This window comes from Pseudochaenichthys georgianus, chromosome 9 (genome assembly GCF_902827115.2).
Source record: "Pseudochaenichthys georgianus chromosome 9, fPseGeo1.2, whole genome shotgun sequence".
Lineage (NCBI taxonomy): Eukaryota > Metazoa > Chordata > Actinopteri > Perciformes > Channichthyidae > Pseudochaenichthys > Pseudochaenichthys georgianus.
The window spans coordinates 11,946,257-11,997,125 of record NC_047511.1 but is presented as its reverse complement, the minus strand read 5'-3'; the positions used below and the strand labels follow the sequence as shown (position 1 = coordinate 11,997,125).

At 40.5% G+C, this 50,869-nt stretch overlaps 1 protein-coding gene across 4 annotated transcripts; it reads left to right on the top strand.

Moving 5' to 3' along the window:
- The first annotated feature begins 202 nt into the window (after positions 1-202).
- ypel1 (yippee-like 1) lies at positions 203-32,589 on the top strand. Of its 4 annotated transcripts, none has more exons than XM_071204255.1 (6): positions 203-259; positions 9,793-9,923; positions 11,021-11,305; positions 28,892-28,935; positions 29,590-29,698; positions 31,271-32,589. In XM_071204255.1, the coding sequence occupies exons 3-6, from the start codon at positions 11,189-11,191 to the stop codon at positions 31,358-31,360; spliced, it is 360 nt and encodes a 119-aa protein (XP_071060356.1). In that variant the 5' UTR covers positions 203-259; positions 9,793-9,923; positions 11,021-11,188; the 3' UTR covers positions 31,361-32,589. The 4 variants fall into 4 exon arrangements, with proteins under 4 accessions (XP_071060356.1, XP_071060355.1, XP_071060354.1 ...); XM_071204254.1 differs by lacking the exon at positions 203-259 and adding an exon at positions 2,338-2,456; XM_071204253.1 differs by lacking the exon at positions 203-259 and adding an exon at positions 2,752-3,346.
- The last annotated feature ends 18,280 nt before the right edge of the window (positions 32,590-50,869 follow it).

Genomic DNA, 50,869 nt, shown 5'->3' with positions numbered 1-50,869 from the left:
GATACAGGAATCTGACATAAAGTCACGTGTTAGCTGATTTAAAACACTGATATTCAAAATGCCTCACGCATGGACCAATGATCAAGAAACACGTTCCACCTGACCAAACACCTGAGAGCATAATTATTGGCTCAGCAATCAGGATGTTAGCACTATAAAACGACCACAGGTGAGTACTTTCTTACAGCAACAATGGAAGCCAACATGGAAGCAAGAGGAAGAGGAAGAGCTGGGGTGAGAGTGAGAGGAGGAGGAAGAGGTGGGTGAGAGTGAGAGGAGGAAGAATGAGAGGTAGAGGTAGAGCTGGAGGGAGAGGACGTGGACAAAGAAGAATACTCTCTAATGAAATGAAATGTTAACAACCATGGTGTGACGATGAGAGAGGCTGGGCGGAGGGTTCAGCCTAATCCAAGCCGATTTATTGTCGCCTCTGTAATCCGGACACTTAGACTTGAAAACAGGTTAGTTACCAGTTTGTAGCTCTGCATAATTCATGATATATCAGTGCTTATGTCTGTTGTGTGAAACGTATTTACTTCATTACTGTAATTTAATTGTTGGCATGTTGCATACTATAACTACAAACAACCTTCACAATGTACTGTGGTAAACTTACTTTTATGCAACACAGACACTGACCAACCACTATGTCTTTGTCGTTTATCTGAAGGACTGAGAGAAGAAACGTGAAACGTGTGCAGTGGTTTGCACAAAGTGCCATGTTGATTTGCAAATTGTGTGAAAAGCTGAAAACGTGTTTGGAGATTTGAGCCGATGTTTTGCTCGTTGAGTGTCAGTTAAAATAAATGTGCTTTATGTAGAATTTTAGTGTGTTAGCAATCGAGAAAAACTGTAAATTCAATTTCAAGTAACCCTAGCCCTAACAATTATGAATTATTGGAACTTCTACTTTTATCTTTCATATTTGATGCATGCTTCTTAATTAATAATCTATCTTTTGGCAACAAAATATGAAAATAGTAGTATAGATAATAGTGTATCTATGGCACAATAAGCCTTAATGTTAATTAAGATGTTACTATCTCACTCATAGTAGTGTGATGTAGTGGAATGCCACAGTGTCCTCTAGGGGGCGCTGTTGTACCAGCTATAACATCTACTGCAGTCTGTCCTTTGTCCATTCAGCAGTGTGATTCATAAAATAATGTCATTCACTTTATGTTGCCTGCAAAACATTAAAAGGTTCAGTTTTCAATAAATTGTTGACACAGTTGGGTAATCCTCTGTCTTTAAAAAAGAATAACAAATAATTAACCTGCTAAATCTGCAAACATGAATACCAATGTGTGCCATTTGCTTTACAAACGCTTTATAAAAAACAAAAAATAAATACAGTTAAATAAGAAAGTTAAGGAAATGCAATCAAGATTAAATAATAATGTATTTGTGAGCAGTAGGCTATTCTGAAAATAAGATTGTAACCCTGACAATTATGTATCATACATCTACAGTACAAATGTATATTTAAAAAGAATCAACTGTATTGATTTAAGGGGTTTGTTTACTTGCCCTTCTTGACCACGTGCTTGTAATGCGGCCACACATGCGCGCTGTGGGAAACTGGCTTTTGTCACGCGTATCGGTGGCGCGCACAACCAAAACAAAACTAGGCACGCCAGCGCGCTGTCGAGCGTCTGGCCTTGCGTTGATTGGCTGTGGGTGTGTAGCCCCGCCCTCAATCTCAACGGATTAGTCCGATTGCAAAAACCAAGGATCTCATATTTGAAAACTAGAAGAGGTTCTACAAAAAAGAAACGCCAATAAATATGACTGGAGTTGTGTTCTGGTCACTTCGCTGAGAGGTTTGGAATCGGGCCGGACTCGAGATTCTCCCTCTCGCTGATTGGTGGCTATTTGTAGAAGCGGCTGTGTAGCTAGGCTGCTGATGCCTTCACGTACCTCTACAAAGATAAGAGATGTTAGAGATGAAGACGTGCCTTCAGTTGTTTTGGTCGGAAGTAACAGCTGAAAGTCACCCAGCAGCCGGAGTGTTTAACCTTTAAGAGGCTATAAGATACACGATGAGTAAAAGTTGAATACTGAAGCACACGATAAAAAGGGGGGGGAGATTGACTTTTTAACAGGTTATCAGCTGTTGACATGGCATACATGATTTCTCCTATATCGTTATAACAAAAAAACATGAAATATCCACGTAGGCCTACAGTGGTGACAAAGTATATTCGAAAGTTTACAACCCCCCTTTCAGCCTGAAATATACGTGTACAGTTAACACTATTAATATCTAATTAAATCATACTCCAAACTGGGATCTACTTTGGCTGATTCGTTCTTTGTCCCATGCTGAATGTTTCATCATAGGCCTACTTAGGCCTATAACCCAGACTTGACTACAACTAGAATATCCCAATGAAAAAGGATCTACTCCATCCACTATGAGAGAAACCCAGATGTGTTAAAGCCCTCATCAACAGGTAGGCCTAGAATGTTCCCTTGTTGTTGGTAGGTCTACCAACAGGAATTCTGACGTTTTTTAAAACCATATTTTTAAGTGTGTTCTGTGTTCGTTGCTGATTTTTATCTCCGTTGAATTCCTGTGATGTGGTGATGAATGGCTACAAATCAAATGTGCTTTGGGGTGATTCTTATGTTGGATATGTTCAGACCTATGGTTCAGACAGACATTTTTTGTTTTGTGCGCTCCATTCCAAACTCTCCTATGTCCCGCAGCACGTAAACGCAGCACCGGTAGAAGAAATGAAACAGCCCTTATTCTGCACTTTAGATATTTTGTTTTAGACAGAAACCAGCACACCCAATGAATCCCCATCCTAGTATAAACACTTTAAACCCGAGCAGACAGTCTTCTTTGAAATATCCGGTGTCGTGAATGTGTCTCTGCATTATTCAGAGCGCGCTGCGCATCACGGAGCTGATTAGGATTTCAGTATAAATAAGGCCGCAGACGGGACAGCTCGGCCTGTCCTGCCGCTGATGTCGGAGAAGCTATAGAGGTTAAACCCCTTCAAAGAGCTGCAAGCTGCTCCAACATGCACACACTCTGACCCGCCTCACGGATGGGAATATACTCGAACCGGACCTACAGAGAAATCCCGAGTTGTTCACGGTTCTACGCAAAACTATTTGGCACAAGAGCGCAGTGAAGATCCATCGATGTTTTTGCAGACTTTTTACTGGCACGTTGCGCAAACTACACAGACTCCCAATAGCTATATGTGACCGTGAAGGTGTCATTATCATTTTTACATGTTTTGTAATAATATCCTGCAGCTCCAGCGGAGGAAGCGCCTCCTTCACCGGGTTGTTTTGGTTTCCAAGAGGGGGAAGGAGAAGTGTTTTGGGGGTGAGTGCCGCGCCAGTGACCTGCTCGAGGACACGCGTGCGTTTGTCACAATAATGACTGTAATACCTGCTGTTATATCACATCAGACACTTTAAACTGTGTCTATTGGAAGTGACTTTCTATCTGTTTTGTATGTTTGTTTCCTGTTGCACAAGGGGATTTATAGCCTGCTGTTTATGTATTTGTGTTGTACAGCTTAAATTAATCGCAGGATTAGGTTTCTTGTGTGTTGTGATGCATGTACATGTAGGGCTAATCAACTATTCACTGCAGGAAAACCATGTTAACATTCTGGTAACAAGCACATTTGCACAATACTCTCTGTAAACTCTAAGAGTGGTATTTTTGTCGTTTTTTCTTATGTATTCCTGCTCCTCTAGGATGATAGTTCAGCATGATTTAAAACGGTGGGTCTAAAATAACCCACTTTATTATACTGCCATGTCTCTTTTATTTAATGAGACACGTTTTGCAATTTGATCCTCGAGTTGCGCTACATTCAAGAGCAATGAAAACACCGATGTGCTTCTCCTTGCAGCGGATGATGATTTCTGGCTATTATCAACATCATCATATCCCTGGATGCAGATCTCGGTCCGTTTTTGGGGGGCTTATGATGCCACGTGAACAGGCGACAAAAACACAGTAAAAGGGATGGATTTCATAACGCTCATGCGCGCACCATGAGGGAAGCTGCAGTGTGCCATGTTGTTTACATGCGTCCATATGTTGAAGCAACTCTTTTGGAGAGTATTGCAACACAACATAGTCAACATATTATTCATTAATGAATGGCAGTAAGAAATGAATAAGAGTCAATGATGAGTTATGGCTGTAGTCTCGAAGCGGACGCGCGTGCTCACCGTCAGCAGCAAGGACGAGGGCAGGCTTCTGTTAGGGAGAAAAGAACCGGATTGCTGTTTCATTTGAGTTATTTTATTCGTTTAATGTCATTCTTAAAGCATTTAGGCATTATTTCAGATATGGATCTGTTCAATGTCAGGATGATGCAGTACTGAGACAAACAGTGCAGCAGCAGGAGGAGGTGGTGTTGTGTGTGCCAGGCTGCTGTTTTGTTCTTCAATTTGTAAACGAAAAATGAGAGCGTCAGCTATGTCTCAATGGTCTAAATATATAGCCTGGCAGAGGCATCTATTGATCTATTTCTAAACTTAACCTGGTGTGTGTGTGTGTGTGTGTGTGTGTGTGTGTGTGTGTGTGTGTGTGTGTGTGTGTGTGTGTGTGTGTGTGTGTGTGTGTGTGTGTGTGTGTGTGTGTGTGTGTGTGTGTGTGTGTGTGTGTGTGTGTGTGTGTGTGTGTGTGTGTGTGTGTGTGTGTGTGTGTGTGTGTGTGTGTGTGTGTGTGTGTGTGTGTGTGTGTGTGTTAGGTTGTATGTTTTTCAGTTTTTGACATCCTTATAAAACATGGCAGGATTCCATCTGTTGAAGGATGTGAGCCCACTCTGCTACTTGATCATTCCACAGTGGGATTAATACAGAAATAGAAATTGCTCATTTAATTGAAAAACGTGCCAAAAACGTAAATAAACAAAATGTGGCTTTCCCATAAATAATACAAAGAGCTTTGGGTGGTCCCTGTCCATTACAAACCACTATGGTATGTTTTTCTATAGAGAAAGAAGTCGGATTTATATTCTAATCTTGTATTTATTTACACATCCGGGTAGCTTCGCACTCCCTCCTCCTCTCGGTTAGTCACGTTCAATTGCATGGGAAATATGCACTTCAGCTATGTCAAATCATAATAATAAAAACGTTCAGTGCTTTTGACACAACATTTTAATGATTTAGTTGAGTGAATCCCTCTGACACATCAACACTTAGCATGTGATGCTTTTGACTAAATGTTTTAAAGCAGTACACATTGGTGTCAACTACCTAATGCTTCTTAAACATCCAAAATATAGTATCTTGGGGCGGACTGGGACTAAAAATCAGCCCGGGAAACTCGCCCGGCCCAACTCTAGTCAATTGTCAACGGGGGGTGCTAGTGAATTGTCCGACCGGCCCACATCGGTACCGGCCCACCGGGAAAACTCCCGGTATTCCCAATGGCCAGTCCGTCCCTCAACTGAAAACGGTTTCATGGAAAAGAATAACCTTTATTAACCTTAATAACTAAATAACGATAGGCTACATATGTCGTAACCAACACTTTATAGAATAGGCTAGAAATAGTCAAAAATAATCAAAGTTACATCATGAAAACAACATACACCATAGGCTACATAGCCTACATAGTAACTAACTGTATTGACATGAAAATAATGTCACAGATAAACACACACATAAAGTTCAAGGTGTATTTATTTGTAATTTTACAACCCAATGAAATATAAGCTTCACACTACACGCAAGATACACATATATAAATTACATTGTTATTGTAATAAAGGAATGTTTGTGTAGGCCTACATATGTTAGGAAGTTGCAATACATTTTAATAGAAGATTTGCACTAAGTTAAACATGCTTAAAAACACATTCAATATGATATTCATTCCTAATACAACATTAGATCAACTCCAGACAAAAAAACAAAAGACAAAAAACATGTATTACCACCATAAATGCTAATCTCTTCCTGGTTCCCATCTTTCCCACGGGAGCCTGAAGGCTGCGCAACCACCCATTGGTCAGCCCTGTCTGTCAGTCAAAGCTCTATCTCCCTCCCACCTGGTGACGTTTTCTTACCAAAGTAACGAGCCAGTCCATTACGCACACAAAAGACACAACAAAAGCCCGTTTTGTGAAAAATGAGATCCGTCAGCACCTAAAGGACACAACAATAAGTTTCTAACTGGCAGCATCACACATGGACCACAGCCCGGGAAGGCGACAATGATTTATTCAACTTAAAAAACAACAACAAACTGAAAAAAAACCTCTGTCTTTCTTCGGCAAGCAGTTTTCCACTCAGCTGCTTTCTGCTCCGAACCGACCCAGGTGGTGAGTACCGCATCAGGTTCATGTCTACCGCAAAGCCTGGTTCTGGTGTCGTGCTGGATTCACAGACACTGTTTCACTAGAGCTCGCGATGCTGCTCTTTGTTGGGGATAAACACATTTTAGAAAAGGGGGGGCTCTACGAGCCTGCCGTGAAATAATTAACTTATATGGAATATAATAATATTGGTATAATTACATGTCGGGATAAATGTGCTGTTTTCTGAGGGGAAGATAGAGTGGTGTGTTGAGCGAGTCTTTGTCTGGACACTTCTTCCTGTTAATGGTTACCAGACACGCAGTGTGCTCTTTGTTTTCACCTCGCTCAGTTTGTAAATCAGCTGTTCCTGCTGTGTTACCTGTCGACTCGACTTACATTACCCCTCAAATACTCTTTTGATTTACCCCAATAAAGAAAACATCGTTGAAATCCCAAATGTAGTGCTGGTGGTCTACCATGTGACGAGGAAGCCTGTAACAAAAGAATCACGAATTCTCGTGTCAGGAAAATGTTTTGTAGGATTCAAGGAATCTTTAAACGTTTTTTCAGCCATAATGTTCAAAGAAGCATACAGTAAATTATAAAGTAAGACCATAAAAAGTTAACACAAATAAGACCATGGGCTGACAGATGCACTGAAGTGAGCAACTTGGCTTTACAGGGACCAAAACAAACAAAGAAGTGTGTGTGTGTGTGTGTGTGTGTGTGTGTGTGTGTGTGTGTGTGTGTGTGTGTGTGTGTGTGTGTGTGTGTGTGTGTGTGTGTGTGTGTGTGTGTGTGTGTGTGTGTGTGTGTGTGTGTGTGTGTGTGTGTGTGTGTGTGTGTGTGTGTGTGTGTGTGTGTGTGTGTGTGTGTGTGTGTGTGTGTGTGTGTGTGTGTGTGTGTGTGTGTGGCTAATTCAGAAGGGGATTGTGTCCTGTTCATTCAGGGATTATGCCCTGGCACCTGTGCAGATTATACAGTACATGTATGTAAATATGTCTCGTCTGGGGCACGGGGTCAGTCTGACAGATTTTCTCCTGTCTTGTCCAACTTGTGTAAATATGTTTGTGTTTGCAGGGCAGCCATGCTTCAGGTCAGGGCTGCTTCCTGTTGCGTTGCGGAAGCTCTTTGTTTTCTGTTTGGCTGCTGTTCTGTGTCTCTCAGTGCTGTTGCAGTTTATTGAGCTCCACTGGAGACTTCTGCATTGAAGCCTGTTGTGTTTTCACTGTCAGGATGCTGCAGGGTGATTGTTGTCGTCTACTCAAAGACAATAGGTAGTTTCCCCATATTTTATACACTTGCCATTTTTTGGACAATGTTTAGCATTTTTTTTTTTTAAATAAGTAAAAATACTCTTTTACATAAGTATCAGGTAACAATTGTGTGCATTGTAACCAATTGAATGCAATCTGTAATTATGTACTGAATTGCAATTTTGAAAAACTTGTACTTTCCCTTGAGTATTTTCATAATATGATACTTTATATTTCTACTTCACTGCATTTTTTAACGTTGTCCTTTTTACTTGTTTACTTTATAGTTTTGCGACTCATATTAGCAATACACAGTATACTTTACTTCTAAACTGCCTTTACATTACAGTGATTAACATCTCACTCTATGTATGTATTTATGTATGTGTGTATATATATAATATATATATATTAATATACACTCACGTTATTAGGTACACCTTGCTAGTACCAGGTTGGACCCCCTTTTGCCTTCAGAACTGCCTTAATTCTTCATGTCATAGACTCACCAAGGTGCTGGAAACACCCCTCAGAGATGTTGGTCCATATTGACATGATGGCATCACGCAGTTGCTGCACATTTGTCCGCTGCACATCCATGATGCAAATCCCTCGTTCCACCACATCCCAAGGTGCTCTATTGGATTTAGTTCTGGTGACTGTGGAAGCCATTTGAGTAAATTGAGCTCATTGGCATGTTCTAGAAACCAGTTTGAGATGATGTCACAGCAGAAATTGAGACTCATCAGACCAGGCAACATTTTTCCAATCTTCTATGGCCCGTGCAAATGGTAGCCTCAGTTTCCTGTTCTCAGCTGACAGGAGGGTCGTCTGCTGCTGCAGCCCATCTGCTTCAATGTTCAGAATGTTGTGCGCTCAGAGATGCTCTTCTGCATACCTTGGTTGTACAAGTGGTTGTTTGAGTTACTGTTGCCTTTCAATCATCTTGAACCAGTCTGGCCTTTCTCCTCTGACCTCTGGCATCAACAAGTTAGTATACAAATGAATGCATGACTTAACACAGAGTTGTTGGCAGTGGGATGATGTTAAGGAATCACATGTAGTCACTTGTTAGCCAGGCCTATTTCAAGACCCATAAAAGCTTCCAAATTAAAAGTGGGTAAATTAACTAACGTATTTTATGTCGTAAAAGAATGTTAAAATGTTGTGTTAGCCACTGAGCTTGTATGAGGTTTTAGGAATAATTCCTGCAGCACTTTTTATGTTATCTTTTTTTTATAGCTTCTTCTGCTGCCCCCAAGTGGCCAACTATTTAATAATGCAGCGTTATCAATCAGTTCATCAAATTGTTTTTGTATGACTCGCATGCTACAGGTCGGCACTAAAGCAGGGGCACATTTTTTCAAATGAAATATGATCCAGTTTCACCAAAATCAAAGTCGTGCCATAAAGATCAGAGCCGCGTCAACACGATTTTAAAGCTATGATTTGATGATAACATAGATCATACATCTCCAAACACATATTTACAGGGACAACACTTTCTTTGACAGCTGAGGTTTAATAACCCTCTAAACAACGGACGCAAACACACAAATAAATCTGATAAGTCAATAAACAAGATAAATAATAAGGGTCTTAAAGGGTGGAATACATATTAAAGGAGGGAGAGAAAATATATTATTGAATAGGTTGGATAAAACCTAATGTGTCTGACGATGTTAATGTTGGTTTCAAAGTGTTTTGCTTTTCGACAGTAAATCATGTTGTGTGTTGAAACACAGTATTTTCTTGTACGCCTGAATAGATGTTATTGTAAACCTGACTCCCCTGCAGGCACGCTAAACTCATCTCAGCCTGACAACATGAGGAAGCTTCTATAACAGTATTTTCTGTTATGCTGTATTTTTCTGTGTGCTTTTTGTCTCCCCTGTTTTGTTGTTTATGCTTTTGATCAAATCATGCTCCATTTGTATACAACTTGGATCACATGTTTTATAATTTGGGTTTCTGTAAGTGATGACAATTGTATCGAGTAAAAAAATTGCTGGAATATATTGGGGTACTTTAGATGTTTTTATTAATAACAAAATATATATCACCCAAAAATATTATTATTGATATATTATAATATTAAGCAATATACAAATGCATTAAATCATCATATAAGTGAGGCCATTAAATCATCAATAATTATAATCCAGTGATATGTATATGATTCTGAAATGTGTACTTCTCATAGTATATTATGTATGTTTATATATGTTCTTGTTTCTTCACTGCAGAGTTGGAACTTTCACTGGAGTAGAGGACCTGAACACTTCTGCAGAGATCGGGGAACGAGGACACTAAAGAGGAGTCCGGCGGGGCCAGAAACACGAGCAGATGATCCGACAGTCCGTAAACAAACCCAGAGGTTAGCCAAACTCATTTGTAAAGGCAAACAGTAAAGTTATAACTCCAATTATTTGGGTTGGACATCAGTTACACTTTCCAGACTGTCCTCCTGGTTCAACTTGACAAACTGCACTCGCTGCTGTAGTCTGCACGTAGTTCTCCAAACACGGGGGTTATTAACAAACCAAAAGATTTCTGACTTTGTTGAACAGTACAATCTGTTCATGATAATTGATAGAAATGATAGCCCAAACTACAAAAATAAATAAATACATATTCTGGTTGATTAGAAAACCTAGCACATATCAATTGATAGCTTGATGCTACCAAAACAAGTACCATAAGTAACGTCTTGTTAAACTGATGTCTCGATGTACTGTTTCCTGTGTAATTATCAACAGTTCAAGGACATATTTGTTATTATATTGCATGCCATAATAATTGTGAATAAACATGATAATATAAATTCTAAAATTGTACTTTAAATAGATACAGTAATTATCCCAATAATAATATAATAATTACATTACATGTTAGACGCTTTTATCCAAAGCGACTTACATACTCAATACTGTGGACAATCCTCACAGGAGCAATTTGGGGTGAAGTGTCCCAGGGACACAACGACATGCAGTGGGGTTTGAACCTGCTATCCCCTGATTCAAATTTCAGCGCACTAAGTTCAGCGCCCTATCCCACTGAGCCACAGCCCCCCCAGCCTATTATAATAAAACACAACGTTGAAGTGAATGAAGTTGTCTTGCTTTAAAGAGATTTTGTGAAAAACATGCTTTTCCTGTCATGCAAACAAACAGAAAAACCTGATGCTCCTGATGTAGACTTTAAATAAAAAGTAGTTTGTGATCAAGTGAAACGCGTTCTGTGGCTTTACACGAACAATGGTTGGTTTGGCGTGTCATAATATTAGGTTGCATCATCGCACAGCCCCGTTGGTAGACAACAACATGCGGGTGTGATCACATAATGGATCAAATGCTTGCTTCTGAGGAACAAGCAGAGTTTAATATTGGGAAGGCAATACAAGTAATGAGCTCTAAAAATAGAAAGTATGGGACTCGTCTCTCACCACATTTTCTTTTCCGTTTGGCCCTGCAGGTTTGATTTTCTCCTGTGGTGTTTGTGTGGAGCGTGCCACACACCCACTCCACAACAACGGCGGCTTTGGCTTGCATCTTCCAGTGCTTCTTCTGTCAGAAAGTCCAGCAGAGCTGCAACTCTTCCAGTGCCAGCCCGGACACCAGCGAGGAGCCCTGCCCCACTGACATGGTGAAGATGACCAAGTCAAAGACCTTCCAGGCTTACCTGCCTAGCTGCCACCGCACCTACAGCTGCATCCACTGCCGGGCGCACCTGGCCAACCACGACGAGCTCATCTCCAAGGTACAGCTGCTTCACTCTGCTGCTTCACCCTGAGACATTTCATATGACTCCCTCTGTATCTGTATATAGAAATAACAAAGGCTAAAAAAACAGCAGAACAAATGATAATATTAACAAAAAGAAATGCACTTTATTAATCAAAAAAAGAATGAACAGTTAATCAAAAGTGTTATTTTGTATAATATTTTGGAAACAACAATATTTTAAGACTAAAACACTTGTATTATAGGTACTTCAATATAACTTGAATTTAAGATTGGAACTGGGCAACAAAATAAAAAAAATGTAAATAAATAATCCCCCTTTGTAATCACCAGCTTTTTAGTAACTTGGTTCAATTACGTATTTTTCTTTCAGTAATATATAATATAATATAATAATTTAGTGGTTAAAAAATGACAGGTTTTAAATTTGATAACATCATTTGATAACGTATAATAAATGTTATTATAACGAGTTACTCCCCAACCCTGATAGCACGTACTCTACACCTCTTACATTTATTACATATGGATTGAACTAGCTCAGCACTATCAAGGGTATGTAGCTAGCTAAATGACAGTTAACGTTGACAGACAAGCAAGTTAGCAGTTAGCTCCCCGGCTACATTACAGTGGTGCGCCTACAGCCCACGATTCATCACCTAATCCAACTTCCATCACAAAATACACACACATCCCAGTTTCCTGTTTACACACGCAACAGTAATGGAGCTACTTTCATTCTATTTTTATTTTAGCTCAGTTTTGGTCTCCACCAACTCCTGAAAAGGATATCTGTCTCTGCTAAACAGTTCGTTGTCTTTAGGATTAAGTTATATTTAGGATTAAGTTATATTTAGGTGTTTGGTGATTAGTGGGAAGTGTGCAGTGGGTTTGTCGAAGGTTGTTCATTAAGAACTTGAGTTCCGGGAAACAAGTTGAATAAGAAAGAAACCTTGTTGTAAAATAGCCGTAAAACCAAAACAATGAGCTTAAAGAGGCTTCAAGGGCAATTCGAGATGAGAGACTTTCTATGGGTTTGTTTGTTATGGCCAACATTGTTGGGTGATCAAATGTTAATATCAAACATTTGATCAATGCAGCTTTAAAAAAGTGGTAGTAGGAGAATGCGAACGTCGGCTTTTGGATGACATAATGAGCCTTGAAGATGAAGTCCTTGTGAAAGTTTGGAAATAAATATGTCTGTCCTCGGCTTTATAGTCTATGGTCCTAGGCTTAACTGTGACATCTCAGCAGTGATTGAGTTGTTGTCCTCTGGTATTAGTTGGGGCAAATGTCACTTTGGGTTTGACAGCATTGTAATTTTATGATACGCTCACCCACCTTATTGCATCTTCAAAGCCTGGTCTTGCATCTGGGATTTATTTCAGTCGATACATTATCAGAGGCTTTGATGACAGCCGCTCCTGGTTTTATTTTTGGAGTCCATTTCTGTGGTGAGATTTTGTACTTACTGCTTTGGCTATTTGTGTTTCTGTTGCTGTATTTGATGGCAATAATTAAAGGGGAAATGTGTTGCTGCTCTGGCTCGCTTAGACCTCGGAGGTTTTACTTTCAGAAATAGGAGATTTGCTTCACTGCCAAAGTGTTTCATATGGACTGCACCGTTTTGTTTTGATATAATTGCGTCCGCCTTGATCTCAAGATACTCAACATTGCTAAAGTTAAAGCCATGATACATGATTTATTTTCATGTTTTCATGCACATTGCAAGTTCTCACCGTCCATTGTGCTGTTTTTTAATTGCTTACAAATTAGAAAACCCAAAGGGATTTATGCTTCATAGAAATAAGATGTGACAGTTGTTTAATTCAAGCGTTTTTAAAGTTGTGACAGAAAAACATCAGCAAGTGATAGTTTGAATTTAAAAGAGATCTTCTTAAACTCATATTGAAGTAATATGTTGCAGAAGATATTTTAGATTTATTGTGAACAAAACATAATGCTTCATGTCCCATTTAGAAAGTATCAAGTGCAATATGATTGTGCGTAGACTTGGTTCAGACTTTAAGAACATTTTGTTTTTATGCAGGGCTGAGATGGAGGAAGTAAGCTGACTCTTTTAAATTGACCTTAACGTCTATACTGTACTTCATTTTCTTCTGCAGTAGACAAAACATTTACTATGGCCCACAAATATAAGCATTCACTACATGAACCCCCCCTAAAAAGTGATAAGAAGCGTGGATGTGTCAGGACTTTGCTTTCGCTGGAATGTCTGTTCAACCTTGTTTAGACCTCTGAAATGTCTTCCTATGAAGTCAAACTATAGTGTAAAAGTCATTCAGTTTTAGGGTCTTTGATCCAGTTTGGAGTTATTTTTCTAAGTGGCCACATTCTCATTAATAGCGTAAAAAGTTTAATTAAAGGTGGGGTAGGTAAGTTTGAGAAACCGGCTCGAGATCGCTAGAATTGGAAAATACACAACCGGAGAAAATCTGCCACTTCCTTACAGAGCCCCTCCTCCAACACACACGAATGCGCACATGACCAATGAGGGCACGAGATAAGTTTGTGCCCCGATGGAAGGCTGACAGGCAGGTAGGCCATCCAATCCGTTTAACCGGGCCGGCTAAAGCGATTGGTTGTACTTTTTACAGTATACGGCTTCTACAGATGACATTTTTTTATGGATTTTTTGTGAAAGCACTTTAGATATTCATTACCTACCCCACCTTTAATTTCTATTATCAGACTCTCTCAATAAAAAATTTCGGAATGAAATAGGCTTGAAGGTAAAGTCCAACTTTAAAAAACATTTTCCCTGTGATCACCAAGCCGGCCCCTTCATAACGTTAACACATCTTCATAAAACCCTGCAAGTATAAAGTGCATAAGATAAACTCAGAAGTGAAGCTTTGGTGTTTTTTTTAAAGGCCCTGTCACACTGTCCCGAAATTGACACCCGATGGACACACGAATATGGAATTGTGAATTTCGCACGAAGATGGCCCCGAACCACACACGAAGGCAACATTTACATTACATTTAAGACATAAAACTGCAATGAAAGTACCAAAAACAATTATGTTACAGTACTATGATACTGCACTGATATCTTCAGACTTTGTTCTTTACTTTATCCGTCTTTATATGTAGAAAATATTACGTTTTCTCCGTAATGTTGTTTCCATAACAACAACAATTTCCTGTCAACTGTCCTTCAAAATAATATATTATATCCTTTTTAGTTTCACAGAACACAAATTGGGTTATTTACATAATATATTTATATGATTTTGTTGTGCAATAAAACAACCTGATGGACACACGATAAAGGAAATGTTCAAATTCGGCTGTGATCGTAGCAACATCGGGCCGTTCGTGAGGGCATCTTAAGCCATCGTATGACCGCCGGCGGAGTTTCTCAGGCTCCGGCAGCAACTTCGTGAGCGGAGGCAAAATCTTTGGCATGCCAAAAAATTGCCGAAGGACCTTGCGAAGGTTCATTTTCGTGTTGAATTCGTGTGTCAATTTTGCCCTTCGTAAGGCCATTGTGAGGGCATCTTGTTATCATCGGTGCCATCGGGCATTCGCCCCGATCAGAGTGAATGTGAATGCACCGATGATAACACGAAGATGACACGATTTGACAAGATGCCCTCACGAGTGCCTTACGAAGTTGCCGCTCACGAAGTTGCTGCCGGAGCCTGAGAAACTCCACCGGCGGTCATACGATGGCTTAGATGCCCTCACGAATGGCCCGATGTTGCTACGATCACAGCCGAATTTGAACATTTCCTTTATCGTGTGTCCATCGGGTGTCAATTTCGGGACAGTGTGACAGGGCCTTTACAAATGCCTGCAAAATTCTTTCTACTTTGTGGAATTGCTCAACCTGAATAACAATAGTAAAAACTAGATTCAAACCACATTATTTGTAATTGCTTTTTCTTATTTGAAATGTAATGTATTAGCTTAAAACTAAATGTGGTATTATAAGACTGAAACTGTATTGATCCTCACCGAAAATTCATCTCTATTTACAATTTTTCTTCAATTATACAACCACGTTTTATGCATTTATTAAAGTTTAAATTGAAATAAAAATGATACAAATGAATTTTCTGGTGAAACACCTAACCTCCAGGCAAATTACTCCATGATAAACTATTGATAGGTTTTGCACTCGCCTCCAAATAGATCCTCCCACATCCTGTCCTCAATAAATATCAATCCTTGCAGAGACACAAACAGACACAGAAATCACATGTTACAGTCACACATGCTTTAGACTCAGACAATTTGCCCAAAATGAGATTGTCCTGCCTGGTGTGCTCGTTTACCCGCCCACAGAAAGTGACAAATCTGGGCCTTGCTGAAAATGAAACAATATCCTCTGGTTCTTTCGCTGTGACGCCAACAGTATCAATTTGTTACAGGATTTCTGGGTATTGAAGTCCACGTTGTCCAAACCGTTTTTTCATTTGGAGCCACAGAGTGCTGCTTTAATGCAGTGTGTGAATGGACAGCCGGGGAGCAAAGAGTGAGTGAAGTTTATCAGATGAAGCCGAGTGTCGGGGACTGAAGCGATGACCTTTGTGCGTAATAACAAGATGCTGACAGTGTGCTCTCCCTGCGTCGCACTCTCACCTCGCACTAAGCTGATTATTCAAATGGCAAAGATGGTGAATCTGCACGACGCCATCTCCATGTCACAATCCATTCGCCTCCTGCCGCTCAGAGACTTGGAAGCTCACAGCCTGTTGGTGCAAGCAGGAAGAAGAACTTGGGAAACAGCCCTGCCCCCAGACTGCTGTTGGTCCTTACAGCGCGATCACAGAGGCTCATCTTGGAGGTCTGAATGTCGTAAATGATGCCAATGAGTTGTTGGCCTAAGAAAGTGACTATCCTCGCTGATAGGCCCCTAATTTAACCTCCCGGAGGCACAACAGAGAAAAAGAGTAATTGTCACGCAGCAGTTTTATGATGAAGTGAGGTTTAATTGTGCGGGAAGTTATATTGTTACTGCAGCAACTTTGAACTGGATGCAGAAAATAACAAAGGAGGGGTTTTTGGCATTAAACCAAAAATAATGCAGGATAATCATGAAAGATATAAAAGGAGGCTGTTATTATCTTTTTTTATTCACAGCCTCTTGTTTGCAATCCGTAAGTTAATTTGGTTTTGAAAAGATACATATAACCAGAGAGGAAACACCACCATTAATATTTGGATTTACTCACAATGAGGAGGAAACAACAAAAGGGGACACATGATGAATTCATGTATAATAATTATAAAATACTTTATGGCTATAAAGAACGTAACCCTAAAAACAAGAAATAAAAAAAAAGCTAACTATAGGAACTATTTTCCTAGCAATAAATCCTGTGTAATGTCATTTCATGAATTGATTTGATTCATGAAATATCAGAAGATACTGAAAGGCAGGATACAGTTTATAAAACTTTGAATATTCATATATTTCAGATATTTTTGCTGAAAAATAACAAAACAAGGATCGATCATCAAATCATTTCTGTCGATCAACAGCCATTAAACCACTTCTGCCACATTGAAAGACAGAAAACGCCACAACCTAAAACACTTTCTTATTGTCCGAACTGACGGCAGCTTTCTAAGTGACAGCGAGATATTCCCACACTCAGGCGTCAGTGCTGCTGAGGTCACCGTGGGAGAGGTTGAAGGTGATAAAGGGTGATGAGTTTGTGTGTCTGCTTTTATCAGAGTCTCGCCACATTGTCCCCAGAGTTCAGAGCGGAGCGGGAATGCAGGAAAACTAGAAGCACCACTGAGCCTCCAACTGCAATTAACTGCACAGTAGTCAGGGAGTTCCCCATTGTAGTTTTTACATCATCAAAACTCCTTTTGTGTTGTAGTTCATTTTGAGACTTTTTTTGGTCCCCTGCTATTTGTAGAGATAAAAGAGAAACTCTTGCATCAGGCTAGACAGGCTAGCGTTTGTTCTAAAGGGTCTTAAATTGTTATGACGCACGGCTGCAGTTAAACAGTTCAGCTGTCTTCAAAACCCTGTAAGAAAAAAAATAATAATTATTATTTCTAGAGCAGCAACGATAAGTCGACTACTCTATATCTCGTTCGCCCCAAAAAATAATCATAGTTAAAGTAATCTCAATAATGGATAAATTAGTTCGGAAGGCTACCTCTGCCAACGTCAGAACAAAATATATATATTATTATAAATTGTATTTATCAAGCACTTTTCAGGTGCTCTGAAGACGCTTTACAGAGGAATAAGAAGTCAAATTTAAAAGTCGAGCAATAAAACCAGATTTATCACAAAGACACAGCATTAATCACACGTTCAAAACCTGTCCAAAAAGGTGATTTTTGGTCAGTGTTTTGAAGGTGGGGAGGTCGGTGCAGTCTCTGATGTGATGTGGGAGGGAGTTCCATGCCAATGCTCTGTCACCACAGGTTTAATAATTAAAAAAGTTATATATAAAACAACAGAAGGCATGTATTTAATTAGGCCTTTGTTTCAACATGTACTGTTGTCATAGAAGAGACTTCTCATGCTTTGCTACATGTAGCAGTGAAGCGTCTGAATCCGGGCTTCACTTAGCTTCGCTATTGTAACTGTTTGTTATCTGATTTGTTGGCAAATGTCTCGCCCCAGTGCACTGTTGGATTTTGTCTCACTGTGCTACGACTGTGCAAACCCTTGTTTAACTGCAGTTCAGCGCACCAGTTTGAATACTTTTTATCTCAGATATTATAGGGACGCATACTGAACACGTTTTGGAAACACGTGTTCAATCCACTTTGTTGTTTGGACTTTTTCATTTGTGGGTTACGAGGCCAGTAATAGTGAAAAAACCCAGAGAAATCAGTTTCCCAGAAGTCATGGGATTATTAACAAGAATGCCAATCCTATATTTATTGATTTGATTGCACTCTCTCAGTAGAGTTGGCATCAGTTTGAAAGTGGATAAATATCTGTCTTTTTTACATTACCTTACATGTCACTTGTTAGACGCTTTTATCCAAAGCGACTTACATACTCAATACTGTGGACAATCCCCACAGGAGCAATTTGGGGTGACGTGTCTCAGGGACACAACGACATGCTGACTGCAGTGGGGTTTGAACTTGCTATCCCTTGATTCGAAGTCCAGCACACTGTCCACTGAGCCACAGCCTCCTTTTCATATACATTTTATATTCTGTAAAAAAAAAAGCAGAATCGGGAATTCAATTAGTTGAAGCTTAAAAAAACGTTTTATTCTTTTACAATATACTACATCAAATCACATGCCGCTATTGGAACTAAAGCTGAATTGATAAACCAGTTAATCTGGTTGATGACGCACAGAAAATAATTTTGGCTATTTTTAATTTAAGCAACAGTTTTGATATCTTATCAATTAATATATGTAAAGCTGCATTTGGGTATTTTTTCTGACATGTTATGGACCAAATTGTTTTTTATTAATTAAGGAAATAATAAGCATATTGATTGATAAATTGGAAATTACACATAAAACATGTACAATCAAAGCTGTCGAGAAGCATTTCCATACTAAACAAAGTAAAACAAGTTCTAGATCAGAAATCACTTCACATTCTCTACTGTTCACTAGTCTTACCATATCTGAATCACTGTGCTGAAATCTGGGGCAATAACAACAAACGTTCTATTCATGCAGTATCTATTCTACAAAAAAAAGCCCTACCATCATTCACAATGCCAAATACCTTGATCACACTAACAAATTATTTCTGCAGTCAAAATTGTTACAATTCTCAGACCTGGTAGAATTCCAAGCGGCACAAATCATGTTTAAGGCTAATCATAACATCCAAAAAGTATTCCCTCAACGAGTGGGGGGACATAGTTCAAGGAGACAATTTCAATTCGAAATTCATAGGGTCCATACAACCAGAAGAACTTGGTGTATCTCAGCCTGTGGAGTGAGACGATGGAACAGTGTGAATGTGGAGCTAAAGCCATGTCTAGACATTAGCCAGTTGGAAATACAGAGAAATTATTTTCTCGAGGTACAGGGATGGGGAAGGTGTTTGTGTGTATGTGTGAGTATGTAGGTGTGTATATGTATATGTGTATGTATATGTGTATATGTCAATCAACAGGTAAAGCAGATTAATAATACTAATAATATCAATAATAATGCAAAAAAATGATAATTATTGCAGATTATAGATTATAAATAAATCATTTAGGGACAAGGGGGTGAGATTAAATAAATTATACTTCTTCTCACTCCTTTTCGAACACTAGATGTGGCACTGTTTATGTTGCTAAGGCTTTTGTTGTAAATGTCATTTTTTGTTTTGATTTCTCTTACATGACACATATGCACTGCAACATTTGTTTTGTAATTATTTATTTTACTTGTTCGAAATAAATGAATGAATCAATAAATAAAATGGTTCTTCAGTGACATAAAAGCTTCTCTGAATTCATAACAGGCAACTGCTGTGAGGAGTAAACTGGGCCAAAACCATTGGATGACTCTTGGCAGGTGATACAATTAGTCTGAACAATCCACAACAAGTGGATTGAATTAAGGGATCTGACTTGGATTTGACTTGAGTTCTTCTCCTGTTGGATTCCCACTGTAAACACTGGTGGAGAGTAGTAGTCTGATCAAGTAATGCGTAATAGTGGAACATAATCTGCTGCATACAACATAACTTTGGTAAGGGCTACAACAAATGATTATTTCATTAGTTCATTTAATTAAATGTTCTTTTTTTTTAAATATAGAAAAAAATGTAATATGTGCCTGTTACAGGTTTCCAAATCATGAATATGCAGTTGCACATTTTTTATTTTCTCAGACAGACAGCACACAACCAAATATATGCAATTTAAAATGATATAACACAAAGAAAGCAGAAAATACTCCTATTTGAGAATCTGTAAATGGAGAACATTTGCTTCATGTTTGCTTGATAAATAACCAGAATGCTAAATGACAATTTCCAAGTTGATAACAATTTTTTTTATTTCTGATTTTGCATGTATTCTCCATATAATAATAAGTTATTAAATAAAAATAGTTCTTAATAATATCTGGATATAGATTGTGACCACACTGTCCACAGATCTCTTAATAGGCTCTGCCACACCTCGTTTGTGTGTTTAGCGAGGCAACATACCCGGTCCTCAGCATCAGCCCTTCCAAGCCGATTATGTTACTTAGGAGAAGATGACACCGTGGTCCGGGGTTTTCCACGACACGCTGCCAAGCACCATGTTTGATTTTTATCTCATTTGAAATTTGTGAATATCTAGTTCCATGTGTCCTGGTAACTTTTTTTCACTTTGCATGCCAGGAAGTGGAGACATAAGAACTTAGTTACCATCCTAACAACAGTGGGATGTGTTGGAGGAGCTCCGCAGGTTTCGGCACATTTGTCTCCACAGTTGCAGTTTTAGTTCTGTAAATCTCCTGAGCTAGGTATACAAATCTGTTTCTCCTCCCCGAGCTTATGTCTTGGAGGCATGCCAGCCGGCGAGCAAAGATGCAGACGGAGCAGCCTGAATAGAGGATTAACCTGAGCATACAGGCTAGAAGGAAGAATGGCAAGCAGCGCCCCCTTCTCTCTTCCAGTAAACTCAATGTGAGAAGCTTCTGAAAATTAATGGATGCAAACCAGCAGCCAACATACTTGGCTTATTGATCAAGCTAATTTCATTATCAATAAATGTGTCATTATTTTTCTTCATTACGTTGTTTTTTAGGGAGCTGGGAGTTGCCTTAGCGAGGAATATACATGAATGAATACATTCATGGATAAACAAATAAATAAAGGCCATGATTTATGTTTGTGTGCCCACAAGATTTAATTTGTGGCCTTCATTTAATACCCTTGCCACATATTGGTTAATTCATGTGCTCAATATAAGTGTGTACAGTGAGCCAGCCTCAGACCAGCCTTGGCTTTGCATCCTGCTGGCAATACAGTCAACAACTCTGAGTATCATATTTAATTGCCATTTTCTCGCAATAATCCATAAAAGCATGTGTTGTCACATGTCTTTAACTTATGCACAAGCTTAATTAAGGAGTTATTATTCACGGCTATACAACAAAGGACAAGTGCAATAAGCACATAGCTGCAACCAATGATATGGCCTAATTATACTATTAACTCTAAGGTAGTAGCATCTTGGCCTAAACTAATCAAATATCCCCATTCTGCAGGGTTTTTTTTCCCAAGAAAACGTTATTTCTCAAATTTCAGTTATGAAAAACAAGGTTAGCTAATGTAATGCGCTGTAGGCTAAATCACTACTGTAAGCTAGTTAGCCAGGCATGCTAACTTAAGAGCTTACAAACATGCAGAAAATAATGAGTTCTTTGCAATTTTGGTTGTGAAAAGACTTGGAAAAATATACCACCTTTCTTTCACTATTTTTAACAGAGTATCACTCACTTCAACCCCCTCTGCTATGACTACAATAATGAGCTAACAGTCAACTGGACAGTGGCGACTGGTCATTAGGGGCAGCCCCACCTAGTGTCAGCAGAAAGTATTAAAATAATGATTACAACAAAATGCAAAAAATAAATTAAAATATATTTTAAGATCATGTTTAATCATCTGATTCGTCTGTACATTGCTGTTTTAGTATGTGTTCTTCTAATTAGTGTCTACAGTGTGTGCCTATTGAGCTGTTTAGAGCCATTTGGGACAAAACCCGATCCTGCCCCTCCCTCTCACTGTCTAAGTGAACGGTGACTGTAAAAACTACACTGCGCATGCTCAGAGTATTTTCCTATTTAATGTGTGTGGCAAAAAATAATGACCATAGGGGCAAAGTGCTGCCATCCCCACCATACGTCATCTCACATGATTCAGAGCTGATTGGCTGATCGTGTGCCGCGAAAAGTGTGGCGTGTGAAGAGGAGACGAGAGACGCGTCCTAAAACCAGGAAGTAAGCTGCGCATGGCTTCCCTCCACAAAAAAGCAATGAGATTTCTCCATAGGATTTTAGAGAATAGCTCAAAATAAGATCTGTGGGAAACGTACAGATAAATGCACGTTTTGTTCAGCCAGATAATATCCTACTTTTATCATTTTCAAATCATAAATCTATCGATTAGATTTATGATAGACTTTTGAAACTACAAGAATATATGGAGGACTTTTACAAAAAAGTAATAGAGATTTTTGTCCAGAAGGACAGGCAAATGGACTTCATCTTCAAGTCAAGGTAAGACCACAATTTTATTGAAAATGGGATCTTACTAAGAGAGAACAATTCAATATTTAAATGATCACATTTAAATTTGTGGGTATCCTTCTGTTGAACTGTCTGTTAAAATTAATTGAAGCATCAGACAAAAAAGCTTTTGAAAATAATATTATATTTTGATTTAGGTCAAAATATAATATTTGTAAACCTGAAGAGTCAGTGCCAGTGCCTCGCCAGCCATGAACCTCTCTGCAGAAGCTTATATATAGACATCTATGTTTTTTTTGCCCCACCACTTTTGCACATACAGAAACTTCACTGCAACTGGACGAAGCTTGTTTTAGCATAAAGACCAACATATTCGACATAATCACACTCTTGGCTTTATTTTATTTGTTGACGCCTGACGTTGTCAACCTCAGAAACCTTTTCGAAATCAGTCTTGGCTTGGTTTTTTATCAGATTTAGCAGATAGGAGCACTATCCTGAAATCAGATCGCAGTGTGAGCGACAGTTGGAGAGCCAAGGCCTGTGGTGTGAGCGTGGCTCTGGAGAGTGACGGCGCAGCCTGAATACTGAAGAGGAGGCGGAGAGTTTTATTCAGCACCATGGCTTCGTCCCCCCCATCAGGCTGATTGAAGCCCCTCTAATGAATTGATCACACTTTTCGTTTCTTGACATTAACAGACACTATTCATTTAATTAATTTATTTATTTTCACATTTTCCAGCTGACTCTGACTGTTGTGTGTGTGCTTATGCACCCAACAGCAGTTCAGAGTATACGGCCTTCTTGGAGACCCTGGAAAGAGTCCTGTATGGGGCTCCTGAAGGGGACTCTTTAATCTTGCTGGGAGACTTCAACGCACATGTGGGCAATGATGGAGACACTTGGAGGGGCGTGATTGGGAGGAACGGCCCCCCTGATCTGAACCGGAGTGGTGGTTTGTTACTGGACTTCTGTGCTAGTCATGGATTGGCCATAACAAACACCATGTTCGAACATAAAGATGCTCATAAGTGTACGTGGTACCAGAGCACCCTAGGCAGAAGGTCCATGATCGATTTCGTTATCGTATCATCGGACCTGAGGCCGTATATTTTGGACACTCGGTTAAAGAGAGGGGCGGAGTTGTCAACTGATCACCATCTGGTGGTGAGTTGGGTCGAGTGGCGGGGGAAGCCTCTGGATAGACCTGGTAAGCCCAAACGTGTAGTTCGGGTGAACTGGGAACGTCTGCAGGAGGCCCAAGTTCAGGAGGCCTTCAACTCACGTAGTCGTGGTGGAGGGGGTCTGCAGTTCGGTGGACTAAGGATTGCACCACTGCTTTTTGCAGATGATGTGGTTCTAATGGCTTCATCGGTCTGCGACCTTCAGCACTCACTGGATCGGTTCGCAACCGAGTGTGAAGCGGCTGGGATGAGGATCAGCACCTCCAAATCTGAGGCCATGGTTCTCAGCAGGAAACCGATGGACTGTCCACTCCAAGTAGGGAATGAGTCCTTACCCCAAGTGAAGGAGTTCAAGTATCTCGGGGTCTTGTTCTCGAGTGAGGGAACAATGGAGCGTGAGATGGGCCGGAGAATCGGAGCAGCGGGAGCGGTACTGCATTCGCTTTACCGCACCGTTGTGACGAAAAGGGAGCTGAGCCAGAAGGCAAAGCTCTCTGTCTACCGGGCCTTTTTTGGTTCCTAACCTCACCTATGGTCATGAAGGATGGGTCATGACCGAAAGAACGAGATCGCGGATACAAGCGGCCGAGATGGGTTTTCTCCGCAGGGTGGCTGGTGTCTCCCTTAGGGATAAGGTGAGAAGTTCGGTCATCAGGGAGGGACTCGGAGTTGAGCCGCTCCTCCTTCGCGTCGAAAGGAGCCAGTTGAGGTGGTTCGGGCACCTAGTTAGGATGCCACCTGGGCGCCTCCTTAGGGAGGTGTTCCAGGCACGTCCATCTGGGAAGAGACCAAGGGGTAGACCTAGGACCAGGTGGAGGGATTATATCTCTTCGCTGGCCTGGGAGCGCCTTGGGATCCCCCAGTCAGAGCTGGTTGATGTCGCCAGGGAAAAGAAAGTTTGGGGCTCTCTGCTGGAACTGCTACCCCCGCGACCCGACCACGGATAAGCGGGAGAAGATGGATGGATGGATGGTATTTTGCTGGTGAGAGATTTTAGTTGCTTTAGCGTGAAGCTAGTAAGCCTACCATTTGATTTGTTTTAGATCGGCACAACATGTTTCATATGCAGACCTTATTTTCCTGTTCCATGTTCAAATCAACCATTTTCAGTGGTACGCTGAGAAAGAGTAATGTTTTTGGTCATGGAAAATTAGGTAAAGGTCATGGAAAAGTCATTGAAAATCATTGGTGAAAAAGTGTATGAACCCTGCATTAAGCTAATGTCAAATGGGACATATACATTTTTCTTTTTTAAATACTTGTGCAATTTAGTATCTACAGTGCCTACCAACCATAAACGTTGTTGTGTAGCTAACAACAATTATTGACAATTCAAATATAAATAGAATATTTTTTAGTGATATCATTAAAATGTTGGGGTAATGTATGACTTGTGAGCAAGTCAGCAGTTATTCATTTCAATTATAATAACTGATAATCAATGAAAATGTTAGCATGAAGCCACTGGCTTCCTTCAGTTTTTCTCTAGTAAATAATATCTATATACTCTTGCTCAGTATATCTGTTAATTAGTTATGGCCAAGGAGCCATTCAAAAAGCTCAAATATAACAAAATAAATAAAAGCATTGCATAACAAAGTTTAAGATAGTTTAATCCGTTAAAAAAACAACCTTAAATTGAATCTCAAATAGAGCTTTGGGGTTTAACAGGATGCATTTAAGTTTAGGCTGAACCCTCACCTAGCACAGCCGGGCATCTGTTGGGACAGATGGTTCAAGTCAACTCAGCAGGCTTGTTAATAGCTTTAAGTTAATCTTCATTTCACTTGGACCGTAATAAAAATCATGTTTTTCTTTATTTTGGTGAAATCTGATGTTGTGTTCCTGTTAGAGAACTCACTGCAGTCGAAGCATGTTAGCCTCTGCTGGCTTGGATTTGTATTTGGTGTGTTGGGCTGAAGGGTTGGATTTCTCTGTGCGAGGTATTGTTTCCCTCAGTCCCGCGTGGTCAAGAGGATTCAGGGATTTTGAGATTTGCTTTGTAGAATTCATTTCTTGGGAACAAGCGGTTTTAAAACAAATGCAATTGAAGCAGCTTAAGGAAAACTAGCTCTGTAACTGCTCTCCTGTTTGCTCATGGTTTATTAAGCAAGACTCTTACATTTTGGAAACAGTCCTTGCCTGATCCTGTTGGGCCCGCTAATAGGATTGTTGGGAGTCTTAGTGCAGCACCAAAAGCTGTCTGGCTTCTATCTCCATTAAAAAAACATGATCCAAATATTTCCTTTTTTTTACTGTTCTTGTAAGAATTAGCTTTTTAGATTCCAAATGGGCTATGTAAGAAGCATACTCCTGCCTCCTGGGTTTTTTTGTAGCCCAGTAAAGCTTGCTCTGGTAGAGAGACAAAAACACTGGCAAAGTAAAAATAGACTGTGGGAAACAGATAAGGGCAGCGAGAGATGGAGCCGTCCCTTTTGGCCAGTGGTTAAGTTGATGTCGGAGCCACAGTGAGACGCAGATATGACACACAGCTCTTGTCACATGTAGTAACCCCTCCTTCCCCTCTGTGGATATAAACACTGCGGAGAGGACTTGTTGTTGGCTCCACGGGGGCCGACCTAGTTCCCTCTGGCAGCTAAGGTCACATGTCTTGTGGCTGTGGACTGTGAACAATGAACTTGGAGGATGTAACAGTAAGAGCTCAACACCTACAGTGAGCAAAGACGGGGGGCAGAGTAAAACAAATAAATAATTTGTATCATTCAGTTCCAAGACAACTATCTGAAATCAAGTTATCCAACACTCGAGCAGCTGATAATCGTCCCCTGAGCGTCAGTGGTGGTGGTGTCTGTGGTCAGAGGAGGCAGCTGGCGCTCCTATTAGAGGTATTAGCTCAGTGCTCTCAACCACAGCCGCAGACCTATCTGCCGCACTCATTTGCAATGGAAAGAAGCAAAGCCGATTGGGGCCTGTCTGCCGGCCAAGGATGTCAGGGTTATAGGAAGAGAAGCCTCTGTCGTCACCCACTGTGCAGTGTTTACATGAATATACAGTAACGTCATGTGTGTGTGCTCAACCGCGTGCAGGCTGCAGGATATTTATAAAGATAGACTTTGTTTAACCTCGTATATTCATCAGGGGTGTGTGATTGATTTGTGTTGAGTACAGTTTTTTTTGTTATCATATGCATGTGAGAGAGGTATTTCCTCAGGGTTAGTCCAGTCACAATTATTACATTGTGAACTTATCATACAATAGCTGCCCCTAATGATTTTTACTGACCTGGCCTGTTTGTAAACTTTACATGTTTAGCTTAAAGTGGACCTATCATGCTATATTTGAATAATATATTGTAGGGCCATACCTATATAAAACATGTCTGTGAAGTTTTTTTTTTCAAAATACCAAACAGATCATGCATTTTAGCCATTTGGGTATGGAGGAAAAGAGAGAGGGTTGTGTTTTCTGACACTTGGTGAGTTCCCTGACACACCGGAGGAGACACAAATTCATGTATAAAAGACGTACAAAAGTGCATTTTGCATGATAGGTCCCCTTTAAATACAGCCAGAATAAACAACGGTTTCCCCCACGTTTAAGGCATTGCTCAGAATTGAGAATTGTTGCCCAAGATTACATGGGCTTAAGAATCAAAGTGTTCTGATCTTTGAAAGGCAGTATTTGCAGAATTACGCTAGTTTATTATCATATCGGTGGCAAAAAATTGTCCTAAAATGACAATAATATTGTTTATTAAGTATTTTTGAGTATTTATTTCGCACGGATAATTAAGTTTAGATTTAATAAATAAAAATGTTTGGATAGATTTTTATCTTTTACAGGTGCTCAAAGACAAAGTACACCCTGTACAGCGAGTAAAACTCTAACACAGAAAAGACCTGTCTATGCCTCGTTGGAGATTTCTCATTTTCCATTGTTTGCTTCCTGGGTTCTGCGACGTGTGAATACCCAAATCAACAACAAATCAACAACAAATGACCGGATTGGCCCAAATGGACCAATCCGCGGAGCACCTCACACACCAGGATCCCTTGGCTAACTAACAGGGAGTCCCCATTGACTTGCATAGAGCTCCCTGAGCGCAGGTAATAGACGAGTTGGGATGGCGGAGAAATGCTCTCTGCAGACCCATTCTCACAGCGTTAGAAAAAAATGTCTTACTCCATATCAAGCCACACTTATTGTTTTTACTTCGGCTGTGAGTGTTTGTGTGTGCTCAGGATGAGTTTCCCTTGTTCTCGCTGCATCGCCGACACGGAAACCTGTCCGCTCCTCGCAGCAGCTCGCAGCGTCCCGACCAATCAGAGCACAGTGGGCTCACAGGGGGGGGGGGGGCAGGAGCTCCAACTAGCCGTTTAGGACGGAGAGTGAATACACATACTATACAGAGATGTTGTTTGAGAAACCAATGTGAGTTTGGAACATTGAACAATTTAAATCTATTTTAGTAGACCTCAACAATGGAAACATGATCAGTTGAAATGGCCATGACATGGGACCTTTAAAGGTTTTACTGCTTTAAGGCTGAAGTACTTGGCAGCATAAAGGAAAAGTTTGTCTGAAGGCGTTTGTGTGGCTTTATCTTTGCTACCTGCAGGAACTTGGACGTGTTTTTCGAACCCTCCTCGCTGGAAACGTTGTTGAGATGTGCACAGTGACTTGTTCACACCGTGCTCTCTTTCTCTGCTAAGACATTGACATGTACATTTGTTCCAAAGAACAGAGTGCAAACAAAACAGTGTTTGTTTAGAAAAAGTCTCCACGGGGACCTTTAACATAATGCAATTCCTCCGAAATAGAGGCAAACAGATTCCAGCATGGACTCATTTGGAGTTGACGAGGATTTAAAAGATGATTCAATCAGGACTCGTAATGGGCTGTCTGTGTGTGCAGTAATATCCTATGAACTGTATCTCGCTAAACATTATTGTCAAAGCTTCCCCTCTGAGAATACACTGAACATCTGTAACGCTGCATTCCCACAATGAAGCCTGGCGCCCTGAGTTTGCAGCAGGGACAACTCGAGGGGAAAATAAGGAGTCCAACAACAAACAACATCTCTCTCGTCATTAACGTTAATAGATAATAGACTAGTTTCGATGCCTCATTGTATTCCTCACCTCCAGCCAAATGTGTGTGTGGGACTGTGACGAGGTGGATAACAAGTATGCACAGCAGATACTGGGAGAAAAGCACCCCAGGGCGGCAGTTGCTCACATTCTTGTACCGTGTATCGTCTGCTCACATTATGTTTCTCTCTCTTTCTCATTGCAGTCATTTCAAGGCAGTCAAGGAAGAGCCTATCTGTTTAATTCAGTGTAAGTATGAGACACACACACACACACAATTTCCACATTCCAGACGATTATTTATCAAATATGTCATTGTGTAAATATCTTATTGAAGCCACAGTAGTCAACCTTATATCATTACAATAGCAATATTAAGGTTATTTCCCCCATGTGGTCAAACTCACCATATCCTACAACAGTGACTGTGCCGTAGTTCACCCGTGTGTTCTGAGAGATCGTCAGGTGTGCCTTGGGATATTGTCCAATTTGACTTAATCGGTTTCTGCAAATGCGATCCAACAGTCTGTGGTCTCAAGCCAGCTAGAAAACTAATCTCCAAACAAAACACCCTTCACTTCAAAAAAAGAACACGGACTATTATCTATCTGAGAAACTATAATGGTAAAACCCACAAAGGTGTCTGAGAGAGCTCTCAAAGCCAGTTCCATTGTAGCAGAACCAAATTGAGAGACTCATCATTAAACTGTAATTGCATATGCTGAATGGCTGGGCTACAATGGGGCACCGTTTTGCTTGTTTTTTAATGTAAAAAGTGTACCGCTGTTCAAAAAAGGATGAACAACGCTGTCTGACAGGATGCACCTTTTCAGTGAAAGATTCTTGCCGCTCTTCTCCCGCTCTCCCTGACCTCCACGTCCCTCTCTCCCCCCCCCCCTGCAGGGTGAATGTCGGCTGCGGGCCAGCTGAGGAGCGGGTTCTCCTCACAGGTTTACATGCTGTGGCTGACATCTACTGTGAAAACTGTAAAACCACCCTTGGCTGGAAATATGTAAGTCCTTCAACTTTTACCCCAGCTCTTTTCCTGTCCCATCTAAATGTCTATTGATGCACCGTTTACGCCTGCCACTGCGTTGTCGGGCAACTCTGTGGCTTCCTGGCCTGCTAGGGGACAAATTATGCTATAAAAGGGTCGAAGGAACACGGTTTCTCTCGTTAAAGCATTGCTTGTTAAAACCACGGTGACAGTTTTTCTTATTTGCTCAGGGTTATATTTAGGCATAGAGATTAAGCACTCTGTGGTCTCCTAGTGTCGAGGTAATTACAGTGCTTAAAGGCTGGCTCCAGACTGGTACCTCTGAGAGTCTACAGTGATTAAATACCAAGCCATTTCGAAGAGGCGCGTCCCGGTAACTGTCTGACGAGACCATCGAAGGGAGGAAAATAACTCAACAAATGATAAGACAGAGACTCACTTAAAGCTGCTCCTTCAGTGACAAAAACAATTAGACTCTTAAAGAAAGCCTCACACGCAAAAGCAGAGCAAAGCTGGTTTACAAGGCTGAGCAAATAATCCAGGAGACAGACTCGCATGGACAGGAGTCTCTTGGAGCTGAGCGGAACTCATCCAGCACTCCAGGATGTGCTCTCAGACATGGAGTCAGGACATTTGAAAGAGGTGGTTTGGTAGCTAGGAAACGTGTCCTGTTTATCTACAATAATGCACAATGTGGCCAGATAAATGACTGTGCATATTTCATAGTCTTTCTGCCTGTTTGACCCCAAATTAAATGTACTGCCTAGTTACTGCAAACTTTTTTACGTTATGTTAAAGTCAATTAATTTAAAACCTTTTTTGTTTTTTAAATTCCCTTTGTGGGTAGGCTTACCTAATATTTGTTTTCCTCTGAGCTTTCAATCATTATCATTAAATCATTTTTACTTTTGCATTAATGTGAACGCTTGATTTTACTGTCTGTTAAGGTTGAGTGATTCTTTTAGTTTTTTTCTACAGATTAGTGAGTATTTATTATTTTCTCAATATATGTTTTGGAATATAAGGAATGGTGAATCACAGGTCATCCCATGTATTACCTTGCATCCTTCTTTATTTATTTTGAACAAGATCCCCCTTCACCCACCCTCAGGGAACACACCTTGGCAGGTGATGTGTTCACAATACAGCATTTCACAAGTGCACGTTTTCACAGCCATACTTTACCACCATTCTCTTTATCATTATGCATGCTTCTGCTGCTTTTGATTAATTGGTTTGTTAATATTTTTTAATTGGAGAGAAATGCCTTAGTCACACCTTCACAGTGTGCAAAATGTACAAGCCCTTTTTGATATTGGATTATAATAAACTTTAAGAATTAAAAAGCAGAAAGTCTTTGCACTTTAGAAGATGGTATGACGTCTTTTTCTGTCCAATAACAAATGAATGAATCTACTAATGTTTCAGCTTTACTTGTACGTATACTGACGGGTACTCTATTAACGATATATAGAAAATGTATTGGAGCAGAAGTAAAGGGTATGAAAAGAAGACTCAAGTACCTGAGTATATGTACTCACCACTGCTTGTAACTTTGTCCCTTTCCTGTGTGTTTTTATTTGACAGGAACACGCGTTTGAGAGCAGTCAAAAGTACAAAGAGGGAAAGTTCATCATCGAGCTGGCACACATGATCAAAGACAACGGATGGGAGTGATGCTCCTCTTCTCACTCTCTGACCTTGGAATGCTTTTTAGTGAACTGCATGGAGCGATGACCATCGACCACCTTGCCCCCTCCCGAGCCCCCTTAAAAAGAAAAACTCCACGAACCTCCACCCCATCGCCTCTTTCACACGCACACACACCCAGCTGCTCATCGTGAGAGGGACAAAATGGCGACAGAGGAGCAACTGGAGTGCTGTGGTTACTTTGAAGAGTGTGTGTTCTCCTTCACAGAGCGGGATTTTTGGGGTCTGCTTTCCTCACTCTCCCCTCACCGAACCACGCTAACAAGTGACTGTGGTGTCATGGCGACCACTATGCGAATGGAGATAGACTTCACTGAGAGGACATGTGTTTGTTTTCTTTATGTTGCTCACCCAGCGAGACGGGTGACGATTTATTTTTAATGTTATTTACTATATCTTTATCTTCTGAGTTTCAGGACTTGGTTTGATAGCAGATGGGTGTTACTGGTTAGCATTTTATTCCCTGTCAAGTCTGTCCTGTTGTGTGTTTTTGTTGTTGTTGGTTTTTATTTGTCTCTTTGCCTTTAGCTGAGCATGCTTTTCTTTGCTGATGTCCAAATGAGCAATCAGGGACGGGTGGGGAGCGGAGGGGAAAGGGAGTTTTTATGTAGTTACAAATATGTAGCAGCATCTTGCTTTAAAAAAAAAAAAAGATGAAAAAATTGGCGAAGGATGGGATGCAGTAGTGTGGGATGTTATTCCTGATATATTTTTATTGTTTTATCTTTTTTTCTTTCTTGTTAATTTTCTTAACTTCTCCCCCCTTCTGGTACTTCTCAGCACCCAAAAAGCATAAGGAGCAGCACCTCCGATTTGTTGGACATAAATGGATATGTATAACTATAAATATATATATATAGATATTTAAATATTTGTAGTGTTTGGCTAAGTGCGATTGTGGCTGGTCCCATTTTGCAGCAGTACCACAAGTTAAAAGGAGAGAAAATTGTTTCTAGACTGGGGAACCTGACATCAGTGGCCACATGTCATAAAGCATTAAGGCGGACTGTATTATTCCATTGTCTAGTAATGAAACAATCAGAGAGACAACTACATATGAATATATATATATATATACACACGCATACTATGGTTACATATCCATAGATGCTATGAAACTGTTCATCGTACGTAAATATTGGAGTGAGTGTGTGTGTGTGTGTGTGTGTGTGTGTGTGTGTGTGTGTGTGTGTGTGTGTGTGTGTGTGTGTGTGTGTGTGTGTGTGTGTGTGTGTGTGTGTGTGTGTGTGTGTGTGTGTGTGTGTGTGTGTGTGTGTGTGTGTGTGTGTGTGTGTGTGTGTGTGTGTGTGTGTGTGTGTGTGTGTGTGTGTGTGTGTGTGTGTGTGTGTGTGTGTGTGTGTGTGTGTGTGTGTGTGTGTGTGTGTGTGTGTGTGTGTGGTCATGCATTACACAGTGACGTACTTGAACGTTGCTATTTCGTTTGCACTTTGCAGAGGCCTTTGGTTCATCTCAGTTTAGAGGCAAAACTTTAGTTCGCTCTTGTCTGTATTTTTATACTTTTGTTTTTTTAAATGGCCTTTCTCACAGATGAACGACAGATTGTTGTAGACGGAAAGAAAGTTTGACCTGGACAGTTTGAGGTGTTTTCGTAGTTTTTCGTTACGACTGAAGCTAGATGCTTCTACAAGTTTTGGTTTTACTTCAATAAGATCAACAACTGATGCTTTTCCTCTTAGTTTTTCTCAAGAAAAGTTTAGTTTCCGATTCTTTGCTGCTATCGTAGAAATGCGGCCATTTCCTTCTCGCTCTTGTAGGTCTTTTTGCACTTTAAATGCTTATCCGTCTCTCTCTATCTTTCTCTTAGAGCATATGAATTGTCTCTTTGTGATTTGCCTCTAAGCCGTATGAATCTTGTGCCTCTTCAAATCTCCCCTCTTATTTTTCTGTTGTGCAGTGCATAACTTGAAAAATTATTTGTGAACATGTGTCTTCCCCCTTCTGTGGCCCTCAAAAGAATTGTTTTTCACATAGATCCTTATAAAATGTATCTTTTTTCTTTTCTTTTCACAACAGAAACTTTTACATAAACACTTTTATTTTCTACATTTAAGATTTAGAGGTGCAAAAACAGATGGATATTTCTCAGAGTAAAGCATAGAGGAGGAGGTTTGGAGCATGCGGGATGCCTTAGGCTTGTTGTTTGACTTTTTATTGTAAGGATAACAAAAAAAGTTGGCAGCAGGTGGAGGTTGGGCGGGATGGGAGAAATTTAAAAATCAGCAGTGATTGATTACTTTGCCGGCAAGGTTAGTCAGATCACATGACCTTTTTATCCTAAAAAACGATGACAATGCAAACCCATACCTACTTGAACATTTAAAGACATAAACAGCTGAAATATTGGCCCGTGTTAAAGTTTTTGTACATAAACTAACATATTTAAGGTTTTATACGTATTTCTACTGGGTTGGTTCTTTTACTTCCCCAACTTGAAGCACTTTTGTTCACTGTACCTCTGACTGTGTGAGTGTGTCTGTGTGTGTGCATGCAGGCCGGCACACGAAGGTGAATGTTTAGTTTCTTTTCCGCAGACACTTTATTTGTTTCTCTTTTTTTGGTTTGGAAGCGTTTTTATTTGTCCTGATGTTTTCCTTCTTTCGCAGCTGTTTGGTTTCTCTCCCGGTGATCCGTGAGGTCGAGAGCCAGGTTAGTTTGTTTGGAAGTGATTTATCATTGTTTTACGTTGCTTTTCTGTTAGCTTGTTTATTTAGCCTGTTTGGTGAGAGCCCGTTAGAGGGCCGATGTTAAGGTCCCTGCTGAGCCGTGTGGACATAGGGGGGCGAGCTGGAATCTCCCACCGTGTCACAGGGAGACCCTTTCACCACTAGTCAGCAGGGCTTTCAGGGGATGAGACGCACACTCTGGCGGCCTTTTTGGAGGTTCTTAGCTGTTGTCACCGCTGGCTGTATGTATCTGATTGTATTTCTTAATTTTGCTGGTTGTGACCGAAAATGAATGGTTACTTCCCTGATATTGATTTCTTGTTTTGATAAAGTTAGCTTCTTACCTATCGAAGCTCAGTCTCTACATCCAGTTGTGGGACTATTTTTAACTACTCTTCAAATAAAGCACTCAGTATTCCACAATCCACTGCGCACATGTATTTTTAAAGGGGAACTGTTTTGGCTAACAGTCAGTGTTTCAAATGTTCACCTGCCATGATTCAGAAGTTTACTTCAGGGGGCGTCGATTGTTTTTACAACTCACTTTAGATGAACGCGCTAACTGACAAAAAGCCTTGCGTTCCTAGAGACACTGCACTCGGAAAATAGCGATGTGAATATTGAAAAATAAATGAGCTAGCCAGCTCCCAACGGAGTCCGTTTAACTAACGCTGGCCAGCCGCCTGCGGTGCTGTTTATTTATGTAACCAGTGTAGCATGTTAGTATAGTGGAATTGGCTAGCTAGCTAGCTTAGTAGTATGTTGCAAAAACAATGGATGCCACTGAGGGTGTGTCGCTACGGTCGCTACCCTTTGACGTCAGTGTCTGGTTGAGTAAAAGGTGCAACAGAGTACATTTCGGACTACACTAATCAGTGATGCAGGGTGTAGAACCTTCAAACAGAGAAGCATTCAATCAAAACTCCTCAGCCTGGTGTTGTGTTTCTCTTTAATGGTGCATTTAAGCGATTACGAAGGGATCTCATTGATATTTTGTGTTCTTGTTTTCATCAGTGCTAGGGCTACATTTCATGAACTCTGGTATTCACCACTTTGTGGGCCATTTCATGGTGATACACTTGAAAACTACTGAGACTGAAAGTTCAGGTTTGGCTGTCTGTTTTTCAAAAGTCTGATCATATATCATGATCTACCCAACAAACAGGAGTTAAAACTGTTCAACCTACATCAGACTCATATCAGAAAATGTCTAAATCCAGCCCTTGATTTAGATTTATAACTTTATGAACCTTTTCCAATGACACTGGTAGATACATTTTTCTACAAACAAACAAAAACTACCTTACCAGACCATTCATGTCTGCCTATGGTAACTGAATGGACTTGTTAGCTGTTCCATGCACAGAGCCAGTTCCTCCAATGGACCTCCACATAGGCGCCAGCAGTGGTTGCTCGCAGAGCCTCTTTACTCGCCCTGCGCTCAGTCAGTTTAAGTTGAATCAACAAAAAGCAGTTGCCAGTGTCACCACCGGTGTGTACCAAAAAGACCCAGGTTCTACCGAATGCATCAGTGTCATGTGTTAATGCCGGGAAGGAAGTCAGGGGTCGAGCGTCTCCTGGAGATTTAAATTCTATACCAAAATGAAAGAGGAGAAATCCTATCTCGTATGACATTGTCTTTTGGTAGAATGTTTTGATTCTCTGAACACAACAGTGTCAAAGCAGCCTGGATGAAAATGCTAATATTTGCTGCTGAAAAACTGTTTACTTTTTATTGTTATTTTTGTTTTATTGTGACACTGGCTACCAACTTCATAAGCTCTGTTACTTTCTATATCTGTACCCAAAGCGTAATCAAAGGCAAGATTGGTATAGCCTACAGGGGAAAAGACTGTACAAGTTATTTTCTTAGGGCTTTTAAACCACAGTTTAAGGTCTAAAGCATGTTGTATTTATAATGGCTATATGTTGTGCCTGTTTTATTTAATTTTTTTCCTAAATTTAAAACAAAACTATTATATGCTTTTCATTTGACTACATTGCTTTGCATTCTGTCTGTTTTAACTCTAATGTAAACTATCAGATATCACAATAAATTTTCAATGGCATTGAGTTGTGGATGTGTGAAGTTGTGAATTGTAGGGACTGTTTTGTTAAGGTATTGGAAAGTAAAGTGTGAATATTTATTTAAAAGCATATACTACCTTGTATTTAATCATCAGAAGAGATTGAATATGTCACTTTTTTTGCATCTTTTTTATAATAACTAAAGTGTTGAGCAGATTGTCTAACATTTACAAAATATCTAATATATTTGAGGTCATTTTGATACATTTAAAATAGAGCAAATGTGAAAGCCATTTCACAGTCGGTAAATGTGTGAAAAAGCCACAACACATGACACATTATGAAAACAAACATAATTGTGTTGCAGAAGTACAGAGCTAAAAAAAAGAGGAACTTGTCTGGGGCGGTTGTGCGATTCCTGTGAAAGAGGATAAAATGAACCTTGTCAGTTCAGCACATAGGCCAAACGTCTGATTAAATATTACAAGCCTGGCAGGAAATATGTCAGAAATTGCCCTTAAAGTATAGAACAATCAGTGGAGCGTGAAATTCACTTGCTGATGTGTGGGTCTCCGGGAGAGAGGCTGGTAGACTGTCAAGTAATTAGTTTAAAAGAGAGAGACCTGCACAGTTTCCCTGATGCTGCTTCTTTTTTGTTCTTGCTGACCCAGAGGTCAGCTGTAGTCTGCAGCCACACTTCCTCTTCACAAGTTTACACTTCTCAGAACTTCACTCTGGTTAAACGTTGCATATGACCCGACAAAGCTGTTGAAAAAGGGGAACTAGTTATCTTTCATGGGTTTCAAAGTGTATTCCTCAGATATATGTCCACATGATTTTCTTGAAAGCAATTAAGGGCTTACATCAACAAAACTATTTAAATACTTTTCTTAAAACTGCTGGAATGTAACTAAGTACAATTACTCAAACTACCCAGCATTATATAATGTAGTTGCAAATATCCTTACCTGCTGTAAAGTTCCTACGAAGTTCCTATGATTACACATTAATGATTCAATAATTACATTTCTACATTGTGAAATGAAGCATAATACATATTTTAACTTGTACTTTAAGTTTATTTAGTTAATACTTCTACTTAAGTAAGATGTAAGAGTATTTTTACACTGTAGTACAGCTACTTATAATAAAGTAACATTTGCAAGTATTTGAATACCACTGTATTCCAGAATAATATAACCTTTTAAAATGTCAGGCCAAGATATGAATAAATCAAATAAAAGATCAAATACAATTTGGTTAGAAAACAGGTTGTGCTTGTATCCTATATTTGGTTTTTACATACACAGTTTTAATTTTGGTTTCAGGTACTCCACACGATTGCAATGGGAAGGGGAAATGGTAAATGGACTTTCTGAGTCTCTCCAACCCCTCAAAGTGCTTTTTGATATGGTAGTCACATATACCCATTGACACACATTTATACAGAGGCCACCTGCTTAGAAAAACGTACATTGACAAACATTTACACCAGTGAATTGATAAACCAATTTGAGTTTAAGTTGTGACTTGTTGACTGCTGGGGTTTGGAATCGAACCACTGACCTTACAATTCATGAGCCACAGCTGTGCTACAGGTAAAACATTTGCTAACTACTGTTTGTGCAAGCTTAATTCATGCAAGTTAGAAACTTGGGTTCTCATCTGTTATCTGTTATCATCGTTTTCTTATTCTGGTTAATGATTCTGTATTCAGATGGGTTATAGCAGACAGCTCAAACAAATATACTTCCTGTTTGGTAAACAGTTTTCCAACGCCTTTGATGATTCATTCATGTCTGAGGCTGCAGCTTGTTTTACTGTAAGTCATCTTGTTTTATACTGAGGGGTGTTTATTTTGACATCGCAATTTTTTTTAAATGAGGACGAGGTAAAATGTATTATAATTAATAAAAAGATCTTTGAAACCGATGGACTGTCCACTCCAAGTAGGGAATGAGTCCTTACCCCAAGTGAAGGAGTTAAAGTATCTCGGGGTCTTGTTCTCGAGTGAGGGAACAATGGAGCGTGAGATGGGCCGGAGAATCGGAGCAGCGCAGGGGCGGTTCTAGGGGGGGCCAGTGCCCCCCTAACACTGACCTGTGGCCCCCCTAACAATGAAAAAAAATTGTTTTGTTTTTTTTAAATGTATATTTTCTGGTACTCGGTTTGCCAAAAACCGCAGGATTTTGTTGCTGTAATGTGAGATTGTGCAGACACCCTTATGTAAAGTAGAGATGTAACTGTTCATTCCCTTTATTTTTATATAAATATGGTGTGAGTGCAAACATTGCACTATAACTTAAGCTGAAGCTAACAGTAATAACTATAAGATCTATCTGAAATAAATACACTGAACAAAAATATAAATGCAACACTTTTGTTTTTGCTCCCATTTTTCATGAGATGAACTCAAAGATCTAAAACATTTTCTATATACACAAAATACCCATTTCTCTCGAATATTGTTCACAAATCTAAAAAAATCTGTGATAGTGAGCACTTCTCCTTTGCCGAGATAATCCATCCCACCTCACAGTAGGGCTCTGCATCTTCACTGGTCTCACGATTCGATTCGATTACGATTATCCTGTCAACGATTCGATTCGGTTCGATATCCCGGTGCATCACGGTGCATCACGATTCATACCAATGCGTTGCATCCTCAATTTTCTATATTACTGCACATGGCTTATTTTTCATCAATGCATACATGCAGTAAATACATATGAACTCTCTTTTTATTATTTAGAAAGTGCTTCAGAAATCAATAACATAAATGTCTTGGCATTAATTTATAAACCAAAATAAATGAATTGTATAGGTCTAGCCTCCGTGTGTGAAGTTGTTCCATCCTCAAAAACAGAAAAAATAATGCTTCTGCAGTCTAGCTGCAGCTTCTAGCCACGGCCTTCTGTTAAAAAAGGACACTGAATGTCCTGAATGAGGCATCACACACAGGACTTGAGTCTGAACACAGCAGACAACAGGAGTATTTACAACAGCATAAACAAACTAAAATAGTGCATGTGGGTACACACTCACATTCTCTGTCTTACTGTTGCATACATCCCATGAATGTATGAGACTAAGTTAGCTTCATTATATCTCAGTGATTAAGTGAATAATAAAGTTTCTATCGGGTCACTATCAGCCTGTCACTCATTATTTTCAGGGAGGGGGCGTGGCTTGGAGGAACGGAGGAGACGGTGATCGCGGAAGCTTTTTTCCTCCTGCCTTCACAAACACGTATTTATCGTCTGGAAATTGCTAGAGGACATTCATACTTTGCAATCCAAGACTTAATTAAATCCACCAAAAACCTGACATGATTGTAACGCGATTATTTTTGAAAAACATAAATCCCTGTCTGTGTCTCTGAGCCGCAGCGACACGGAGTGTTCAGAGCGGGTCTTTCTGCTGTGGGTTCTGGACTGGTGTTCTTGTGTTGGTGGATAAAGCAGACTGCTCGGTGTTCGGTGTTGCTGTGCCGCTGTCACGTCTGTTCCCTGATCTCTGCGTCACCGACCGATTTGATATTAAAGTGACGTTATAGTAAAGCCGCGGCCGGAAAATCAGGAAGCAACGTTACTACTCTATAACCGATTATCTTCCGTCACTGCATCGAGACCGAATCGTCCGCATCGCAATGCATCGTAGAAACGATTATTTTCAACACCCCTACCTCACAGGTGTGGCATATCAAGATGCTGATTAGACAGCATGATTATTGCACAGGTGTGCCTTAGGCTGGCCACTCTAAAATGTTCAGTTTTATCACACGGCACAATACCACAGATGTCGCAAGTTTTGAGGGAGCGTGCAATTGGCATGCTGACAGGAGGAATGTCCTCCAGAGCTGTTGCCCGTTAATTGAATGTTCATTTCTCTACCATAAGCCGTCTCCAAAGGCGTTTCAGAGAATTTGGCAGTACATCCAACAGGCCTCACAACCGCAGACCACGTGTAACCACACCAGCCCAGGACCTCCACATCCAGCATGTTCACCTCCAAGATCGTCTGAGACCAGACACTCGGACAGCTGCTGCAACAATCGGTTTGCATAACCAAATAATTTCTGCACAAACTGTCAGAAACCGTCTCAGGGAAGCTCATCTGCATGCTCGTCGTCCTCATCGGGGTCTCGACCTGACTCCGGTTCGTCGTTGTAACCGATTTGAGTGGGCAACTGCTCACATTCGATGCCGTCTGGCACGTTGGAGAGGTGTTGTCTTCACGGATAAATCCCAGTTTTCACTGTTCAGGGCAGATGGCAGACAGCGTGTGTGGCGTCGTGTGGGTGAGCGGTTTTCTGATGTCAATGTTGTGAATCGAGTGGCCCATGGTGGTGGTGGGGTTATGGTATGGGCAGGTGTATGTTATGGACGACGAACACAGGTGCATTTTATTGATGGCATTGTGAATGCACAGAGATACCGTGACGAGATCCTGAGGCCCATTGTTGTGCCATTCATCCACGACCATCACCTCATGTTGCAGCATGATAATGCACAGCCCCATGTTGCAAGGATCTGTACACAATTCCTGGAGGCTGAAAACATCCCAGTTCTTGCATGGCCAGCATACTCACCGGACATGTCACCCATTGAGCATGTTTCGGATGCTCTGGATCGGTGTATACGACAGCGTGTTCCAGTTCCTGCCATTATCCAGCAACTTCGCACAGCCATTGAAGAGGAGTGGACCAACATTCCACAGGCCACAATCAACAACCTGATCAACTATATGCAAAGGAGATGTGTTGCACTGCGTGAGGCAAATGGTGGTCACACCAGATACTGACTGGTTTTTGGACCCCCCCAGACCCCCCCAATAAAGCAAAACTGCACGTTTCAGAGTGGCCTTTTATTGTGGCCAGCCTAAGGCACACCTGTGCAATAATCATGCTGTCTAATCAGCATCTTGATATGCCACACCTGTGAGGTGGGATGGATTATCTCGGCAAAGGAGAAGTGCTCACTATCACAGATTTTTTCAGATTTGTGAACAATATTTGAGAGAAATGGTTATTTTGTGTATATAGAAAATGTTTTAGATCTTTGAGTTCATCTCATGAAAAATGGGAGCAAAAACAAAAGTGTTGCATTTATATTTTTGTTCAGTGTAAGTGTACTGAAACAAATACCAATAACTCTATTGCATTGTTTTCTTATGCGCAATTACTTCATACTGTCTAGTTCTCTTTTTCGTCCTGCATTTATTGTGCCCCCCTCAGAAAATAACTGGCCCCCCAGTGGCCCCCCAGTCAAATTGGTCTAGAACCGCCACTGGAGCAGCGGGAGCGGTACTGCAGTCGCTTTACCGCACCATTGTGACAAAAAGGGAGCTGAGCTAGAAGGCAAAGCTCTCTGTCTACCGGGCCATTTTCGTTCCTACCCTCACCTATGGTCATGAAGGATGGGTCATGACCGAAAGAACGAGATCGTGGATACAAGCGGCCGAGATGGGTTTTCTCCGCAGGGTGGCTGGTGTCTCCATAGGGATAAGGTGAGAAGTTCGGTCATCGGGGAGGGACTCGGAGTTGAGCCGCTCCTCCTTCGCGTCGAAAGGAGCCAGTTGAGGTGGTTCGGGCACCTAGTTAGGATGCCACCTGGGCGCTTCCCTAGGGAGGTGTTCCAGGCACGTCTAGCTGGGAAGAGACCAAGGGGTAGACCTAGGACCAGGTGGAGGGATTATATCTCTTCGCTAGCCTGGGAGCGCCTTGGGATCCCCGAGTCAGAGCTGGTTGATGTGGCCAGGGAAAAGAAAGTTTGGGGCTCTCTGCTGGAACTGCTACCCCCGCGACCCGACCACGGATATGCGGGAGAAGATGGATGGATGGATCTTTGAAAAATAATTATAATATGTTAAATAATTAGACAATAATAACTAATACATTAATGTGTGCATTACTTTTATCTAAACGTAAACTCAGGAGCGAACGTGCCTTTTCTATTGCAGCCCCAAGACTGTGGTACAGCATCCCCCTCCCTATCAGATCGGCCCCCTCCATTGACTACTTTAAATCCAGGCTAAAAACGTACTTGTATTCTCTGGCGTTTGACTCCAGACGTGCAATAGATGCCGTGTGTAAATTGAAAAGATAATACATTTGCAACATAGGTAGTCCAAATGTTTGGAAATGCATGTGTGTATAATAGGAAGATGAATCCACGAGGATATCCATCCAGGACCGATGATCCAGGACCACAGCCACGACTCGCGATCCAGGACCGCAGGATCATCCATGACTCCGGATCCCGGCGTATATAGACACCAAAAAGAAAGGAAGTTGGGTTAATCGGAACATGAGAGTACACAGGTATAGACAGAGAGAAGGAAGAAGTAAGATGTCCCCCGACAAACTAAGCCTATATCAGCAAAACTAGGGGCTGAATCTAATCAGCCCTAACTATAAGCTTTATCAAAAAGGAAGGTCTTAAGCGCACTCTTAAAAACGGATAGGGTGTCTGCCGCCCGAACACAAACTGGAAGCTGATTCCACAAATGTGGAGCTTGATAAGAAAAGGCTCTGGCTCCCATTGTACTTTTAGAGATTCTAGGAACAACCAACAACCCTGCATTCTTGGAACGCAATGCCCTAGTAGGACAGTAGGGTATAATGAGTTCTTTAAGGTAAGATGGCGCCTGCCCATTAAGGGCTTTGTAGGCGAGAAGAAGAATTTTAAATTCTATCCTGTGTTCTATAGGGAGCCAGTGTAAGGCAGCCAGAACAGGAGTAATGTGGTCCCTTTTCCTAACTTTGGTTAGTACACGAGCTGCAGCATTTTGAATCAGCTGAAGCGACTTGACTGACTTCTTGGTACTCCCTGATAATAAAGAGTTACAATAATCCAGCCTAGAAGTAACAAATGCATGGACTAGTTTCTCTGCATCGTTTTGAGGCAAGATATGCCTGATTTTTGCAATGTTACGTCGATGGAAGTAGGCGGTCCTTGAAATTGATTTTATGTGGGCGTTAAAGGATAAATCCTGATCAAATATAACACCAAGATTCCTTACAGTCTCACTGGAGGCCAAATTAATGCCATCCATAGTTAGTATATCTTTAGATAATTTGTTTCGTAGATTCTTCGGGCCAAGTTCAGTTTTGGTCGTGTTTAACATCAAAAAGTTTAAGGTCATCCACGTTTTTAAGTCCTTAAGGCAGTCTTGAATTTTATTTAGATGATTAATTTCATCAGGCTTGATTGATAAATATAGTTGAGTATCATCCGCATAACAATGAAAGTTTACAGAATGATTCCTTATAATATTGCCTAGCGGAAGCATATATAATGTGAACAAAATAGGTCCGAGCACTGAGCCCTGTGGCACTCCATGGCTAACTTTGGTTTGCGTGGAAGATTCATCGTTAACACGTACAAACTGAGAGCGTTCAGATAGATAGGACCTAAAGCAGTTCCCTGTATGCCAACTAAGTGCTCTAGTCTTTGCAATAGGATATCATGGTCGATAGTATCAAATGCAGCACTGAGATCGAGCAAAACAAGAATAGAGACAAGTCCCTTGTCTGAGGCTATTAGAATGTCATTTGTGACTTTAACCAGAGCTGTCTCTGTGCTATGATGTGTTCTAAAGCCAGACTGAAAATCTTCAAATAAATCATTGTTTTTTAAGTAATCACACAACTGTTTTGCGACCGCTTTCTCAAGAATTTTTGAGAGGAATGGAAGATTAGAAATAGGTCTATAGTTGGCTAAAACCTCTGGATCGAGGTTGTGCTTTTTAAGAAGCGGTTTTATCACTGCTACTTTGAATGATTGTGGAACATAGCCTGATAATAAAGACATATTCATAATATGTAATAAAGAAGTGCTAATTAATGGAAAAACTTCCTTCAACAGCTTAGTTGGAATTGGGTCTAACATGCACGTTGATGGTTTAGAAGAGAGAATCATTGAATGTAATTGTTCAAGGTTTTTGTTTTTTTTGGGTTGTGTAACCACTTTGGTCAGCGTCGGTTGTGTTTAAATGTGCTCTATATATATATATATATGTGATTGATTGATTTTGGTTGCACTGACCTTTAAACTGTTTGACTGTAGGTAAGCTCTGCAGCTGCTCTCATGACTTATGTATGTCCTCATGGCTGCAAATGTTTAACATCTCTGATCCTAAAGTATGATGGGATATCAATAACTGTGGATCCACTTGGATCAGTTCTGTTAGTTCATGTTTCTAAAGGACTGAGATGAGTCCTGCTGCAGCACAGTTATGAATCATCTAATCAGACTTGAGACTTGTTGTGGAGTTTCTATGGCAGTACATACTTAATTCTCGCCTGCATAGTGCTTCCTGTCCGTCTCCACACTTGTGTTTCTGAGGCCCACACAGCCTTGTGTTTTGATGTCCTTGAGGTGTCTGGCAAGTCTTCAAGCAAAGAAAAAAGCAGCCTGTCAGCCTTTTATTTATCTCACACTCACTGTCTTGCTCTTAAAGCTACAACACGCAGCATTTTTACATTAGTTTAATAAATCCAAAGCAGATTGTGTTTCTTATCGATGTATGCTGTGTAATAAGTTCATAGAAGAGTTTTGATTGTTTCAGAATTTTACCTTATTTTGTATGAAATTGTTCAAACTATGTGAATTCTTGAGTTATAGTCAGAAACGTGTTTTTTTAAGGTCACAGTGACAATGACCTTTGATTCCGAAAAACGAATCGGTTCATATTTGAATGCAAATGGATGTTGGTGATATAATATAACATTTCTGAAGTGGGGTGTTGGGGCGCATAATTACTTTCTATCTTTCGTACTCCCAAGCTGAAAAAGTGTGGGCACCACTGCTGTCCTGGATGGATATCCTCGTGGATTCATCTTCCTATTATACACACATGCATTTCCAAACATTTGGACTACCTATGTTGCAATTACATTTCATTTAGCTGACGCTTTTATCCAAAGCGACTTATAATGACCAATTACAGGGAGTAACTAAGGGGCTCTGCTAAGGGCTAAGTTCCTTACTCAAGGGCACACTAGTGGTTGTGTTCCAGGCGGGATTTGAACTCACAACCTTCCGATCTTCACCCCACCTCACTATCCATTAGACCGCCACTATCCAATCAAAAGAGAGCCGGCCAGCTTACCAGTCAGAGCAGACTGGGCTCTGGTTTCAGACAGAGGGCGAAAAGAGGTGCTGCAGCACAGGCAGTGTGAGAATAATAAATGCCTTTTTGAACATTAAAGCATGGAGACATGTCACAGTAGAGACACTAAATACAAGTATGAACCTGAAAATGAGCATCATGGGGCCCCTTTGAATAAAACACCTGAGTACTTTGTCCATCTCTGCATTAATCTTGTATATTTCCTAAATAAGATTATATTCTGTGTTCAGGCCTGGTTCTCTAGAAATAATATTGCATCTTTTACAAAATACTCAGGCTGGAGGCGACTGAGCGGTGGATGCTTTTATTCCAGGTACCCCGTGGTACTTTGAGTGCATATATATTTCAGAGCTGCAGGCCCCCAGTGTGAATCAAATGTAACCTCTACTTTGTGAGGAGCAGACACTGTTCACACAGAGAGGGGGTCAGGGGAGTGGGTTTGTTGTGATGGCTGCAGAGAGACAGGATGTAGTGGTGTTGGCTGTCTGTCGGCGGGTGTTATTCTCATGCTCACAGTCCTCATGTCTCCTGACCTACTTCTTCGCCATGCTCGGTCACACAGCCCAAGCTCCTCCACAGGAGGGTCTCTCTGTGGGGGGTGGGGGGGTTCCACGCTGGGAGAGGGTGGTGTCATGGCTCCAGGTGGCGTCCAGTGTGGCTTTTTTGTCCTGTGTACGAGACAGGAAGGAGACAGATAAAGATAAACAGTAAGTGTTTGGGTGTGAGAGAAACCAGAGGGAGGGAGGAAGGGAGGGAGGAAGGGAGGGAGTGAGGGCAAAACTTTACTCACCAGCTGGCCTTTTTTAAAGTATCCATACACACATGTTTGGCTCTACTCTACTGCCATATGGTAGCAGTGTAGTACCACTACCACAATGTAAAAACACAACAAATAAGACACTTCACACTTAAACACAAGTAATGTACTATAAATAGAATACAACTAAAGGTACTGGTTCTACGGAAAATACCATTTGACTCAATTTAGCAGAGGTGGTTACTAATGGCCCACTGCAGGGCCTCGCTCGGCTTAGTACGGTATAGTTAGGCCTGGCTCACTTTATGCTGCGTTTCCATTACAGTTTAGTAGCTGGGGTAGTAACTATAGTAACGCAGTGTAGGCGGAGCCGTGACGTCATCTTCAATGCGAAACACAAAACCAACATCAGCAGTTAGCTGTTAGCCCTGAGAGCCACAGCTCCTCATATCTGTTCAGAAACTAGACAACAGTTAAACAAGTACAATCCACAGACTGTCTGTCATGGCGAACACAGTCGCTGGTTTAGTCCGGTTCCCAACCTAGGGGTCAGGCCCCTCCAAAGGGTCACCAGATAAATCTGAGTGGTTGTGGGATGATTTAAGGGAGGGAAAATATTTTAAATACACAGATTTCTTCTATTTCATTTGACTTTTTTGTAAAGTTTTTGCGAAATGTGAAATCTTGAAGCCTCAATAAAACTAATTACATATCTTGTTAAAGTTCAAAAGCCAAAAAGGTTTTGGTTTAATTTGTAATTAGCTTTCCACTTTTGTGGTTACATTTAAAATAATGTTTTGTAAAAAGTTGTATCTATGTTTATGTAAAAATTATCTTTCCAGCATTCCTTAACCCTTTAGACTGCTTTACCATCCTACCAAGTTTACTGGACCTCGGCAGAAATGGTAGTTTGTTTGTAGCCTTTATTTAACCAGGTGAAATCCCATTTGAGATCAACGATCTCTTTTTCAAGGTAGACCTGCAGCACGTTGATTACACATGAAAAACAGAAAAACAACAGAAAACAAAAAGGACGTCATACAACATAATTACAGGGGTACAATTTACAAACCTATTTACAATGACAGGTACCAAGAGTATCAAATAGCATTTCATCCAGCCAAGCTTTAAAATGATGCAGGGGAACCAAAATGCTCAGTTTCAAAAGAAAATGCAAAGTGTTCCATGCTAGAGGAGCTGCGCACATAAAAGCTTTAGTACCTAAAACAGTCCTAGAACTTGGCACATGTAATAAAAACACATCCTGGGATCTTAGGCAATAGCTACTTGCGATTCTCTGTGATATCAGTGAGCAGATATAAGTTGGTAGTTACCCAACATGGTTTTATAGATAAACATGTACCAATGACTGAGTCTCCGAACAGTTAGTGAAGGCAGACCTGCCCTGGCATACAGGGTGATGAGTAAGTGCTTTACAGTTAGTAACAAATCTCAGCGCACTGTGATAGGCGGCATCTAACTTTTCCAGGCAATGGGCAGGTGCATTCATATAGATCAGATCACCATAGTCCAGCACAGGTAAAAAGGTCACAGGGACTAGCCTTTTCCTGGCCTCAAGCAAGAAACAGGACTTGTTTCTGAAAAAGAAACCTAGCTTCACTCTCAGCTTTCTAAGCAGATTATTGACCTGAAGTTTAAAAGAGAGACAATCATCAAGCCAGATACCTGGTATTTATAACAGGCAACCACTTTGAGTACTTTTCCTTGCGCAGTAACAATATCCAAAACAGGCTCTGGTGTCTTTTTGACTTTTGAAAATAGCATTACCTTAGTTTTATCAACATTTAAAAGAAGCTTAAGCTCAGAAAGCTGAGTCTGAATAATATTAAAAACAGCCTGTAATTTAACAACAGCCTCCTTAGGGGGACCTGCACAATACATCACGGTATCATCCGCATAAAAATGTAAAGTTGCTCCATCCACATTTTGACCTAAACTGTTGATGTAGATGGAGAATAAAAGTGGTCCTAAAACAGAACCTTGTGGTACACCATTAGTAATGTTTAACCACTCAGAAGACAGCCCATCAAAGCGAACACATTGGGACCTTTCAGAGAGGTAGTTCACAAACCACCCCACTGCATGGCTGGATTTGCCAATACTGAGTAGCCTCTGCTTCAGGATATGATGATCGACGACGGTATCGAAAGCTTTGGAAAGATCAATAAATAGAGCTGCACAACTCTGCTTTTTGTCTAAGATACCCGTAATATCCTTCACCACTTTCATTGTCGCAGTGATGGTGCTATGTTGCTTTCTAAAACCTGACTGATGTTTACATAGTAGGTCATTGTTACTTAAAAACACCTTTACCTGCTCACTCACTAGGCTTTCAAGAACCTTGGCCAGAACTGACAATTTAGAGATGGGCCTATAATTATTTAATAAGGTGGCCTCCCCACCTTTTAGTAAAGGCAGAACATAAGCTGACTTCCATATTTTTGGAATTGTGTTTGTGCTGAGGGAGAGGTTAAAAAGAGAAGTAAGAGGTGGAGCAATAAAATCTGCAGCTATCTTTAAAAAGAAGTTGCTTTTAAAAGAAGAACTTTTGATACTACACAGGACTTTTTCTTGTAACAAATCGTTTTATAACATTGTATTGGTACTTCTTCAATCTGCACACCTCTTCCACCACTTACTCTATAGAAGAATTATGTTTATGTTATGCTTTATTTATACAAGGAAACTTGAGAGATGGAGAAAATCCACCAATAAAAACTATAATTGCTACTCTTGCATTTTGCCTCTACTTGTGTTATTAGCTCTCTATGACTTGTTGCTCCCACCACTTTATTATCTCCTCTGTGTTTTTTCACCTTTGTCTGTCCCCCCGCCGCCTGCTCACCCCTCCATGGCTGTAAGTGGTTGCTCAGGGATGCAGGCCTCTCAGCAGTCTCCCATGACTGGAAGCTTTAATGCTGCTGCTATTTCAAGCTCACTGATGTCATCTGAGGGAGGGGCCGGGTCCTCATCCCCGGAGCGGTGAGTCAGAGCCAGGGAGAGGAAGGGGGGGGGGAGATTCAGTGAAGAAGAGGTTTGCAGCATCCATCAACAATGAAGGTACAATGTTTGTTACAATGTTGCCCCCTGGGAAATGACATAAGTGAACATGCTGAGGAAAACAGCAAAACAAGTGACAACCAGCAAGTAAACTCGTATTATCATTTGTATTGTCATTAACTTTAACAAGATAGCTCACTCAACACAGCTGCAGTCAGCAAAACTACATTGAATGTTTTGTTATGTTTTTTTACTTTTTGTTATTAATCTAAATGTTAGCAATAGTTTGCAATTCATTTTAATAATTTCATAATCATTTTTTTATATTTCTAATTTGCTGTTGACAATTCCTTTGTTTTTTTTAATGACATTTAAACAAATATATATATATATTTCACTTTTATTTGTAACATTTGAAATGACTGTTTAAACTATTTATTGTCTTGTTTACAATTTTGTTTTTTTCTGGCATTTTTGTATTTCAGTGAAAACAAATAAAAAATTCTCACCATATTTTGTGATATTTTCAATGCTCAATGTATTTATTTTTTAGAATAATATTAGTTTTTTTAATGTTTAAACACTTTGAATAAAAAAAATGTGGGCTTATTTTATATCTTTTTTTCATTATTGTTACTCTTTTTTATATTTCATGGTATATAATTACATTATATTACTATATTTACACAATCAAGGCTTTTCCTGGAATATGATTAAGACAAAGACATTGAAAACTTGTTGTGACTTTGGGCAAAGTTATATTGAAATATCAACAAATACATTTTCATAACTGTTGTATGTTCTTGGCGACAGAACACAACAAATAAAATGTGCTTTTAACACAATACATCACAAGCAGTTTCTGTCCGCTTTGCAGGACAGACATTTAATTTCCTGGTATTTCGGCCTGACGTAAAACAAATGTCTTTGTCTCATAATAACAGTGGGTGTTATCGTCGGGCAGAAAAACAGACACAGGAACAGAAGGAATGTTTTTCTCCTGTCTCTCAGAGTGATGTCATCCCCATTCAGACTCGGCCTACACCAAGTCGTGGCAGCACTCAGCATCCACTGTCGCCATGGCTACAGCACTGCATCTGCCACACTACCCACAGCTGAACCACCAGCATACAGGCAGCCATTGGTCATACTTTCAGAATGACAGGTAATTGGTCCAATGAGAGAGCAGGCGAATGATGTCATTGAAAAAGACGAGACTGAAGAAGAGATATGTGTCCAAACAAACAGTATCAAAGATCCTCTGCTGACGCACCAACTTAACAGGGGAGGCTATCAAATGATGGCGTTTTTTTTCTGAGGTCAGGGCGGACGTCAGATGTTTTACAGCCGTATGGAGCCAGTCCATTTTTAGTACAAATATGTCCAATTAACCCTGGGCTTATCATGATGGGGGGCACTCTGGGTGGGGTTTGGCACCAGGCAAGACACTAGATCAAAATAATGAAGGACTGGCCTTGCCAAAGCTTTTCTTTGGCAAGGCCCTAGCTTCACAGCACTACACTTAATGAAACAATCCCTTAAAGGATCTCTCAAACAAAGATGGCTGGTAAATACTGGGGTCTGTGAGAAACTAGCTGTAAAGGGGGGAGTCTCCATCCGTCCTTTCACCATAAACGTTCATCTGATCGGCCTAACACTTGGTAAGGGTTTTGCTTTGGAAGTACAGTGTTTAGTACGATTCTGAAGATCTACTGGACATATTTATATCTATATTTATTATGTAATACTAATAATAAAAAGTTTATTTATTATAGCACCTTTCACAGAAATAGATTTCACAAAGTGCTTCTCTCGGTTGAGAGATGACTTGCTGAGACACGTGAAAATGGA

Excerpts from the sequence above, each read along its gene's own strand:
- ypel1 (XM_071204255.1), top strand. The coding sequence starts at position 11,189 with ATGGTGAAGATGACCAAGTCAAAGACCTTCCAGGCTTACCTGCCTAGC. Across the intron at positions 28,936-29,589 it reads GCCTATCTGTTTAATTCAGT|GGTGAATGTCGGCTGCGGGC; the intron begins GTAAGTATGAGA and ends CCCCCCCTGCAG. Across the intron at positions 29,699-31,270 it reads CCACCCTTGGCTGGAAATAT|GAACACGCGTTTGAGAGCAG; the intron begins GTAAGTCCTTCA and ends TTTATTTGACAG.